At 43.1% G+C, this 72089-nt stretch overlaps 3 protein-coding genes across 3 annotated transcripts; 2 read left to right on the top strand and 1 right to left on the bottom strand.

Annotated features, from left to right (window-relative positions):
* The first annotated feature begins 25727 nt into the window (after positions 1–25727).
* SMIM10 (small integral membrane protein 10) lies at positions 25728–27516 on the top strand. The gene has a single exon (XM_060087152.1). The coding sequence runs from the start codon at positions 25933–25935 to the stop codon at positions 26167–26169; it is 237 nt and encodes a 78-aa protein (XP_059943135.1). The 5' UTR covers positions 25728–25932; the 3' UTR covers positions 26170–27516.
* A 26915-nt stretch (positions 27517–54431) lies between these two features.
* LOC132482128 (CAAX box protein 1-like) lies at positions 54432–55296 on the top strand (the record flags this gene model as incomplete). The annotated part of the gene is made up of 1 exon (XM_060087200.1): positions 54432–55296. A coding segment is annotated over one exon (510 nt), but the record flags the coding sequence as incomplete, so codon positions are not given.
* Positions 55297–63991: 8695 nt separating this feature from the next.
* On the bottom strand, positions 63992–64519 carry LOC132481507 (CAAX box protein 1-like; the record flags this gene model as incomplete). Its single annotated transcript, XM_060086397.1, has 1 exon — positions 63992–64519. A coding segment is annotated over one exon (528 nt), but the record flags the coding sequence as incomplete, so codon positions are not given.
* Positions 64520–72089: the final 7570 nt, after the last annotated feature.

Here is a 72089-nt window from a genome sequence, read left to right as displayed (position 1 = left end):
GGTTGAGTGGGCCTAGAGCCCCATCCATTCAGAGCCTCTCTCTCTCTCCCTCAGGGCTCCAGAGTTTTGATGAAAACCATTTATCTAGGATCACCACTTAGCTCTTAAACTTGATGAATTTGTTTCTTTTTCTCTTAAAGAAGGGTGTCAATTGAAAAGTAAAAATATTTCAGCGTATTCTCTTACCTTCATAGCCATTTATATTAGTCTCTTATTGCTGCTATCACAAATTACCACAAATTTAGTGGCTTCAAACAACACAGATTTATCACCTTATAATTTTGTAGGTCAGAAGTCCAAAATGGATCTCACTGGGCTAAAATCAAGGAGACCAGGGATGCATTCCTTCTGGAGGCTCCAGGGGAGAATCTGTTCACTTGCCTTTTCTGCTGCTCCAGGCCACTTGCATTCCTTGGTTCATGCCTCTTCTTCCATCTTGAAAGCTAGCAGTATAGCATCTTCAAGTCTCCTTCTGACCTTGACCCCTTACTCTCCTGCTTCTCTCTTTCACTTATAAGGACTCCTGTGATTACATTGGGCATGCCTGAATAATCCAGGATAATCTCCCCATTTTAAAGTCAGCTGATAAGCAACCGTAATTCCATCTACAACCTTAATTCTCCTTTGCCATGTGCCAAAGCATATTCATAGGTTCTGGGGATTAGGACACAGACAACTTTGAAGCCACATTATTTTACTTACCATGCCATTCCTTAATGGTGGCCACTGAGAACAGTTTTTTTCCGGAAATATTTTATGTATATGCAAGTGTTCATTCCTGTGCAGAGTGCAGCAAAGGAAGATGAATCAGATGCCAGTGCTCCAATGATAACGTGGCATATCTGATTCCAGTGACTACAACAGTTTATTTGCTTCAACTAATTTTCCTTTAAAATTAAAAAGAAAATATGCACATTGTTAAAATAATTTAGCATATAAAAGGATGTACAGTGAAAAGTAAGTCTCCTTATTAACCACAGGGCCACAAAACTACGACTATTAACTGTGTCTTGTGTGGCCTTCTCAAAAATTTTTTATGCCTATATAAGTACATATATATGAATGTATCCTTTTGAGGGCATGAATACAAACAGAAGCATACTACACTCAATGCTCTGTGAAACTTGCTTTTTTTAAAAAAACTTTTCACTTTGAGTTAATTGTAGATTCACATGAAGTAAGAAATAAAACAGAGGATCCCAAACACCCTTCACCAGTTCTTCCAACGGTCACATCTTAACTATAGAATACTGTCACAACCAGGAAATTAACATTGATACAATCCATGGACCTTATTAAGATTTCACCAGTTTTACATGCACTTGTGTGTGTGTGTGTGTGTGTGTGTGTGTGTACAGTTATACACAATGTTGTCACATGTGTAGATTCATTTGACCACCACCACAGTCAAGATATAGAACAGTTCCATCACAGAGATCCCTTGTGCTACCCTTTTTTTTTTTTTTTTTTTTTTTTTTTTTGCGGTATGCGGGCCTCTCACTGTTGTGGCCTCTCCCGTTGCGGAGCACAGGCTCCGGACGCGCAGGCCCAGCGGCCATGGCTCACGGGCCCAGCCGCTCCGCGGCATATGGGATCCTCCCAGACCGGGGCACGAACCCGTATCCCCTGCATCAGCAGGTGGACTCTCAACCACTGCGCCACCAGGGAGGCCCTGTGCTACCCTTTTATAGCCAAAGCCATTTCCCTCCCTGCTCCAACATCCCTAAGCCTTGGCAACCACAGTTCTATTCTCCAACTCTATAATTTTGTCATTTCAGAAATATTATATAAATGGAATCATACAGTATGTTACCTTTTGAGATTGGCTTTTCTCACTCAGCATCATTCTCTGGAGATTCATTCAGGTTGCTGTGTATCAATTTTTCATTCCTTCTTACTGCTGAGTAGTGTTCCACGGTATGGATGTACCATAGTTTGTTCAACCATTTAAAAGTTGAAGGACATTTTGCTTGCTTCCAATTTGGGGCTATGATGAATAAATCTGCTACTACATTTCCTTACCAAAAAAAAAAACAAAAAACAAAAACACCTGTGACTTATCATTGCCTATATCAGGGATCTTTATTCTGGGGTCCATGTACTCCGAGAGAGTCAATAAAATTTCTGAAGTTATAAATTTGCCATTTTATGATGGCCTGATTTCCATTGGTTCCAATTCTGGTCAGAGATTAATATGTTCAAGGTACTGCAAATAAATGACCTGACCTCTTGCTACATTTCCCTGTACAAGTGGCAAATATTCTCTCTGCTTCCTGCTTCTGCAACCAGGTCAGGGCTTCTCCTGCTTGTGACTAGATGGCTAAATTCATCTAATTTTAGAGGAAGGAGTAAGAAGTCCATTTTGGCCTTAAGGCCATACTATGTTCTCCAACACAGCTTTATTATTAACAGAGCTCCTACTTTGATTCTGATTCACATGTATGTTTCTCTGTTGGTTCAGATCCCATAAGGGAGGGATGTGATACATTACCATCCTTGATGTCCCCCACCATATACGCAGCTTTTCGTTGAATGCTCAGAGGATTCCATCACACCACACACACACACACACACACACACACACACACACACACTCCTTAAGGACCTATAGGATCAAGTCCACAGCCTTTCACCTGGGATTCAAATTCTTCCCAAACCTGCTTTTCTACATTTATCCCCCAGTGCTTTCCATAACAAACCCTCTGCTTCACTCAGACCAGTCCACCCATCTTTATTCCAGCCACTGAATCTCTACTCAGCCATTTCCTCTCCCCGAGACACTCTCCCTCATCCTACCCATATTTCAAAGCCACATCCTTCTCAGTGAAAACTCTCCCGGCCATTCCAGCACGGAGTTTGAATCTATTCATTGTCTAACGTAAGTTAAAGTTCACTTCCTCCTTCTTTGTCTACACATCTATTCTCCCCACAACTAGATTTGTGAGTCCCTGGAAAGCATAGATCAAACCATCACTGGGTCCCCTTGAAGCTTAGCATGAGTTAGAATCACAATGAATATTTGTGGCTAGAATTTATCTTCTCTTATTCCTCCATTCAGAGCAACGGTTTCCCAAGCTAGCGGTTTTACGGGTGTTAAATTGCTCTTATCCACCATTAATAACAGCATTAAACTGTCTTATAAAAATATATTAACAGCTTCCATTTATTAGGTGCTTAGTCTCTACAAGGCACCAGGCTTTATCAGGATTAACTCATGGCCTCTTCATACAAACTCTTTTAGAGATGAAGAAACTTGAGACTCATAAAGCTTAGGTAGTTTAGTCACGGTCCATGAGCCCATACGTGGCAGGGCCAGGTCTGTCTGAACTTCGAAAGCACTGTTTCTCAACTTTGGCTGCACAACACAGGCTTTAAAAATACTGATGCCTGGGTTCCACACCCCCAGAGATTCTGATGTAATCAGCATGGGTTGTGGCCTTGGCATTGGGACTTTTGTTTTGTTTTGTTTTAACACATTTATTTATTTAGTTAGTTAGTTTGGGCTGCATTGGGTCTTTGTTGCTGCGTGCAGGCTTTCTCTACTTACGGTGAGCGGGGGCTACTCTTCGTTGCAGTGCACGGGCTTCTCAATGCGGTGGCTTCTCTTGTTGCGGAGCATGGGCTCTAGGTGCACAGGCTTCAGTAGTTGTGGCACATGGGCTTCAGTAGTTGTGGCACATGGGCTTCAGTAGTTGTGGCTCGTGGGCTTCAGTAGTTGTGGCTCGCGGGCTCTAGAGCGCAGGCTCAGTAGCTGTGGCGCGTGGGCTTAGTTGCTCCGTGGCATGTGGGATCTTCCCAGACCAGGGCTCAAACCCATGTCCCCTGCATTGGCAGGCGAGTTCTTAACAACTGCGCCACCAGGGAAGTCCCAGAATTGGGAGTTCTAAAAGCTCCCCAGGTGATGCAAATTGCAGCCAGGGCTGGGCTATTCATTTCAACATTCCTGGTCTCCAGTCTCTGGTGTGGGGAACAGCGTCAGTGAGCGTGAGATGGTGAGAACCTCTGTTTACTAAGCTGATTCAGCCCAAGCAAGAACTCGGAGCCAGAGGTGTGTGATTAGGAAAAAAGCACGTTCTCCTCAGAATGCGCAGACACATGCAGTGGCTCCTATGGATGCCGGACAGGGTTTTAGGCTAATTCTATGGGAATCTCAAATGACAGGGTGACCCCAGTTGACATCTGATTTCACAGACACGCCCTGCCCACCCCAGATGGTCACTCATTTATTCTGTAACTGCTATTCGACAGCCTGGGGCAAGACCTCCTTTTCCAAAGTGTCAAGCCTCAAGAGCTTGAGATATTTAAATAAAAATATTTTAAAGTTGCTGATGGAAAAAAGGAGGCATCCTCCATAAGTAAGGCCTTATCAGCTTCTCTCCTGGGTCGGGAGCCAGCAAGACACAAGCCTCTTTCTCTTGCTTTCTCTCACTGTCTCCTCTGTGCTCACACCAGGGCTCCTGGGAAGGAGAATAAGTGAGTCTGGCTCAGGGTGAGGTCCCTCTCTGCAGGGTCATCAGGAAAGGCCGTGCTGAGAGCAGAGCCCAAAGACAGTCCAGCCAGTCTCCTGGGAGATCCTGGGCAGGTTTTCTAGGTGGTCAGGAACTCGGTCCCATCTGGAAGGATTCTCCACCTCCACCCCAGCTCTACCCCATCAGAGAACCAGAGCAGGAATGCTGAAGCAGGCCTGAGGCCCACAGAAATAAGAATATCACCAGTGTGGGTATTACTGGTGCCAAGTAGCAGCCACAGGTGACAGGACAGCCCAGGAGAGGTAGCAGTGAGGTGACTGGACTTATAGCTTGGTGAACAGTAGTGCTGACGGGGCTCCCGCAGAGCTCTGGCCCTTGCCAGGAACAGTGGCTATGGGGTATTGAAATCTGTGTGCCAGGACCTTTACCTTGTGATATGACACTCTTAGTTACCCAAAGAGATTTTTTCCTGTTCCCTGTTTTTTCCCCCCTTTTATTAAGGTATAATTTAAATTCAGTAAAATTCACCCTTTTGAGGTGCACAGTTCAATGGGTTTTATAACACAATCACCACCAGAATAGGATGTGGAACCTTTCCATCACCCCCCAAAGTTTCTGCAAATCCCTTCACAGTCAATCCCCTAACCCCTACCCTGAGCTCCTGGCAACCACTAATCTGATTTCTGTCTCTGTAGTTTGCCTGTTCTCTTGGAATCACAGCTAAGGGCCTAAAATTTAAAGCAAAAGACACTCAATACCCCACATTCTAAATTCAGAGGACCAGCAACGAATAGGGCCAGCCACCAGCCCACAGACCTGGCTGTGGGAAAACCAGCTTTACGCCCCAGGGCCCAGTTGATAGAAGAGGTCTAGTTAGGGACTGTGCAATGTTTCCCTTCCCCAAGCCAAGACAGGGGAAGGTCTAAGAGATCCACTCATAAAAACAAGGGTCATTGGAAGTCACGCACCATCTTACTAAGATGGAGACGGGTGTCTATCCTTCCTCTGAAAGCTGCAAAGCTCCCATGCTGGCACTGTGCCTGATGCTGCCCGGGCATACAGGAAGGGACTTTGGGAGAGATGGAGACCTGGGGCACTGCCAGGTGGAAAAGGGGCCAAAGCCTCAATTTTCTGGTTCTTGAGGAGTAAGATATATATGGCATTTGTCTGCAAGCCCAGGAATTGTCCCAAAATGATAGATAAGATTGGGGCCCATGTTCTTGCCAAAAACTACCATGTTATGGGGGAAAAGAGTTTCACACCTCAGCGGAGTGTGGTCTTATGCCTCCATCAGGACCACAGTGCAGTTGAGAGATATTTACTGGGAAATATGAAAGAAATAAAATGAAACCATTTTAGGTATATACCCCTAATGAGTGGAGACACCTTACTGTCCCCATTAATCTTAAAAACACCCTATATGATAACCATTCTTATTATTCCTATTTTATAAATGAGGGAATTGAAGATCAGAGAATGCAAGTGATGTGTCCGAGGTCACACAGCATGTAAATAAATGACAGAACCATGATTTGAACCCAGGTCTGCTTGACTCTAAAACCTATGTTCCTTACCTTACATCTGGCTTCCTTCTACGTGTGTGTCAGGGAGGGAGGAGAGACATCATCATGTAGTAGTGAGATTCCAGTGGAGGCTCCAGGGTGTCCAATATAAGTGCTAGGTCCCTGAATTCTTCCCACTTGGTGACCTTCCCTCCATCCTCCACACTTTAGCTACCAGGGCCTTGGTTCCTCAGAATGACCCTTCAGAGGTTCTGGTTCATTTCTTGCTCTAAGAGTCTATCGATATTCTTTTTGTTGGAACCCTTCAACCTACTCTGACCACACACCCAAACACAAAGCTGCCTCCTCGTCTAGGGCTCCACAGCTGTCTCCATCCCTCCGGGCCTGGCCCTGCTCCTCGTGGGAAGACTCCAGCCCCACTACTCATCCCCTCAGTTGGTGTGGTCCCACTGCGGGAAACTGGACCTTGCCCTGAGATCTGACATAGATGCTTCCCAGTAAGCTTCTGCCTCAGTATGAGGGCATAACTCAGTATAAGTTGGTCAGCTAAAACCAATCATATGCTACTCAGTTTATGTACAGGACAAAACCTCTTCTTTAATGATAGAAAACAATCATCTCAAACAGATGGTTACTGTAGCCCTAGCAGGGAAAGAAATCTCCACCCTACCTTCTTGCTAAGTACTTGCTGCATGGGTTGTGACCTACTAAGGTACCTACAGGAATTCCCTTCATGTCAAAACTAAAATTCCTTTCTTAAGAGCATTCATGTAACGAATAACAGCAAACGTTCAGCATTCATTTATGAAGATTTTAAACCAGGAGCAACACCATTCTCTAATCCAGTCCAGTTTCACAGGTGCTGCTAAAGCAATGCTAAGATTGCCTCCTCAGAATTCACTAGGCCTGAGGATTTTCTGTGTTGAAAGGTGGGTGTTAGGAAATGCAATGAAACCTTGTTAGGTTAATATGAATTTGCAAAAATGGTATAGCCGCTATTTATCATCTCTTTTTCTTTGATGAAAATATTGGCCAATCCAAATCCTCTGAAGTGCTCTGTTTTCTCCAGCTCCTTGCATTTTAAATTAACAAGGTGGTTTTATTAAATGATGCTGCTTTCTAGCTAGTTGGGTCACCTTAGAACACGGCCTCATTCCAAAACATGTAAAAATAGAAGGAACGCAAATGGGGTCAACACTCAAGTATGTACAGTCCAGGACTCTGCTATTGATGGGAACCAAGAGATGGGTGATAGAAAAGGATATGTCCCTCTTTGGTACCAGCCTCCGAAAGATGGGGATTCCCCAGACTTCTTGAGATTCCTTTAGTACTCTACCTAGCAGCCAGGAATTCATGCCAATATTTTTTAAAAGTTGAGCTTCAACTATGAGGTAGCAAAATTGACCAGAATTATGTCTGCTTCTACTCTCCTGGGGATTAACTGACTTTGACACACTGCCTCACCTGGACGTCTGGCTTCTGGATACTCACTTTTGGTGACCTTTCTGTCTTTGACATATGTCTTAGTCAGTCTGGGATGCTGTAACAAGCTCAAAGACTGGGTGACTTAAGCAACAAACATTTATTTCTCGTGGTTCTGGAGGCCCAAGATCAGAGTGCTAGCATGACCAAGTTCTTGGTGAGGGCTGTCCCCCTCCTTGTATCCTCCCATGGCCTTTTCTTGGTCCTGGTTGAGGGAGCTGGGGAATCTCCTGTCTCTTCCTCTTTTTATAAGGGTGTTACCCTGATGACCTAATCTAACCCTAATTACCTCCCAAAGGCCCCACCTCCAAATACCATTACACTGGGGGTTAAGGCTTCAACATATGAATTTAAGGGGGGAGGACACAATTCAGATGATACCACAGCCCATTATCGTAATTACTTCAATCTCGCCTAGGTCAGTTAAATGTCATCATTGGCTTCTGCCATCACAAAATCATCTCCATTGATACTGGGGCACCCAGTTCCACCACCACAGCATCTCCTATTGTCAATCCTGGTCTACAGAAGACAACCACTATTGATCTTCTCAGAGAAGGTGGTGCCCCTGCTCAGCCTCAAGTAGCTATCCCCAGCATCAGGTTAGTACTGGCTCCATGGGTCCTTGCCAGGACATTAAACCCTGAATCATGGAAAAGTGGTCTTATGTCAGTGGGTTCTCCCCTTCCACCCTTATATTTATCCCTTGACACCCCTAACTATCCAATCTTCCTAACTAAGGTAAGGGCAGTCCTGGTCTCAACCCCAGGCCCAGCCCAGGCCCAATGCTGCCCATTATCTGTTACTCTCAGTGAATAAGGAGAGGTCAACTGGGAAACCACTATGTATGGAAAATTCTAGGGCCTCTCAGGGAGCCTCAAAGAGGAAACCATGGGCCCCTAAGAACTTGGAGGGGGGGTGGGTGGTCCTTGACAACATGATGAGGTAAGACATGTCTAGGAGAAGGTTTTGCTGCCTGGCTGGATTCAGCAGCCGCTGGCCTGGACCAGAGCTCCTTACCTTCCCTGTATTCTGTTCCTTTTCATCCCCTTGGGGGTTGCACCACCGTCTCCCACTCACCCCGTGTGCTCTTCGTGCCCACCCTGTTACTGATCCCCTGCAGACAGTCACCAAATCCATTTTGCCCCGGACTCCCACTTCAGTGGGTCCTCTTTCCTCCAAACCCAAGGCCGCCGCCCCAACTCCAATCGCCTGCCCTCTTCAGCCCTCTGATGGCAGAGGCCCTGCCTCGAGGGCCCTGCTGATCCCAGAAACTATTTTCCTCTTCCTGCTGTTGCTGTTTCTCTGTCTTACGGCAGCAGAGAGCATATTGTCCTCATACGGTCAAAGGTAGCAGAGTTCTGCAAAATTGCTCCCCTAGGACACAGCCATTTGTCCTAGCAAAGGACTTGGGAATATTGAAAGTTCTGCCTTTGGATTAAAGCCTGCAGTAGTATCTGCTCTTCTATCTGAATGGACGACATTCCTCCCTCAGACTAAGGGCCATTACTGAATAAACCAGCAGGGGGCAAAGATGCTCTAATAAATTCTAATTGCGTCATGACAAAAGTGGGGAACATTTGAAAAATACAGATAAACCAATAGTAGAAAATAAAAATCAACTGATATCCTGTACATCAGATAATCCCTCAGAACATCATGGCATTTTGTTTACATTATTTTTTCCCTCTACCTAAATGTAAATAAATTTTAAATGTAGTATTTCTCTACATACTATCTTGTTTCTACTTTGTAACAAAATCTTGTAAAGATCTTTCCAAGGTGTTATTTATTCTTCTATGGCATTATTTTCTAATGTTTAAATATTGCAAAACACATGGACAGTATACTTCACTGTGGTTTAATTTCTGTGCATACAGTAGGGGAGGAACAATAATTTACCCTCTACCCGTCTAGGTTCTTGGCTGAGACCTCCCCCGCCCAACCCCGTAATAAAAGACAAATACACAGGAGAAAAACACGTTCAATAACATGGATACCTCCTGTATACAGGGGAGAGACCCAGGAAAACTGAGTAACTCCCCCAAACGGCCCAAGCTATCACGTTAAATACCATCTCCAGCTAAAGGCAAAAGGAGATGTTAGCGGGTCGGAGGTAGTTATGGGAAGTGACCAGGAAAAGCACAGTAAACAAGGGTAAGGTTGTGATGCAGATTTTTTTTAAATTAATTAATTAATTTATTTTTAGCTGTGTTGGGTCTTCGTTTCTGTGCGAGGGCTTTCTCTAGTTGTGGCAAGCGGGGGCCACTCTTCATTGCTGTGCGTGGGCCTCTCACTATCGTGGCCTCTCTTGTTGCGGAGCACAGGCTCCACACGTGCAGGCTCAGTAGTTGTGGCTCACGGGCCAGTTGCTCCGCGGCATGTGGGATCCTCCCAGACCAGGGCTCGAACCCGTGTCCCCTGAATTGGCAGGCAGATTCTCAACCACTGCGCCACCAGGGAAGCCCCGTGATGCGGATTTAAATCTGCTTTCTCCATTGATAAGAGTTCCTGGGGATAAGGTCATCCCCGCCCCCCTCACCACACCCCCTTCTTGGTACAGAGCAGGAGACACCCTTATAAATGGAGATTTCCCTTAGAAGTGTAAATGTATCTTATAAAAGAGTAACTTCTACTTGGTTTTCAGAGCTTCTCCTCTGTGCAGCTTCTCAGAAATAATCAGCCCCAAATGATCAGTAAGCCAAAGAGGCATATTTTGGGGTGGCAAGCTCTGCTCCCCTTCAACACCATTGATTAGCCCTTTAGTTTAGAGGCTCAGTGACCAGAAGAGGAATTGCTGGCTCAAAGGCAATGTAATCCTTTTAGGTTTTGGACACGTATTGCCAAGTTGCTTTCCAGAAAGACAACTCCACTGTCTCTGGAAGTGTGAGAGAATGCTGCTTTGGACTTGTCATTTGCAACACTGTTCCTATCTTTTGAAGTCTTTGCCAACTTGACAGGCAACATATTACTTCAGAGTTGCTTTATATTGTACCTCTTCAAAAATCAAATGTAAAAGAAATATTTATTGAACGTTGATTCATTTTCATATTCCGTACGTTAGGAGCCCAGGAGGGAGTAAGACAGATACCATTCCACTCTCCCTAGTTCTGGGTTGGATGACGTGTTACAGAGAGGAAAGAAACAGGGTAGTGTGTAATAGCTAGTAAGGGGCATGTTCTTTGGTTACTGATGAAATGAAACATTTCCCCCCTAAATGCTCATCAGCTACTATTTCTTCTTTTGTGAACTGGGGTGGGGTGGGGGATTGGGGGTAAAGGGTAGCTGATGATAAAAAGAAAACCACAGGCCCCAAACGGCATCACTCATGCTAAAAGCTCATGATACCAAACCTACATTTAATACCTGATCGAATCATAGTTTTAACGTCTCACAGAAATATAATCTTAATCAACCTGTCTGTAATTTTCTGGTCAAGCACCAATAAGGTAATCTGTCCCATAGGCTCGCTCTATCCCCAGAGGAAGAAGAGGCCATCTGCATGATAAAACCCTTGCCTTTCCTTGCTGCCATAATGACGATGTCCTACATCTTGTAAAGAGCAAACTCTACCCGTCCGCCATTCTCTCTGGACTGACAACTGTGAAGTGCTGAGGAAGCCTTACACTAGGACGAGGCCTGTCTGTTCCCTGTCTCACCACAAAAGCAGATACCAATGCAGCAGGCCCAGTATGGGCACATGCTCTCCCCCTCGAGCTCACACACACACACACACACACATGCACGCACGCGCGCGCACGGAGCAAGGTAAGCCATTGCTTATGATAAGGGCAGAAACAACCATCCCAAGTCCCTGAGCAGAAGCCCTGGACCTTCCCACCATCCTCACACAGAGTCACAGGGAGGAGGCTTCAAGCCTGAAAACCTATAATTATAATGACAGTGTGCAGTCTCATTCTGGAAAACGTGAAATGAGAAAGCCTTTGGCCTCCAAAATCCCTCGCCCACAACCTTTCCTGTCACTGCTCTTTCCCTGAATTCCTGAGTAGCCAGGAGACAAGGTGAGCTCTGTAGGGTTAACTCCATCTTCTAGACAGCGCCTTTGACATTCATCATGTTTAGGGCAGGCTCTGTCATCCTAGACGGGTATTGGGTCTGGAAGTATTGGTGGAGAAGGACATGCTTTTTCACACCTATATATATTTTTTAATTTGCTGCAAAACAGCTTCAGAGTGGCATCAAGGGAAACAGCTGTATGAGGTGAGGAGTGAAAACGAGGCCACAATCCCACTCAGACAGCAAGTGCAGTCATTTTTCCTCCTTTTCCTTTGGGACATGCCATCTGAATGACACAGTACCGTCTAGAAGATTTGTGTACATGTAGTTGTTGGTGGTAGTGTCAAAGATAAACAAAGCCAGACACTAAAGTGGTTAGCACAGATTTTAATCCGTAACATCCTATTGCAACAGAGAAGATAGTCCAGCATGAACTTTGATTTGTATGGAGGTGACTGGGTGCTTTAAAAGGAAAATGAAGTAGGGAAGGGAGTAAGTGAAGGCTCAATAGAATGAGGGAAGAGAAAAAATTATAAAACGTGGGAAGTTGGGGGAGGATAGTCGGTCTGTGTGAAACCCATCTGGGTTTATTAACTGGTGCCTGTCAACGTTAGGTCCTACCCTCCCACAGAGCCTGGGAGACACGGACCCTATGCTCAGTTGTTGCCTGGAAGAAACAGTAAATTCTTTTGGCAGCCTTGACTTTTCTCAGACAGACACTTTAAAGGGGACTAAGGTCATCCTTGGGAGGAGACTTTGAGCTATCAGGAACTATGTTAGTGTTTGTTCACGTCTTTATACACCAAGGTTGAAGCCCGAGAGGAGGCTGGCTAGAGTATGGTCAAGAAGAGAACCTTTGTCAGTAGACCATGAGGCTTCAGTGGGATGTGACGCCGATCACAAGCCCACAGGATAGAGCAGAGGGAATCTTGTGGACCAAGATGGGAGGGGCTGCCTCTTGTGGGATGGGAGGGCAGGCCCCGGGAGCTCACCATGTGTACTCTTTCTTTCCGCTCATCTCTGTGTACTCACGCATACAAAACAGAGTTCTGGTGAGAATGAACCTGCAAGACAGCTTTGACAGGGAGCAAGAATTCAAAAAGTGGCAGTGGGCAGCCTGTGAGATGTGTGTTGAAGAGAGCCCAGACCCGCCTCTGCACCCTGCTGTCCAGAGGACAGCTTGTGGACTGCTAATACATGCCGATATGGCACTCAGGGACTTCGCTCTTCCCTCCTGGGCAGACTCTGAGTCACTGCCCCGCAGCCAGCAGTGTGACGCCCTGGAGACCACAGGGCCAAGAGCCACTGGTCCTTTGCATCAGATCCAGATAGCAAGTCAATATTTTCCAGGTTAACTTTTGGGGTAGGGGTGGGGCGGACCTGCTTGTCCTCACTTCGTGCTCAGTAGCTCTGGTTGCAGTGTGACTCAGGAGTCTATACATTTCAGAGCTCCCCAGGAGATTTAGGCTACCAGACCTCCAGATACGGCCTCAAGGTTCCAAGAGCCTCCTTGACTAGGCTCAGAAATCCCACAATAACCCCTCCACCACATTCTGTAGGTCAAAGCAAGTCACAGGCCAGCCCAGACTCAAGAGGGTGGAGAAAGAGACTCCACCTCTTGATGGAAAGACTGGCAAAGTCCCAGTGCAAAGGGCTGCACATCTAGTGATGGGAGGAATTGTTGGGACCTTTTTTGCAATCAATTGACTAATCTACTTAGAATCAGTATTTTACCACTTCAAGTGCCAAGGAATTGTTATTGAATACTTGGCCATGTAAGGACTCACAGCTCCTCCTTTGGCCATGTTAAAAGGACATCCAATTGTTCCTCTCTGATAATGGTTGCTTGCTATGGTTAGTAACTGATTATCATGGTTACGTGGTATGTTCGAGAAGCAGGCCTTGGTCTGGAATTGAATAGCACCATCAGTCACACACAGATACGTTAATTAGCATTCTTGCTTTTACACAACAGAATCCACTCAACCAGTTCAAATTAGCAACAATTTATTATAGGTGTATTAGGTATGTTAGAAAATCTGTGGAAAAGGTTGTGGAACAGACTCTAGGCTGGTCTTCTTGGACCAACTCTGGTGGAGAGGCAAGGGACAGCTTAGCAATCAAAGCTGAACACAGTGGCATCAGATTGGCAGAAGCTAAGTTGTATGTCTACACCTTAGCAGCAAGGGAAGCTAGGAAAGGTAGGGACTTTAGAAGGGGAGGAGGGCATAAAGTTCTATGGATTTTAATAGTCTTGTTACACAATTGTTCCATTACTCCCCAAAAAACTCCCTTCTGCAATCCCTTTATAGTGATACCCTCCCCCCACCACTATACTCTGGCAACCACTGATCTCTCCATAACTCTAGTTCTGTCTTTTCAAGAAGGTCATATAAATGGAATCATATAGTATGCAACCTTTGGGACTAGTTTCTTTCACTCAGCACACCTTTGAGGTTCATCCAACTTGTTAAGTATGTCAATAGTTCATTTCTTTTTATTGCTAGCTAGTATTTCAGTGTATGGAATATACCAGTGTTTGCTTATCCATTTACTGGTTGAATGATATTTGGGTTGTTTCTTGTTTCTGGGAATTACGAACTGAGCTGCTATATGTGTTGTGTACAAGTTTTTGTGGGAACATAAGCTTTCAATTCACTTGGGTAAATACCTAGAAGTGGGATTGCTGGGTCATGTGGTAAGTATATGGTTAACTCTATAAGAAACTGTCAAACTGTTTTCCAGAGTGGCTGTACCATTTTGCATTCCCAACAGCAATTTATGAGAGTTCTGGTTGTTCTACATCCTCACCAGCATTTGGTAGTGTCAGTATTTTTAATTTTAGCCACTCTAATAGGTACTGCTGTGGACTTTTCTCTGTGTGTGTCCCCCCAAAACGTACATGTTGAAACCCTAATTCCCTGTGTATGGTATTAAGAGGTGGGGCCTTTGGGGGGTAATTAAGTCATGAGAGTGGAGCTCTCTTGATGGGATGATAAGAAAAGATAGGAGAGAACTGGCTTTCCCTCTCTGCTCTCTGCCATGTGAGGCTACAATGAGAAGATGACCGTCTTCTCCATAGTGGTGTCTAATAGTGCTCTAAATTTGCATGGAAATTGTTGAACATCTCACGGAAAGATTTTGAACATCTTTTCACATGCTTATTTTCCATCTGTATATTCCCTTTTGTCAAGCACCTGAGTCTTTTGCTCATGTTTAAATTGCGTTATTGTACTGTTGTTTTGAGAGTTCTTTATAAATATTCTGGATGAGTCCTTTGCCAGATATGTGTCATGTTTTCAGTTCTCCAGCCCATTTGCAGCATGACAAATGGTACATCCTTTTTTTTTTCCCTCTCAAATGTTACCGAGTAATGGGCCAATAGTCAAAGTATTTGATGAACATTCCACACACCCTGCCATCCATTAGTATCTGCTATTGTTAAACATTGGAACGACTTCTGACTCTACTTCTGCTTGGTCCACACACCTTAGTGGGGCAGTTTGGTCACTGAATGCAGCTATCCCCAGAAAGAGATCCCTTGACTGCCTCCTGTGCAATGACCAGGATGAAAGGTCTGGATACAAGCAAGGGGTGATTGGAGAAAAGGTGAAGTTATAGGTATTGGGATGGGACACACCGATCATGTGGCAAAGGAGGGAAATTACCAATCCCCAGCACTTTGGGAGAGAACACCTTAGACCTTGGGAGGTACAAGGATGGAGGGCAGTTAATGTTGTCTTTGTCTCCTGGATCTAGCTAGCATTGTCACTTGAGTCAGGCAACAGCTGCACTGGCAGTCTGACCTGCTGTTTAATTCTGTAATCTCCTTCCATGTGCTATGAATTCAGAAAAACTCACGTGGTTATGATAGGTCTAGAATTATTTTGTTATTCCTGATGCCAACAGTGGCAGCGCCTGAAAGTGAACATGTATAAACACATGATCCTGTACAATGTTGTTTCAATCTAGCGCCAATTCATATGTTTCTCTTGACATCCAAGTGGCCTTGGGTTATGCCATGTATGAAGATTGAGGCTGCAAATACTTGGTGACACTGCCCATGTGGCGTAAGCAAACCAATGTAAAGGTGACAACAAATCCTGAACTGTTCCCCTTTGGGTTATATATTTGTATGTGGGAGAAAATGAGCCACGGACCCTTTCCATTGGGAACAGAGACTGCTTTTTGGACCATCTATTCCCCCTTATAATTATTGGCAATGATATCAAAGATCATCAGGATGTCTAAACTCCCTTTTGTGGGCTGTTATGGATAATCGTCTGGATTGAGACTCTATTCTTACTGTCTAAAAGAAGACCTAGTGTTCCCTGCTAGGACTTATTCAGAGCTGGATGAAACTGGGACTCTGGGAAGGGTGGATGAGGTCACTGCTGCAAGGTGGTCTCATCCTGCAGCTTGGAGTTCTTTTGAAAATAGTTTATGAGACAAATTCAACAGATTTGATCCCAGACTCTCTGGGTCAGATTAGAGTGGCATACTCATGAAAAAATTCAAATTTGGCCAAGAATGTGTTGGGCTGCAGGGTGGAATGTTGGGAGAGAGGACCACCATGGGCCACTAGTGCCGTTGCACATTTTTCTGATGGGCATGCCAAGACTGGAAAACCCTGATTGCTCTTTACCTGGCCATTTCTTGGGATTGTGTTTTCATCACTGCAAACAGCCTTGAGGAATGAGGTGACATCTTCCCCTAGACAGAGAGGGTTTGTTTCCACTTGTTATAAAAGCAATGAATCCCCCAAGCCCACTGTCCCTCTCCTGTAATGTAGCCCCCTGCGTGTCCCAACATCCATGACAGAGCCTTTGCATCACCTCCGTGGGACTTAGGGCGCATGAGGGACCAGCATGAGCATCGTGCTGATCCTCTACCTATGACCTTTTCCAGGAGTAATAAGGCCATCTGCCTTAAACCCAGGAGTCTTTTGCCAGTATCCACGAAACTGTAACCGGTTAACTTTTTATCTTCTAAGTATGGTAAAATCTCATATCCCTTCAAATTCTTGACAGTACCTTGTCTTTTCATTTCCTTAACAGTGACTTTTAAAGAGCGCAAATTTAAAATTTTGATAAAGTCCAATTCATCCATTTTTTTATGGATTGTGCTTTTGTGTCATGCTGAATCACTCTTTGCCTAATCCCAGGTCACACAGATTTTTTTCCTGTGCTTTCTTCTAAAATTTTTTTATACTTTTATGTTTTACATTTAGGTTTATCATCCAGTTTGGATTAATTTTTTAATTAAGTATTATTTTTGAGTCATGATTCAATTTTTCTTTTTTTTAACCTATTAATGTTCAATTGTTTCAACATATTTGTTGAAAGGTTGTCCTTTCTCCACTGAATTGCTTTTTCATCTTTGTAAAAGTCAGTTAGCCGTATGTGTGTAGGTCTATTTCTGGGCTCTCTTCTGTTCCATTGATATGTGTATTTATCTCTTCTTCAATACCACACTGTTTGATTACTGTAACATTATAGTGTAACAATTTAAAAAGTAAAATAGATAAAATGCAAGCATAAAACTTGATTCTCTTTATACTACAGAATGTGTTTCCTGCAATGTGGAATGGAGTATAATTCATATCCTATACTTTATGGCATCATCCATCACATACTGCACACAAACATATAAACTAGTGAGTTCCTTAAATATTAAATAGCTAGATAGTTGGGTTATAAATGCTTCATATTATGCAGAAAACTTTGGTGGATTATGTAGACTTTTAAAGAGTCTTTTAGTAACATTTGGGAAAATTGGTTTGGGTGAGCTAAGAAACATTACTTTCCCCACTTAAATTAATAAAAGATAGGCTTCTGCTATCCAAAAATGCAGTATCCAACATATTTTCAGTAACAGATTAGATTTAAATAATGATGAGTGTCTATTCAACCTTTTTCCACACTTGAAGTTCTAAATAACAACGACAGCAACAATAAGATGTTCCATTTCCATGCGTCTTGTACAAAACAAATCACACTCAACTTCTCCCCAAAAGAGGATGCCCAAAGTCTTACAGGTTACCACCCCCAGCTCTAAATTTAGGATCGTTGACCCATGTTCATTCCTCTTTAAGTTCACCATAATCACGTAATACCCACATCACGCACGCACACACACACACACACACACACACCCAAAAATAAGGAAAAAAGAAAATATGAACAGCTACTTCCATTTTGTTTCTGAAACTAGTCACAAAGCCATAGTTGGTATTTGTAACTTCTTTCTTCCATTACTCATTCCATTTTCTCTTGCCTTCAGCCAGTTTCTCAGTTATCAAGTTCTCTTTGCCTGGCAGGCTGAGGTAAAGCTTCATTACTGAGAGGTTTGAGTCCTCAGTGGTCCTGCATATGTGATGTTGCTGTAATCTTTCATTAACTTTGACCACTGAATATGGCAGTGTTAAGAGGAGCCCCAGAGTTTCAGACTTAATTCTCCCAGCCTGCATTGTGTAAGAGCAACCAAACATCTCCTGATTATCAAGATCAATCACACCAATCAAACCCATACTTTGCCTGTTGGACCAGTGATGCATGTAGCTCAAATGGCTAGGTTGTGGTCTCAACAATCTATTCAATGGAATCATTGTTGTTTCTTCTGGTAGACTAATAATCAGACAGATTATTTAAATCAGCAGAGGCCAAAATCAAGGGGACATGAAGAAAATACTTGCAAATGGACGCTGAATAGGCAATTCACCATTCTAGATGATGGAGGATAAGGTATGACCAGTGTGAATTCTGTTTAGCTCTTTCTTGCCTTTTGCTGTAAAATGAGTTCCTTAGAAGCAGTGTGTGTGGGCTATCATAATTGTGAGTATGCCCATGAAAGTGGTTCCGGCTGCAGTGCTGTAGTCAGAAAAGGCAAGTCCATACTCCCGTCCGTTCCATGATGGAAGGGGTCCAATACAATCAACCTGCCACCAGATGGCTTGTTGGAGCCCCCTCCCACCCCAAGGAAATGGTGCGTATTGGGAATTTGTTATTGGCCTCTGCTATTGGCAGGTCAGGGTTGGACATTCAACAGTTCTGATAGCTACATCAGCCTTGGTGAGGGGACATCCATGTAATTGAGCCTATGCAGAGCCTCTGTCCCTGCAACCATGGCCACTTTGCACATGGGCCCCTGAGCAAGCTTCAGAGTGGGGCTGGCTGACATTCTTAGGTAAGTCATCTTGTTCACATGATTATTGAGAGCCTTCATCACAGGTGATGCCCTCTGTTGGGCATTTATATGGAACACAAATGTATTCATACTCTATGACCATGCCTAGAGGTCCAACCACATATGACTTCTCCCAAACCTTCTTGTCACCAGTACTACAGTTTTTTTTCTTTCCAACTGGACATCAAACAGTGTAGAGCCATACCTTAGGCAATTTCTCCTTCCAAGCAAACTGAACAACCAGATATCCCACTTGAAATTATGTTCTCAGGGAAGATTTTACTTTTTCACTGTCTTTCTGGGCTACTCCTGTGTGGGGCTGGGATGCCGCAGCAATATGCTTCCGGCTAATGCCCTTATGTCACGCAAAGCTGTACTTCAATAGATTCCTGACTGAGTAAAGACATCCACCCTCACCAATGTGGGTGGGCATCAGCCAATCCCTTGAGGGCCCAAAAGGAACAAAAAGGCAAAGGGAGAATTATCTCTCTTCTTGAGCTGGGACATCCATCTTTTCGTGCCCTCAAACATTCGATGAAGCTGCTGGTTCCTAGCCTTCGGACTCCAGGATTTACACCAGTGCCCCTTGTTCTCAGGCCTGTGGATTTGGACCGAATTCTGCCACTGGCTTTCCTGGTTCTCCAGCTAACTGGCAGCAGACTGTGGAACTTCTCAGCCTCCATAACTGTGTGAGAAAATTCCTATAATAAGCCTCCTCTTATATAGATCTATATATATCCTATTGGTTCTGTTTCTCTGGAGAACCCTGACTAATACAACTGGATATAAAGAGGTCCCCTATATTAGTTTGCTAGGGCTGTCATAACAAAGTACCAAAAACTGGGTGGCCTTAACAACAGAAATTTATTTCCTTACAGTTCTGGAGCCTAGAAGTCAGAGATCAGGGTATCAGCAGAGCTGGTTTCTTCTGAAGGCCTCTCCTCTGCCATCTTCTCAATGTGTCTTCACATGGTCTTCCCTCTGGGCCTATTTGTGTCCCGATCTCCTCTTCTTCTTCTTTTTTTTTTTTTGGTGGGGGGGTGTACGCGGGCCTCTCACTGCTGTGGCCTCTCCCATTGCGGAGCACAGGCTCTGGACGCACAGGCTCAGCACGTGCCGGCTCAGCACGCGCAGGCTCAGTGGCCATGGCTCACGGGCCCAGCCGCTCCGTGGCATGTGGGATCTTCCCGGACCGGGGCACGAACCCGTATCCCCTGCATTGGCAGGCGGACTCTCAACCACTGTGCCACCAGGGAAACCCCCGATCTCCTCTTCTTATAAGAACACCAGTCATGTTGGATTAGGGCCCAACTCAATGACCTCGTATAACCTCAATTACCTGTTTAAAGGCCTTGTCTCCAAATACAGTCACATTCTGTGATACTGGGGTTTAGGACTTCAGCATATGAATTTGGGAGGGGCACAATTTAGTCCATAATGGTCTCCATGAAACCGTAAGTGTGGATTGGCAAAGGGAAGGCAGTGTGGCAGGTGTAGGCACACTGGAAGTGTGAGCCACTGCTCATGTACCTTACTTGTTCCTTCAGAACATGTTCAAGGCCAATCCATATATATCATTTCCATTTCAAGAGCCCTCTGTATTCTTCACTAGCCAAACAGGTACATCAAACAGGGATGTGGTAGGGTTCACTCCCATGGAATTTTAAAGTCTTGATGGTGGCCCTAATTTCTGTGAGTCCCCCATGCCTGCAATATTGGTTTTGGTTTACTGTTTTGACTATATAATGGTTAAGAGCATGGACTCTGGAGCCCGCTTCTGGTTTAGGTTCCAGTTTACCAGTTATTAACTGGTGACCTTGGGCAAGCTACTTAAGCTTTCAATGCCTTAATTTCCTTTTCTGTAAAATGTGTACAATAATAGTACCTACTTTGAAACTAACACAATATTGTAAATCAACTATACTTCAATAAAAAAACAAATTATAAAAAAATAATAATACCTAAAAAACAAAACAGAACAAAAGATAGTACCTACTTTGTAGTGCTGCTTTGAGGAATAATGTGTTAATGTATGTAAAGTGCTTGGAAGAGTATCTGGCATGTAACAAGTGCTATATTCATGTTGGGTGTTACTGCTACAAAATTGGAAAGCAGGATAAGTTCCAGGTTTCCACCTGGCTCTTCCTAACAGAAAAATTCTTTCTCCACAGGTCAGGGAGCCAATTGGGGTGTTTTGCCAGTTGCTGGTTTTACCTGTTACAACTTTAAACCCAGGAACTGGCGACATTACCAGAGAGTGGGTTTGCACACCCTCCTGGCTCACCATGAGCTGGATTTAGGCCAAAACTCCATTTATTGCTTGACATTCATTAGCCCTCACTCTGACTGTGGGCACCAGTGGTGCTCTGAATCCCCAGGATGAGTGCTAGCTCAGAGCCGTTGTCTAATAATCCCTGGAGAGTGTGAGGATTTTTATCTTTCCTCTGCACAGTTACCTTGGGAAACTGCTGTGGGTCCTTTGCGGGGTAACTAGGAAGATTTACAGTACATAATTCCAGTGTTACCATAGCATACTTCCTCAAGGCTCCCAGTCTCCCCTTCATCCTAGGGACCCTGGATATACAACCTGAGGGGCTGTGACACTCTATCATGGTGACCCAACTTTCTGTCTGCCAGAATTCTTTTGGTTAAATGGGTCATGCTTCTCTTTCAGTCTTAGGGGCCCCATGATTCAAGTAATTACGACCAAAGATCAAATCACTCAAAACTTACAGCCTTAAAACAACCACCATTTATTTAATGGACAATTGTTGGGGGTTGGCAACTTGGGCTGAGCTCAGCTGAACTATTCTTGTGTCAGCTGGACTCTCATGTGTCTGTCATCAGCTGCTGATATCAGTCTTGGTGACACTACTTCTAGGGGTTGGTTGGCTACCATTTGGGGATACAGGGATAACTGGGTCATGTGTCTCATCATCCAGTCTGGTGGCAGCAGGTTTACAAGACTAGCAAGAGGGCAGGTTCCAATGCATAAGCACTTTTCTAGCTTTTGTCTGCACTCTTTTGCCAATGTCCCATTGACCAAAGCAAGTTAGAAGGTAGCTTCAAGAAAAATGAAACAGATCACCTCTTGACAGATCTGCAATGTCAATGCAAAGTTATGGATTCAGGGAAAAGAAACATTTGTGGCGATTTTTACTCTGCCACAGGCACCAGTCCTCCTCCCCCCATTCTGGAGCCCTAGCCCTCTGCAGGCAGATGACTCAATTTCTTTAGAGAAACGCTGTTCATTTGCATCTAGGAGATAAAAGCCTCCACTGGTGATGGAGGAGGGGAAGATGGTGGAAGTAGAGCCCAACTTATTCAGCCATTTTTCAAATAACTTTTAAACTAATCTTCTCCTTTTACCTCATCCTCCCATGTCCACTCTCCATACCTGGTCCTTCTTCCCCCAAAGTAGCTCTGCTTCTGTGCAACCTTTGCCTGAGATTTATTTTTCAGTTTGAGCCAATCTGTATTCACTCCAGGAATTTATCAGATACTTTGGGCCACTACCCTCACCCCTTCCACTAATTTTATGAATGAATTTACCTTGCATTTCTTTATAATTTTTTCTATTTGTTTTGGATAGGTAAACCCCTTTGTTCCATTCAGTGTCTTCTACTCAAAAGCCTCTCATTAAAGTTAAATCTATTATCTCTGGACCAATATAGCAGTTAAAAATGTTATATTCCTCCCATACGTACTAAGAGTGGGTGATTCAGACAGAAGAATCAAGGTATATGTGCTCTATTGTGGGAAAGAAGAGCTAAAAGATTGTAGAGTTTCCCAAAAACAATAACTGTGGCCTATTACAACTATTTTATATTCATGATGTCTGGTGTGAGGGAGAAGGAAGCATTAATTCTTTTGTTTAATGCATTACCTGAGGCTGTTTTGTGTACTCTAGGTCTCTCTTAAAGCTGGGGTTGACATTTCATCATTTTCTGGCTGCTTGTGTTGTTCTGCCTGCCTTAGGCAAAAAAATTTAATATAAAAATGAGCAAAGGGACCAGAGCCTGGGCAGCCTGAGGGGCAAGGAGACAGAGGGGAAGAGAGGGGAAAGTTGCTTAACTCTCCTCTTCCCTGCTGTTGCCACTGCCCCGGGGTCTCTAGGACCCTTTAGTCTGCATATTAGTTGAAAGCCCTCCCTCTGCCTTCCAGTCAGTCATCCAGTCCGCGCTTCCTTTTGATGCCACTATAAATGACCAATGAACATAATATTCAGCCTCAACTGTAATCAAATATAAGCAAATTAAAATAATTAGAATAATTATTTGCTTTGATTTTAGATTAGAGATAATAAAATAATACTTCATAATAATATGGGTGAGGGTGTGGAGAAATGGACAGCCTCATACACTGCCTGAGGGAGTGGAAACTGGTACAACATTTTTTACGTGGAAATCGGAAATACTGATTAAAATTAAGACTTCAAATCTTTTTTTAGCTTGTCCAAATGTTTACATATATATATATATATATATATATATATATATATATATATATATATATATATATTCAATTGAAGTATAGTTGATTTAGAATATTGTGTTAATCTCAGGTGTACAACAAAGTGATCATATATATATATATATATATATATATATATATATATATATATATACTTTTTCAGATTCTTTTCTATTGTAGGTTATTACAAGATACTGAATATAGTTCCCTGTGCTACACAGGTCTTTTTTGTTTATTTCTTTTATATATAGTAATGTGTATCTGTTAATCCCAAACTCCTAATTTATCCCTCCCCCTCCTTTCCCCTTTGGTAACCATAAATTTGTTTTCTATAAGACTGCAAATCTTTTTTTAAAAATTAATTAATTAATTTTTGGCTGTGCTGGGCCTTCATTTCTGTGCGAGGGCTTTCTCTAGTTGCGGCAAGCAGGGGCCACTCTTCATCGCGGTGCGCGGGCCTCTCACTATCGCGGCCTCTCTTGTTGCGGAGCACAGGCTCCAGACGCGCAGGCTCAGTAGTTGTGGCTCACGGGCCTAGTTGCCCCGCGACATGTGGGATCTTCCCAGACCAGGGCTCGAACCCGTGTCCTCTGCATTGACAGGCAGATTCTCAACCACTGCACCACCAGGGAAGCCCAAGACTGCAAATCTTTTGAAAGAGTAGTTCCTTATATACAAATGTGCAATGAAATCTGCACATATGAATAATGTCTAACCTCGCTAGTAAACAAAATATGCAAATTAAAATGAGATAGCATTTTCACCCTATTAGAATGTCCAAGATTTAAAAGAACATCAATGCCCATTATTAGGAAAGTTGAGGATGTTCATGGATACCTTAGTACAAGCTGTGTGAAAGACAGTTTGACAGTATGTATCAAAATCATTAAACAGGTGAAAACCTTTTGATACAAGAATTCCACCTTTAGGAATGTATCCCAGGGAAATATCAGAGACATGTACAAAGATATGCATGCAAGGATGTTAATCTCAACACTGTTTATGATCGTGAAAAATTTGAAACCATCCAAATATCCTTCAGTTAATTACTGGCCAACCATAACGAATAATACACTGTATTATTGATCATAAGAAATCAATATGGAGGGACTTGCTTGGTGGTGTAGTGGTTAAGACAATGCAGGGAGCCCAGGTTCGATCCCTGGTCAGGTAACTAGATCCCACATGCATGCTGCAACTAACAGTTCGCATGCCACAACTAAGGAGCCCGCCGGCGCAACCAAATAAATAAAGAAAGGAATCAATATGGAAAGATAAGCAAGATATATCATTATTTTTAAAAACAACTGTCAGGGCAGTGTGTTAGTACGGTTTCATTTTTGTTTTACGATTTGTGTGTGAAATACATATATATGCCTTGCTTATTGAATATGTAAATAATTGATTAAAACATATACCAAGCTGTTAATAGTCTTTCTTTCTGGGGGTTATGATCCTAGGAACTTTACTTTTCTCATAATATATACTTAAGTTTTAATGTTTTACAAGCAATGAGTAAAACAATAATAAAAATTAAGAAATTTAGAAAAGTTGCTCAGCTTCTCTGATAAATAAAAGCAAATTAGAAGAATAATGAGATGTAATTATTGTCTATGATGTTGAGGAAAAAAAATTCCAAGATTAACACTCAGTGTTGAATACAGCCCTCATCTCTAAACTTCTTTGATTAACCACATGTATTAGTAAAACTTTTTGACCACAAACACTAAATATATATGCTTATGTGATTTTTTTTAAGTGAAGATGGGATCATATTATTCATCCTCTTCTGCCACTTGCAAATCCATGTGTACAGTGATGCTCACTGCAACAATTTTTGGCATAAGAAAACCTGGAAACATTCAGAATGTCCATCAACAGGGGATTTGTTAAATGAATTATTGAACATTATTAGTCAACATGTGTATTGGTGTAATACTCCGTCTTCAAAGGGAGTGAAGTAGTTGTACATTATTGACATGGTAAGAGCACTGTATCAACACATCGAATCTGGAAGTACATACAGGAAACGTAACCTCAGTTCACGGCGGGGGAGGGGTGGGGAATGGGAAGCTAAGCAGGGAATTTGCTTTCCATTGTTCTCCTTGTGCTGCTGACAATCTCTAAACACTTGTCTGTATAACTTCCCATTAGCAGAATACTACAGATGTAAAGCAAAAGCAAAAATAAGACGCTTCAATGAGTAAAACAGAATGCACACATCTTAAAGTTAAATTAGTGGGTTTGGTGTATTTGTACTAGCTCACAATTGAGGATTGAAAAAATTCCTAAAGGGATTTGAGGGAACAGGAAACGCGTTCACGCTTCGAAGCTGCTCAAGATCGTGCTTATGAAGGAACATTTCTAACGTTTTGAGCAAGTTTCGTTTTGCTTCCGTTAAAATTTAAAAATTAAAAAAAAAAAAAGACCACCGGGGTCAGGAAGCTAGGTCTCCCGGGTGCACTGCACGCCCCTCCCCCCCGGCTCCCCCTCCCCCAGGCTCCCCCCCACCTTCCCCTCCTCGCCGTCCCGGGGCTCCTGATCCCTGGCGCCCAGCCCGACCCCGCCCCGCGCGGCCCCGAGGCAACTTAGCCCGGCGGCCCGGCGGCCCGGCGGGGCACCAGGGACCGCGGTGGCCCGAGCGCAGCCAGAGGAGGAGGAGGGCGCCCTCCGTGCAGCGCAGCTCGCATCTGCGGCCGCGCGATCCACCTCCCGTGCCGATTCCCCCTCGTGCGTCCCTCTGTTCGCGGAGCCGGCGGGAGGCCCCGGGCTCTGGGTGCTGTATGGGAGGCCAAACCAGACCGATGGCGGCGGCGGCGGCGGCGGCGGCCCTGTCGGGCCTGGCTGTGCGGCTGTCTCGCTCGTCCGCGGCCCGCGGCTCGTACGGCGCCTTCTGCAAGGGGCTCACGCGCACGCTGATCACCTTCTTCGACCTGGCCTGGCGGCTGCGCGTGAACTTCCCCTACTTCTACGTCGTGGCTTCAGTGATTCTCAACGTGCGCCTGCAGGTACATATTTAGAGCAACTAACTCTGTGGCATTGGGGGGTGCCCAGCAGGATGGCTGACCTCCACCCACCAGTTCAGCCGCCCTAGAGCAAAGCGACCAGCTCGCCTCGCACACAGAGACTTGCCGGCCTGTCTTGCCATTGCCCCATCTTTTCCTATAAATGCGCGGCTAGAAGTCATTTGCGGAAAGCCTGCAATGTAACCAAAAAAGCCTAAGATATGATGAAAAGTTGGATCTCAAGGAAATAGCTAATTCAAAGAACAGAACCTAAAAATCTGAAAATCCTCAGAAATATTTGAGAAGTTCTTGCATCCATAAGACAAAAGACAGCACCGAAGGTAGGGAAATGACAATAAGCACAGGATGCCCTAAGGGGGAAAAAAGGAAAAGTTACTAACAACTTAAAAAAAGATAAACTGTACAAGAGTGGTCCAAATAGGAGGCAAATCCTCCAAATTAGAAAAAAAAATGAATAGACTTCCAACTGAATGGAATTGATTCTAGGCAACAGAAATGTATCGCATGATCGGAAAGGCATACATTTCTTCATCCTAAAAGAAACAACAACGGCAAACAGAACCTACTGGGAAAAACAAACATTTCAAACTGTACAAGGAGAGCATGCTTCACATATGAAGCAACCTCAGACGTGGCCTGGTTTTCAGCCGTTGCCTGGAGTGTGAGAAAGGGAATCTGAACACTGGCACATGGATCAAGTCTCTGCAGTCACAGAAAATCCAATCATAGCGTTCAACTTTGCTATTTAGTGAACAGTGTTTAAATAATCATTACAATGGAAATATTAGTTATGCTTTTTCATTTTTAGAGTAAATCTCTAGTCAAAGCAGGGGAGACTTAATTATAGTTATAGAACAGAGTGGGAATGTTAACCAGCTTTGACAAGTACAGGCAACAAGTTGGCAGGCAGAAAGGAGGAAGTGGAACAGTGTTGTTATTCTCCTAAACTAGGAAGTCCAGATACTGTCTCTAGTTGACAGAATAAGACAGATTTACGGGTTAGAGTTTTAAAGTGAACAAGATAACCAACAGAAGAATTAAAAATAGTGATACAACTATATGGAGGGGGGGAGGAAAACCAAGGGGACAGCAGGAAGTCAGCAGAAAATGCCTCATGTCATCAAGTTAAGAAATAGTAAGAAAAGCATATTATTAGGAAAAATGGAGTTAACCTCTAAACAGACATGTAAAAGTTTTTGCCTCTGGGTTGGGAAAGCAAAAGTTGAGAAGGGTGGGTGTGGATTTACTGCTTTTCATTATATGTCCTTTTGTACTGGTTGATTTTTCTAAATCCTTTATATGCATGTATTACTTTGATTGAAAGTTAAAACTTATTAAAAATGAATTTACTGCAATTAGAAGGAAATCTGGGGGAAGGGGGTTTGGGGAGTGGTACGTGAGTCCAGGTAGATTCTGCCTTCCTATCTTTCTGCAATAGTGGATGCATATCCTAAAATGTTCCTGAATGAGTGCATGAAATATGATTTCCTTGCTTTCCAAGCAAACCATAAGACCATAAGGAAATGCCTCATGAAATGGCCAGTAATCTTCAGGTAGCCCAGAGCTTCCTTACTGTATGTAACTTTTCACGAGCTAACGTCTGCAGTGTCATAGTTAATGTAAAAACAAAAAGTGTGATTTAATTTTTCAAAACGGAAAAATTTTAAAATGGAAAAATTGGACAAGTACCCCATGATGTTTAGACAAGGTTCTTACATTTTAGTATTGATCATAATGGCAAGACAGGGGAAATAAGCTAAATATACAACGGGAGCTTGGCTAAATAGAAATAGTCCGTCTATGTAATGGGATACTATGTAGCTATTAAAAATAAGGAATTATATTTTATCCATGTGTAATAGATATGAAGTCACCTCACCAATGGCTCAAGTGGTTGAGCCAGAGAGAAATATATATATATTATATAATATACATTTATATACTCTACCTAGTTATAGAGAAATAATAATACTTGCAAACACCATTGCACACTTACCATAAGTCATACAAGGTCCTAAGCACTTTATATACATCATTGCATTTAGTCCTCACAACAACTCAGAGATGAGTGACTGTCATTACACCCAATGTTCAGGAGAGGAGACAAACATGGAAAAGGATAGTGGCAGAGTGATGAAATACTGCCAACAATATTATTCTTCCTACTAATGTGAGACATTCATTGCTATGATTCGTTTTTTTCTTTGCGTTTTTAAATTGAAGTATAATTGACCCACAACGTTTTATTAGTTTCAGGTGTACAACATAGTGATTCAATATTTTTATACGTTACCAAAGGATCACCCCTGTTATGGTTAGTTGTTAATTGTATTTTTATTATTTGAATTGTGAGGCCTCCTTTTTAAAACTTTAGTGTAAAAGTCACTATCCAACTGGGTGGCATGGATGCCAGAACTTTGGGAACACAGGGCTAGGCACTCCATTCCTGCACCCTCGCGTTAGCACTCCCAAATACAAGTACGTGTACCACTGCACACGAATGGAGGATCAGATGGAACTCATAGTCACTCAGGATTTGAATTCTACCCAAAGAATTTAGTTTCTTGGTTTTTGGTTTTTGGCTTTTTTTGCTGCACCTCGAGGTATGCGGGATCTTAGTTCCCCGACCAGGGAACGTACCCATGCCCCCTGCAGTGGAAGTGTGGAGTCTTAACCACTGGACCACCAGGGAAGTCCCTCTTTCTTTCTTTCTTTCTTTATTTTTTAAAATTTATTTATTTATTTATTTATTATTTTTGGCTGTGCTGGGTCTTCGTTGCTGTGCACAGGCTTTTCTCTAGTTGTGGCGAGCGGGGGCTACTCTTCGTTGCGGTGCACGGGCTTCTCATTGCGGTGGCTTCTCTTGTTGTGGAGCACGGCCTCTAGGCATGCGGGCTTCAGTAGTTGTGCCACGTGGGCTCAGTAGTTGTGGCTCGTGGGCTTAGTTGCTCCGCAGCTTGTGGGATCTTCCCGGACCAGTGCTCGAACCCGTGACCCCTGCATTGGCAGGCGGCTTCTTAACCACTGCGCCACCAGGGAAGCCCCCTCTTCCTTTTTTTAAATTGAAGTAGAGTTGATTTACAATGTTTCAGGTGTACAGCCAAGGGATTCAGTTATACATATACACATATAGGAAATTCCCTGGCTTTCTCTGTCTGTCTTTCTCTGTCTGACTTACCTCACTTAGTATGATAATTTCTAGGTCCATCCATGTTGCTGCAAATGGCATTATTTCATTTCTTTATGGCTGGGTAGTATTCCATTGTCTATATACATACACCACATCTTTATCTATTCATCTGTCAGTAGACACTTAGGTTGCTTCCATATCTTGGCTATTGTACATAGTGCTGCTATTAACATTGGGGTGCATGTAATTTTTTGAATTATGGCTTGTATATATATGCCCAAGAGTGGGATTGCTGGGTCAGATGGTAGCTCTATTTTTAGTTTTTTAAGGAACCTCCATACTGTTCTCCATAGTGGCTGTATCAATTTACATTCCCACCAACGGTGTAGGAGGGTTCCCTTTTCTCCACACCCTCTCCAGCACTTGTTATTTGTAGACTTTTTTATGATGGCCATTCTGATTGGTGAAAAAAGTTCCTTTTCTACCTTGACTCCATCATTTCCCTCCTCCTTTCCCCCAGGTCCTCTCCAGATAGGTCCAAACTTCCAACTTTACAGGCACAGATTCAGGTTCCAGGTCCTGAACTTTCCTCAGGCTGGACTACAGCCTGTGCTTTCTGTTGTGACCCTTGACCCCCTTCCTGGGACACAGTTCCATGACTGCCTTCAGACTGGTTCTGGTCACCTGAATGACTACTGGTGATGACTCCCTTCTCCAGCAACTCAGAGAGACTATCTCTAGAATCCTGGGCCCCAGTATAGGGGTGGGAGTGGTTAGAGACTGGGAAACATTCTGTCTTCCATGACTTACCACAAGTCCCCACCTTGGGTAGTTTTACTGCAAATCTAAGAGCTTCGCTTCAAATCCTTCCTGAAAAATGCTTGGGAAGCTAGAGGTCAAGTTCATAAGCTAAATTTTGTTGAACCAAAGAATCTGAGTGATTCTGGGCAAGGTAACCAAAGTCTTAATAAGTGGAGGCTCTAGAACAAGCAAAGATAGCCAGTTTGGGGGGGGGGCCTTTGCTGGGTACTGCTGTCCTTCCATCACTTGGATTTCTACAGCAAGCACTCCTGTCGTCTGAAGGAGCGATTTTCAGCAGTTCCCCAAAGGAGGGGATGTTAGGTAGACAGAAAAGTAATACAGACAGCATGTACAAACACCCTTTTTCCATTCATATAATTCCAAACATGCTCCCTCCTGGCATAATTTAATTACTCCATGTACCACCAAGAACTACCCAGAGAGAAACAACACATACAAACACTTCCAGCTATCACAGTCGGAGATGAGGTCATGGGGCCTCTGATTATAGTTCAAGTTCTCCCCGTGATGTCTCTTCTTTCTCTAGCACCACCATTATCCCAACTTAATATTGTTATTCTACAATTCCATGACCTAAATGGTGAATTCACCACGACCACCACTCTATCCTATTTACAATACTAAAGGAGAGGTGAGCAAGTTTTTTAAAAAGACAACCAGCCAGGCAATACAGGTAGAAGGTAAGTCCTCGTGTTCGCACATAGCCATGAGGTGGTCCTGCTATTTATGACTTCTCTGTCAACTCCACGATCCTTTTGCCTTACCTACTGGGGGGTGCAGTTTCGCTCCTGAGGAGTCTGAGCCTTGGTGGGCTTTGTAGGGTTGCAGTAGAGTCTGGCGTGCAAGCCCTCAGGATTGTCATATAAGAAGGTACCTTAGGGGATCTGAGTCTCATTCGTATTCCTCCCTGTCATTCTACAGCATGAACACCACAACCACCTGCTTTGAGTGGTTCCAGGAGCTAAGAGTGACTTCACATTTCGTGCAACCACTGTTTTGTCCCAGACTAGAAGTGTTTCTTCTAGGGAATGAAAACCTCTAAACCAGCAGAGATCAGAGTTGCAGGGACACAAAGTAAAACTGTTGCAGATGGGTTAGGTGTAATTACGAGAGGCACCACCTTTATTTCTGCCCCTCCGTTCCCAAACTTGCAAATCTTGGCAATGGGAGAAACAGCACCATAAATTGGTTGCTGGTTCGTAGTGGATATTACATCCTAGCAGGCTGCTCTGTGATTCTCCTATCAGGGCTTACCACAGGCTCCATACAGCAAGCATACTGATTCACCCTAAACATTTTGGGCACCACTGGATCTTCTAGGTGATAAGAGCCAAGGGGCAAACCTACTAGCATGGTAGCCCACACCAGCTAGCTAGAGAGCCTGTTTTAGCTGTGGATCCACATTAGTCTGGGTGTGGTAGGAATAACACCTACTTTTTCAAGTCTTGGATGGTGGCCAAAATCTCTGCACTTCCCATAAGGATAAGCTATCGCATTTTACTTCCTCTGTTGATAAGGAGGGTGATTTGCCTCTCCTTACCCTCATATCCCTTTCTCCAGGGGCCAGGTAGCCACTGTGGCAGTACACAGGAGACAGGTGCCTGTCTCTGCCTGGAAATTTCCGGCAGTCAGGAGGCTCGCTGTTCCAGCAGGATGAGCAGAGGCCGTGATATGGTGGATGTGAAAGCAAAGGATGGGGGCGACTTCCCACTCGCTGCCTTCTCTCTGCATCCCTCAGAAGGTGCAGAAGATGACTTCAGTGGTTTCCTTGATGCCATGTGTTGGAGCACAGAGGTTAGAGGAAGCAACAGAAGGTCAGGGTAGCCCTGGCAGCTGCCAGCCCAAAACACTCCACCTGGAGAGGAGATTAGGTACTTGGTTTGGTGGGTTCTAAACGGAGGCCCAAATGGCCCTGTCTGAGAGGGTCCTCAGCTATGTCGGGGGAGATGGGATGCTTTGAGGCTGGACATCAACCACAATAACAAAACGTACACACTCTAAGCAACGTGCAGATACTACCTGACACTAAGTGTACCTGGGAACTGGTAGAATAATCCCAGAGAAGGGGCATCAGGGTCTCCCTGAGCCTCCTGAGTAGCAACCTCAGGGAAGAACCCATTTTCCCCAACCTCCATAAGCACTCCCTCCACTCTGCACTAGGTACTACTGCAGGGGTGTCCTGGGTCCCTTGGCACTAGCACTGCCTTAAAGGAAGTTTTCAATTAGCCTCTGAAAGGTTTGGGGCTGTCCTGCTTCCCGTCGCAAGTTGCCAAGGTCAACGACTATGGGGGTTTTTGTAGCCGAAAGTGGGGTCTGGCTGCTCACCGCTCAAAAGCCAATAAAGAGTCAAGGTTGGTGGGAAGGAAAGTTTGCTTTATTTTGGATGCCGGCAATGGGAGGGGGGAGAGGAGACTCCTGTCCAAAGGGTGACTCCTCCCCACTGACAACCAGTGGGCAAGAGCTTTTATAGACAAAGGGAGGGGGCTACATACAGAAACAGCATAGTAAGCTCTGACAGTCATCTTGAAATTGGTCATGTAGTAGTCTGATCAGTGTCATTTTGATTGTTTTAAGTACAGTTAATCTTCAGTTCCAGGGTTGGTTTGTCCCCTTTTCCTTGAGGCCAATTCTCGGAATTGTGGCAGCTTACGTCATGGCTACAGCCTGGTCATCATGTAGTTAACTTCTTCCACCTGGTGGGAGTTTCAGTATCTACCAGACAGCTCACAGGATACGGCTCAGAATATTATCTGTAGCCCTTAAAGAAGAGCTAAAGGTCCTTGACTTTGCTTAATGACTAAATTATTATTATTTGATCTCCTTTGACTCTTTTCCTTTGTTCCTGCATTTTCTCACTTCTCTGATTAAACTTAGTCTTTGGCTAAAGTTTTTCCACAGATAAAAGGCAGGTGGCAGACGTGGTGGGGAAGAACCATGGGGTCCTGCTCCACGTCAACTTGCGGGGAAGGCCAAGGGGAAGGTTCACAGTGTTACAGCAGATTCACCTGACCATCCTCTATTCTAAGGACTCTGGGTGTGTGTAATTAATAATTCATGCCTGGGAACTGCACATGAGCTATTCCTCTGTTAGGCTAGTGTGCTGACTCAAATGCAAGGCACCTCTCTTGGCCAGACCCAAGAATCTTTTTGGTTTTACAGATTAACTAAGGCCTTGGTGGATTGTCTGTAGATTTAATTCCTGGGAACTACAAGGTTAATTATCCATAGCCAGAGAGCTCTCCGTGTGTATTAGTCCACTCAGGCTGCCATAACAAAATACCACAGACTGGGTGGCTTAAACCGCAGACATATATTTTCTCACAGTGCTGGAGAATGGAAGTCCAAGGTCAAGGTGCCAGTAGGGTTGGTTTCTGGTGAGATGTCTTCCTGGCTTGCAGATGGCCACCTTCTCTTTGTGCCTTCACATAGCCTTTCTCTTATGCATTTGTAGAGAGAGAGATCTAGTGTCTCTTCCTCTTCTTATAAGGACACCCATCCTATCAGAATAGGGACCCACCCTTATGACCTCATTTAATCTTAATTACCTCCTTAAGGACCCTCTCTCCACATATAGTCACATTGGGAGTTAGGGCTTCAACATATGAATTGGGGGGGGGCACAATTCAGTCCACAACAACCTTTCAGATGATCTCCAGATGTCTGTTACAGTAATAATATCCACTTGCTACTGATGTTAACTGCCACCACATAGACTCACCTATACCTGGCTCCCTCCAACATGCTACAAATCAGAGAGCCCATCTCAATGGCACCTACTTCTCAATGGCATCCTCCATCTTGAGAGAATAGCCAGCAGAAGTGCTTTTGAAAGCTTTGATGCTTCCCTCACCCACTAATTTCTTGAGGTAAGGGTTACAGGACAGACGCTTTAATTTCTTTGGAGGGGCAAAGTTAGAGAGTGAATGGGTAGATGCTCATAAGATCCCCTCCATTATGCCAGTGGGCTTCTAGCCACTCAATGCCATATGTCACAGGCTAGCATCTGGTCCAGGTTTGCATTAGACAACCTAGAAAACAGAATCACAGCCTGCTGCCTGAGCTCACCACTGTGAATAAAATTTATGAATGCCTACCACTCATTCTATTTAACTCTATTCCTTGACTGACACTGCATCTCACTTGCCATCCCTGGATAATATACATTAAGTCAATTTAGAAGGATGACAACACCTTTGGATGTTATCCTCTCCATGAGGTGGCCCCTCCCCCTCTACACACAAACACACAGGGCCCATGGAATAGAACAGACAGCAATTATTGAATCGTATCATGAAAATGACCATTTAGTCCTTCTCAGCGGATTAGGAATGACCCCATCTTTGCACTATAAGCATTTTATCTTTTCAACTTCGGGAGGAAGGAGGGTTAACAAGCAGTTGACTTCAGTAGTCCATTCCCCCCCCCACAAAGATTAGTGCAAGCTAATCAGGGTTCTATCATTCCCTTTGTCAGCGAATGAAAAAAAATTGGGAATATGATCCAATCAGGACCAGTGAAAGGTGAAAAGTGCACTAGGGTGCTTCTAAGAAGGGTTTCCTCTCTCCTAAGAAGTAAATGCACAGAGGGATGGTCCTTTGTTTTCCCTGTGGAAATTCTTAGATTTCGATGTGACCCCTGAGAACTGCTGTAGCCATTTTGCCAAGAGCCTGACAAGCCAAATCACGGAGGATGACAGATCCAAGGGAATCACAAAGAAGTGGAACTGGAACTCTGTGTCTGGAGCCTGCTATACCTCTGGATTTCTCCCTTGATGACACAATATGATTCAGTAATTGCCATCTATTTTATTCCATGGGCCCTGTGTGCTTGTGTGTAGAGGGGGAGGAGCCACCTCATGGAGAGGATAAAAGGAAGCTCTTACTAAGTGTGCAACAGGTATTTGAAAGGCACATGTGTGGTTTCCTCTGTGTGTGTCTGTGTGTGTGTATCTGTGATGCTGTATCTTGCCCAATACAAATTATTAGAGTCACTGAAGTCAGGTATTAGCCATCATCCAAATTGTCACTGATTTATTGAAGGAGTTTAATGCAAATAAATTAGATGGTGAAACTGAGGCTGAGGAAGGGGAGGTGATTTGCCTAAGGTCACTTTGGAAGTTAGTAGCAGATACAAGACTAGAACCCTAGTATAGGCCTGGGAGAGTCTGAAACTCTTCAAATATTCTAGGATGCTACTGAAGAACAATAGGGATAAGAGAAAAGGTTCTCGAAATGACATTTAGAGGCATCTCTCTAAAAGGCCCATCATCAGATATATTTTTTAAACTATTCATTCTCAAAGAATATATCAACAGAGGGGTGGCTTGGGAAAACCAGTTGTCTCACCCTGACATACACTTCTGCCCATCTCAGGATTCAGGATCTGGTACTGTGGGCAGAGTCGTTGGCTTCTTGGCCAAAGTAGGCTCTATGGGAAAGGTACTGCTGCCCCTTCACCTCTCCCTTCCCAATATAGATTTCACCTTCACTCAGTTCTCCTCTTCTTAGGTCGGAGACCTGGCCTGTGAGAAATACACAAAAACAGCCCAGGAACTGCTTGGTGCAAGGCACTGGTTCATGACACTCACTTGACTAGCTGTTTCATTTCAAGGCTCAAATTCATTCAGTAATCCTTCAACTTCTCGGCCTGTGCAGGCACAGACTAAAACCAAGGCATAGACTGCCACCTAGGGGTTATTTATAGCGGAGGAAAAACGGTTCAAATATTTGCTCTGTCCTCTTACTTGAGCAAGTCATTTTCCCTACAGGGATGTTAATTTCCTTGCCTATAAAATGAGGGTGTTGTCCTAGATCAGTGGTTTCTAAATTCAGCTCCACGAAAATTTGTATGCCTTTAGTCATTCATAATTAGAGGCACTCACCAGAATTATCTATACGATCTTTGAAAAAATATATATGCCCATGCTTCACCCCTAGATATTCTGGTTCAGTAGGTGTGGAGCAAGCAGAGTCAAGGCCTGGACATGTGCATAAAACAAAAACAATCCGGGCTTCCCTGGTGGCGCAGTGGTTGAGACTCTGCCTGCCGATGCAGGGGACACGGGTTCGTGCCCCTGTCCGGGAAGATCCCACATGCCGCAGAGCGGCTAGGCCCGTGAGCCATGGCCACTGAGCCTGCGCGTCCAGAGCCTGTGCTCCGCAACGGGAAAGGCCACAACAGTGAGAGGGCCGCGTACCACAAAAAAAAAAAACCCCAAAACAAAAGCAATCCACCGGTGCTTCCAAAGACCCTGTGTAAGGAATCTGTGATGTAGATGTAAAAAGGTGCTCCTCCAACAATGGTAAACAGGTTTTCTCACTCTAGGGCTCTGAAAGCCTTTAATAGTCTAATGTACGTTGTGGATTTCCAAGAGACGTTAATATTATGCAACATGCTCCAAGGTGTCTGACCATAGAACCAACATCTTCTAACGGTCCAGGCACACCAGCATTTCCCAGATCAGTTAGGAAAACCCTACATTAGGTGTCTTAGTCAGCTCAGGTTGTCAAAACAAAATACCATGGAGTGGATAGCTTAAGCTACAGTAATCGATTTCTCACAGGTCTGGAGGCTGGTAAGTCCAAGATCAAGGTGCCAGCAGATGACTGCCTTCTCCCTGTGTTCTCACATGGCCTTTCTTCTATGTGTGTGGACAGGAAGAGGTCTCTCTCGTTTTTCCTCTTCTTACAAGGCCACCGATCCTATTGGATTAGGACTCCACCCTCATGACCTCACTCTTTTAAATTTAATTATCTCCCAAACTCCCTATCTTCAAATACAATCACGTTGGAGTTAGGGCTTCAACAGATTAATTTGGGGTGGGGATGTGGGGTTACCCAAGTAAGGCTACAGCACTAGAAGATAGCCAAGGCCACTCTGAATCTATATCCTAAGTATTACTGTGATGACCAACCCTTTGGGGGGGGAGGTTGTCCTTTTTATTAACACTGGAACCAAAATAAAAACCAATACTCTGAACCTGCTCGGAATGCTAATTCATATCGCATTGCCACTTCTAACCCAGATGGTGCCAAGCCATGCCTTATTTATCATCATGTCAACATAAATAATCAATAAACAATCTATAACAGGAATAAAAATAGAAAAGAGTTTTATTTGAACCAAACCGAGGACTATAGCCTAGGGAACAGCTTATCACTAACTCTGAGAAGCTGCTCTGGAGAAGCATGGTTTTCATCACAGTTTTATATCTTTTCAGAACAAAGAACAACCATCAAACACAAACATGACAGGGGTACATTCCTTCAAGATTTCAAAAGGGACAGATTAGCACATACACAGTGAGTCAGCATGACCTTGGTATCTGGGAAGGGAACCTTATCTTTAAAGGAGTACTAGCATGAATGAAGCAACTGACAAAGGATTAATCTCCAAAATTTACAAGCAGCTCATGCAGCTCAATATCAAAACAACAAACAACCCAATCCAAAAATGGGCAGAAGACCTAAATAGACATTTCTCCAAAGAAGATATACAGATTGCCAACAAACACAGGAAAGAATGCTCAGCATCATTAATCATTAGAGAAATGCAAATCAAAAATACAATGAGATATCATCTCACACCAGTCAGAATGGTCATCATCAAAAAAACCTACAGAAGACGCGGAGATCACCTTCCTCCCCACGGATACACCAGAAATACAGCTACACGTGGAACAACTCCTACAGAACACCTACTGAACGCTGGCAGAAGACCCCAGACCTCCCAAAAGGCAAGAAACTCCCCACATACCTGGGTAGGGCAAAGCGGTGAGATTCCCGCACAGAGGAGCGGTGCCGAGCGGCACTCACCAGCCCGAGAGGATTGTCTGCTCCCCCGCCGGGGCGGGCGGCGCTGGAGCTGAGACTTGGGCTTCGGTCAGAGCGCAGGGAGAGGACTGGGGCTGGCGGCGAGAACTCAGCCTGAAGGGGGCTAATGTGCCACAGCTAGCCGGGAGGGAATCCAGGAAAACTCTGGAGCTGCCGAAGAGGCAGGAGACTTTTTCTTCCCTCTTGGTTTCCTGGTGCGCGAGGAGAGGGGATTAAGAGCGCCGCGTAAAGGAACTCCAGAGACGGGCGCGAGTCGCGGCTGAAAGCGCGGAGCCCAGAGACGGGCGTGGGACGCTGGGGCTGCTGCTGCCGCCGCCAAGAAGCCTGTGTGCGAGCGCAGGTCACTGTCCACACCGCCCTTCCGGGAGCCTGTGCAGCCTGCCACTGCCGGGGTCCCGGGATCCAGGGGCGGCTTCCCTGAGAGAACGCACGGCGCGCCTCGGGCTGGTGCAACGTCACGCCGACCTCTGCCGCTGCAGGCTCGCCCCGCACTCCGTGCCCCTCCCTCCCGCCCGGCTTGAGTGAGCCAGAGTCCCCGAAGAGGCTGCTCCTTTAACCCTGTCCTGTCTGAGCGAAGAACAGACGCCCTCCGGCGACCTACACACAGAGGCGGGGCCAAATCCAAAGCTGAGACCCAGGAGCTGTGAGAACAAAGAAGAGAAAGGGAAACCTCTCCCAGCAGCCTCAGAAGCAGCGGATTAAAGCTCCACAATCAACTTGATGTACCCTGCATCTGTGGAATACAGAAATAGACAACAAATCATCCCAAATTGAGGAGCCAGGAGTCAGTGCTGTGCCTCTGAGGTGGGAGAGCCAACTTCAGAACACTGGTCCACAAGAGACCTCCCAGCTCCACACAATATCAAACTCAACAGCAGCACCCAGCTTCACTCAACGACCAGCAAGCTATAGTGCTGGACACCCTATGCCAAACAACTAGCAAGACAGGAACACAACGCCACCCATTAGCAGAGAGGTGGCCTAAAATCATAAAAAGTCCGCAGACACCCCAAAACACACCACCAGACGTGGACCTGCCCACCAGAAAGACAAGATCCAGCCTCATCCACCAGAACACAGGCAGTAGTCCCCTCCACCAAGAAGCCTACACAACCCACTAAACCAGCCTTAGCCACTGGGGACAGACACCAAAAACAACGGGAACTACGAACCTGCAGCCTGCAAAAAGGAGACCCCAAACACAGTAACATAAGCAAAATGAGAAGACAGAAAAACACACAGCAGGAGAAGGAGCAAGCTAAAAACCCACCAGACCTAACAAATGAAGAGGTAATAGGCAGTCTACCTGAAAAAGAATTCAGAATAATGATGGTAAAGATGATCCAAAACCTTGGAAATAGAATAGACAAAATGCAAGAAACAGTTAATAAGGACCTAGAAGAACTAAAGATGAATCAAGCATCGATTAAAAACACAATACATGAAATAAAAAATACTCTAGAAGGGATCAATAGCAGAATAACTGAGGCAGAAGAACGGATAAGTGAGGTGGAAGATAAAATAGTGGAAATAACTGCTGCAGAGCAAAATAAAGAAAAAAGAATGAAAAGAACAGAGGACAGTCTCAGAGACCTCTGGGACAACATTAAACGCACCAACATTCGAATTATAGGGGTTCCAGAAGAAGAAGAGAAAAAGAAAGGGACTGAGAAAATATTTGAAGAGATTATAGTTGAAAACTTCCCTAATATGGGAAAGGAAATAGTTAATCAAGTCCAGGAGGCACAGAGAGTCCCATACAGAATAAATCCAAGGAGAAATACACCAAGACACATATTAATCAAACTGTCAAAAATTAAACACAAAGAAATCATATTAAAAGCAGCAAGGCAAAAACAACAAATAACACACAAGGGAATCCCCATCAGGATAACAGCTGATCTCTCAGCAGAAACTCTACAAGCCAGAAGGGAGTGGCAGGACATAATTAAAGTGATGAAGGAGAAAAACCTGTAACCAAGATTACTCTACCCAGCAAGGATCTCATTCAGATTTGATGGAGAAATTAAAACATTTACGGACAAGCAAAAGCTGAGAGAGTTCAGCACCACCAAACCAGCTTTACAACAAATGCTAAAGGAACTTCTCTAGGCACGAAACACAACAGAAGGAAAAGAACTACAATAACGAACCCAAAACAATTAAGAAAATGGGAATAGGAACATACATATCAATAATTACCTTAAATGTAAATGGACTAAATGCTCCCACCAAAAGACACAGACTGGCTGAATGGATACAAAAACAAGACCCATATATATGCTGTCTACAAGAGACCCACTTCAGACCTAGAGACACATACAGACTGAAAGTAAGGGGATGGAAAAAGATATTCCATGCAAATGGAAACCAAAAGAAAGCTGGAGTAGCAATTCTCATATCAGACAAAATAGACTTTAAAATAAAGACTACTAGAAGAGACAAAGAAGGACACTACATAATGATCAAGGGATCAATCCAAGAAGAAGATATAACAATTGTAAATATTTATGCACCAAACATAGGAGCACCTCAATACATAAGGGAAATATTAACAGCCATAAAAGGAGAAATCGACAGTAACACAATCATAGTAGGGGACTTTAACACCCCACTTTCACCAATGGACAGGTCATCCAAAATGAAAATAAATAAGGAAACACAAGCTTTAAATGATACATTAAACAAGATGGACTTAGTTGATATTTATAGGACATTTCATCCAAAAACAACAGAATACACATTTTTCTCAAGTGCTCATGGAACATTCTCCAGGATAGATCATATCTTGGGTCACAAATCAAGCCTTGGTAAATTTAAGAAAATTGAAATTGTATCAAGTATCTTTTCCGACCACAATGCTATGAGACTAGATATCAATTACAGGAAAAGAGCTGTAAAACATACAAACACATGGAGGCTAAACAATACACTACTTAATAACGAAGTGATCACTGAAGAAATCAAAGAGGAAATTAAAAAATACCTAGAAACAAATGACAATGGAGACACGACGACCCAAAACCTATGGGATGCAGCAAAAGCAGTTCTAAGAGGGAAGTTTATGGCAATACAATCCCACCTTAAGAAACAGGAAACATCTCGAATAAACAACCTAACCTTGCACCTAAAGCAATTAGAGAAAGAAGAACAAAAACATCCCAAAGTTAGCAGAAGGAAAGAAATCATAAAAATCAGATCAGAAATAAATGAAAAAGAAATGAAGGAAACGATAGCAAAGATCAATAAAACTAAAAGCTGGTTCTTTGAGAAGATAAACAAAATTGATAAACCATTAGCCAGACTCATCAAGAAAAAAAGGGAGAAGACTCAAATCAATAGAATTAGAAATGAAAAAGGAGAAGTAACAACTGACACTGCAGAAATACAAAAGATCATGAGAGATTACTATAAGCAACTCTATGCCAATAAAATGGACAACCTGGAAGAAATGGACAAATTCTTAGAAATGCACAACCTGCCAAGACTGAATCAGGAAGAAATAGAAAATATGAACAGACCAATCACAAGCACTGAAATTGAAACTGTGATCAAAAATCTTCCAACAAACAAAAGCCCAGGACCAGATGGCTTCACAGGCGAATTCTATCAAGCATTTAGAGAAGAGCTAACACCTATCCTTCTCAAACTCTTCCAAGATATAGCAGACGGAGGAACACTCCCAAACTCATTCTACGAGGCCACCATCACCTTGATACCAAAACCAGGCAAGGATGTCACAAAGAAAGAAAACTACAAGCCAATATCACTGATGAACATAGATGCAAAAATCCTCAACAAAATACTAGCAAACAGAATCCAACAGCACATTAAAAGGATCATACACCATGATCAAGTGGGGTTTATTCCAGGAATGCAAGGATTCTTCAATATACGCAAATCAATCAACGTGATACACCATATTAACAAACTGAAGGAGAAAAACCATATGATCATCTCAATAGATGCAGAGAAAGCTTTTGACAAAATTCAACACCCATTTATGATAAAAACCCTGCAGAAAGTAGGCATAGAGGGAACTTTCCTCAACATAATAAAGGCCATATATGACAAACCCACAGCCAGCATCGTCCTCAATGGTGAAAAATTGAAACCATTTCCACTAAGATCAGGAACAAGACAAGGTTGCCCACTCTCACCACTCTTATTCAACATAGTTTTGGAAGTTTTAGCCACAGCAATCAGAGAAGAAAAGGAAATAAAAGGAATCCAAATGGGAAAAGAAGAAGTAAAGCTGTCACTGTTTGCAGATGACATGATACTATACATAGAGAATCCTAAAGATGCTACCAGAAAACTACTAGAGCTAATCAATGAATTTGGTAAAGTTGCAGGATACAAAATTAATGCACAGAAATCTCTGGCATTCCTATATACTAATGATGAAATATCTGAAAGTGAAATCAAGGAAACACTCCCATTTACCATTGCAACAAAAAGAATAAAATATCTAGGAATAAACCTACCTAAGGAGACAAAAGACCTGTATGCAGAAAATTATAAGACACTGATGAAAGAAATTAAAGATGATACAAATAGATGGAGAGATGTACCATGTTCTTGGATTGGAAGAATCAACATTGTGAAAATAACTCTACTACCCAAAGCAATCTACAGATTCAGTGCAATCCCTATCAAACTACCAATGGCATTTTTCACAGAACTAGAACAAAAAATTTCACAATTTGTATGGAAACACAAAAGACCCCGAATAGCCAAAGCAATCTTGAGAACGAAAAATGGAGCTGGAGGAATCAGGCTCCCTGACTTCAGACTATACTACAAAGCTACAGTAATCAAGACAGTATGGTACTGGCACAAAAACAGAAAGATAGATCAATGGAACAGGATAGAAAGCCCAGAGATAAACCCACGGACATATGGTCACCTTATCTTTGATAAAGGAGGCAGGAATGTACAGTGGAGAAAGGACAGTCTCTTCAATAAGTGGTGCTGGGAAAACTGGACAGGGACATGTAAAAGTATGAGATTAGATCACTCCCTAACAACATACACAAAAATAAGCTCAAAATGGATTAAAGACCTAAATGTAAGGCCAGACACTATCAAACTCCTAGAGGAAAACATAGGCAGAACACTCTATGACATAAATCACAGCAAGATCCTTTTTGACCCACCTCCTAGAGAAATGGAAATAAAGACAAAAATAAACACATGGGACCTAATGAAACTTCAAAGCTTTTGCACAGCAAAGGAAAGCATAAACAAGACCAAAAGACAACCCTCAGAATGGGAGAAAATATTTGCAAATGAAGCAACTGACAAAGGATTAATCTCCCAAATTTATAAGCAGCTCATGCAGCTCAATAGCAAAAAAACAAACAACCCAATCCAAAAATGGGCAGAAGCCCTAAATAGACATTTCTCCACAGAAGATATACAGACAGTCAACAAACACATGAAAGGATGCTCAACATCTTTACTCATTAGAGAAATGCAAATCAAAACTACAATGAGATATCATCTCACACCAGTCAGAATGGCCATCATCAAAAAATCTAGAAACAATAAATGCTGGAGAGGGTGTGGAAAAAAGGGAACACTCTTGCACTGCTGGTGGGAATGTGAATTGGTACAGCCACTATGGAGAACGGTATGGAGGTTCCTTAAAAAACTACAAATAGAACTACCATATGACCCAGCAATCCCACTACTGGGCATATACCCTGAGAAAACCATAATTCAAAAAGAGACATGTACCAAAATGTTCATAGCAGCCCTATTTACAATAGCCCGGAGATGGAAACAACCTAAGTGTCCATCATTGGATGAATGGGTAAAGAAGATGTGGCACATGTATACAATGGAATATTACTCAGCCATAAAAAGAAATGAAATTGAGCTATTTGTAATGAGGTGGATGGACCTTGAGTCTGTCATACAGAGTGAAGTAAGTCAGAAAGAGAAAGACAAATACCGTATGCTAATACATATATATGGAATCTAAAAAAAAAATGGTCATGAAGAACCTAGGGTCAAGATGGGAATAAAGACACAGACCTACTAGACAATGGACTTGAGGATATGGGGAGGGGAAGGGTAAGCTGGGACAAAGTGAGAGAGTGGCATGGACATATATACACTACCAAACGTAAAATACATAGCTAGTGGGAAGCAGCCACATAGCACAGGAAGATCAGCTCTGTGCTTGGTGATCACCTAGAGGGGTGGGATAGGGAGGGTGGGAGGGAGGGAGACGCAAGAGGGAAGAGATATGGGGACATATGTATATGTATAACTGATTCACTTCGTTATAAAGCAGAAACTAACATACCATTGTAAAGCAATTATACTCCAATAAAGATGTTTTAAAAAAACAAGGAGTACTAGCATGAGCATCATAGGAGGGGGGTGACATTTATCTCTATCTTCAAAGTGGGCATAGTTTACTTCTGGATAATGAATTCTTTCTTAATGGCTAAAGCAAATGTACAATGCATGATAAACAGGTCATAAAATAGGCTGTTCTAGTTAGCATAAAGTTCAAGCCAAATCACATATGAGCCAGAATGGCTTTCCCATACCCCAATTGTGAAAATTTCTTCCATCAATCACAAAGTTTTATTGATTCCAGACAGTAGTCTAAAACTCTAATCCTGCATCTGAATTTTGCACAACATTCAAGTTATGAGCTAGATGTTTATTTTCTCTTCCACTCTCCTAGAGGTAGAAAGGAGATTCCCTTTATTTTCTATTCCTCTTAGGGTATGAAGAGAGAAGGCTGAGCTGAAATTCCAACCCCTTGCAAATCCACAGATGTTTCCTTTACACCCATTTTTTTTTTTTTTTTTTTTTGCAGTATGCAGGCCTCTCACTGTTGTGGCCCCTCCCGTTGTGGAGCACAGGCTCCGGATGTGCAGGCTCAGCGGCCATGGCTCACGGGCCTAGCTGCTCCATGGCATGTGGGATCTTCCTGGACCGGGGCAGAACCCGTGTCCCCTGCATCGGCAGGTGGACTCTCAACCGCTGCGCCACCAGGGAAGCCCCGCAGATATATTTTTAAAGCACAGTCTTCAGTGATCTCTTGACTATTTAGTAACGTATTATTTAGTCTCCATGTGTTTGTGGTTTTTACTTTTTCTTCCCCTGTAATTCATTTCTAATCTCATAGAGTTGTGGTCAGAAAAGATGCTTGATATGATTTCAATTTTCTTAAATTTACTGAGGCTTGATTTGTGACCCAAGATGTGATCTATCCTGGAGAATGTTCCATGTGCACTTGAGAAGAAAGTGTAATCTGATGTTTTTGGATGGAATGTCCTATAAATATCAATTAAATCTGTCTGGTCTATTGTGTCATTTAAAGCTTGTGTTTCCTTATTAATTTTCTGTTTAGATGATCTGTCCATTGGTGAAAGTGGGGTGTTAAAGTCCACCACTATTATTGTGTTACTGTCAATTTCCCTTTTTATGGCTGTTAGCATTTGTCTTATGTATTGAGGTGCTCCTATGTTGGGTGCATAAATATTTACAATTGTTATATATTCTTCTTGGATTGATCCCTTGATCATTATGTAGTGTTCTTCTTTGTCTCTTGTAAGTCTTTATTTTAAAGTCTATTTTGTCTGATATGAGAATTGCTACTCCAGCTTTCTTTTGATTTCCATTTGCATGCAATATCTTTTTCCATCCCCTCACTTTCAGTCTGTATGTGTCCCTAGGTCTGAAGTGGGTCTCTTGTAGACAGCATATATATGGCTCTTGTTTTTGTATCCATTCAGCAAGCCTGTGTCTTTTGGTTGGAACATTTAATCCATTCACGTTTAAGGTAATTATCGATATGTATGTTCCTATGACCATTTTCTTAATTGTTTTGTGTTTGTTTTTGTAGGTCCTTTTCTTCTCTTGTGTTTCCCACTTAGAGAAGTTCCTTTAGCATTTGTTGTAAAGCTGGTTTGGTGGTGCTGAATTCTCTTAGCTTTTGCTTGTCTGTAAAGCTTTTGATTTCTCCATCAAATCTGAATGAGATCCTTGCTGTGTAGAGTAATCTTGGCTGTAGGTTCTTCCCTTTCATCACTTTAAGTATGTCATGCCACTCTCTTCTGGCTTGTAGAGTTTCTGCTGAGAAATCAGCTGTTAACCTTATGGGAATTCCCTTGTATGTTATTTGTCATTCTTCCCTTGTTGCTTTCTATAATTTTTCTTTGTCTTTAATTTTTGCCCATTTGATTACTATGTGTCTTGGCATGTTTCTCCTTGGGTTTATCCTGTATGGGACTCTCTGCACTTCCTGGACTTGGGTGGCTATTTCCTTTCCTATGTTAGGGAAGTTTTCGACTATAATCTCTTCAAATATTTTCTTGGGTCCTTTCTCTCTCTCTTCTCCTTCTGGGACCCCTATAGTGTGAATGTTGTTGCGTTTAATGTTGTCCCAGAGGTCTCTTAGGCTGTTTTCGTTTCTTTTCATTCATTTTTCTTTATTCTGTTCCACAGAAGTGAATTCCACCATTCTGTCTTCCAGGTCACTTATTTGTTTTTCTGCCTCAGTTATTCTGCTATTGATTCCTTCTAGTGTATTTTTCATTTCAGTTATTATATTGTTCATCTCTGTTTGTTTGTTCTTTAATTCTTCTAGATCTTTGGTGAACATTTTTTGCATCTTCTCAATCTTTGCCTCCATTCTTTTTCTGAGGTCCTGGATCATCTTCACTATCATTATTCTGAATTCTTTTTCTGGAAGATTGCCTATCTCCATTTCATTTAGTTATTTTTCTGGGGTTTTATCTTATTCCTACATCTGGTACATAGCCCTCTGCCTTTTCATCTTGTCTATCTTTCTGTGAATGTGGTTTTTGTTCCACGGGCTGCAGGACTGTAGTTCTTCTTGCTTCTCAGGAGACACTCTTGAACACACAGAGTCCAATGAACCTTTCACATTGAGGGCCCATGATGTCCTCCTGTCTGCTTTCTCCTCATGCTCTGAGAGCAGCTCTACAGAGGGTCACTCTTCCTAGCTCCTTCCCCACCACTAGGCTTTAGGCACCCCAAGGATGGACCATATCTAGTCATTCCACCTTTCCTGTTCAGGGGAGTCCTTCCCCCTTTGAGCCTCTAATCTCTATAGCTCCTCTCCCTAAAAGAACAGACAATCAAAAGTGATGGGAGAACCAGTCATGAAACCCATTTAGTTCAAGGTGTGTTCTCCCATCTAAATTGGTACAGCCACTATAGAAAACAGTATGGAAGTCCCTCAAAAAATTAAAAATAAATCTACTATCTGATCCAGCAATCCCACTTGGGGTATATATCCAGAGGAATACTTTACAGCAAGAAGGTATAGAACATTAACATCCCTACCAGTCAGTAGACATTCATTGAGTACCTGTCTCATGGGGCTAAGTGACATGGCTGGCCTAGGAATGAACTCCTGGGAAAGAAACAGCAAGCCAGTTTCCATCTCAAATTCAGAGGAGGATTACCTTCTCTTTCCCTCAGAGTCCTGATTTTGAGAATGGCACCAATTATAGAGTCACCCTTTTGGAATCCTCAACCTTGTGACTTATTTTTAAGTGCCAATACTCAGTAGTTTTACCTATTAAACCATCCATTTAGGTCTTCTTGATCCCTCCCTCCAATGAAGTCACCCAACATGACCTTGACGGGCAATGGGCACAAGTGTGTGTGGAAGGGGGAGAAGGCATCACAGTTACTATTAAGTTTCACAACTGAGTTTGACTAGCAAATAAGCCAGTTTTGGTCACCGTCATGTCACTTGGTGAAGGAATGTTGGTCTGGGTACAGGTTTTTCTAAGTATCTCAGGCCTCAGGTTCTCACCGGGTAGGAAAACTTCATGACCCCCATCTTTCACAGCTTTAAGGTAACTTAGCCAATTACAGGGATAAATAAAAAGCCTTTGAAATGGCAATGTGCTGTCTAAGGGCTACATTCTTTAGTTTCTAATCACAAAGAAATGTGGATTTTCTTTTAACCTTTGGTGAGTGAAATTCAGGTTCTGTGATGCCACCTTCTGGATAAAACCTGTGCTAATAAAGCAATAGAGGAACCAGAGGTATTTATGGAGCTAGAGGTTAGAAGTGTCTTTGAACACACTTTAGGAGGGTTCGTATTTATATTTAGCACTCCTCCCCCACCCCAACTGTCAAAACTCTTCACCTGATTTTCAACAAATTAACCACTGACCAGAAAAGAAGTGACCTTATACAGACAAGGAAAGAGAGGAGAACTTTTTGGCACTGCCAGTTAACAAGCACCCTCTTGGTGCCCGAACTTGGTGCTGAGCCCCATCTGCTTCAATGTAAGGCGTCAGAGTTGGCCAGAAAAGAAAGCGGCTCAGAGCAAGGCAAGGTCTGAGTTGCCGGGCTACCTCTTGGCATCATGGCAGAATTAAAGAGGTTGGTTTGCAAAGAGAAGCCCAGTAATATCTGAGGAAATATGCTGGTCCTGTGAAAGGAAACAAACGTTTGGTTGATATTATGACAAAAGTCTAAAGAAATGAAGTGAGAGTGGGGTCTGGACAGGTGGGGAGAAGAACTAAACCAAGCCACAATGTTCTTTTCCAATATATGGATTCTGGAAATGGTGTACTAATTCCTTCAGTACCTCCTGGGTGCTAAGCACTTTACACAGATTACCACACTTGATTCTTACAATATCCCTGACAGCAAGGTGTGATTCCCATTTTGCAAATATGGAAATTGAGGCTCAGAGGTGAGAGTAAGAGTCAGACTCAGATACTAGAAATTTATTGTGAATGAAACACAATGTATTGTCTCAGCAACATCTGCAAGGCAAAAAAAAAGCCCAACAAAGTATGGAAGGGTAAATATTTAACGAAGTATTGACCTGCATATTACTTTAATTGTTAGCCTATGCCTCCAGGACCACTGCAAAATGAATGCCCACCCACCCATAGTGGGGGTAGACTGGTAGACTTTCATTCTCTGACACCCACTTTGTGTACAGGTCTCATCTTTCTCCCCTTTCCTAAATAGAGCTAGCTTTAAATTACATTCAAATTCATGTTCTCCTACCTGAAAAAAAGCAGCACTCCCTCAATCTCTCGATTTCTGAAGTTTGTTTTTCACAATGCCTTCCAGTCCATCCTGCTTCTGCCTGGTATTACAAGGGTTTTCCAAAAGGATAAAAAGACAGATCAAAACTTTGATGGGAATACGTCATGATCAGGCTTTTTGGAAATCTGACATTCTAATAAATTCAATGTGTCTGTAAGAGTGGCACCCACAGTGAACAAAGGAACATGAATAAGGACTGGAAAAAGATGCCACTGACTGATTATAGACACAGTGCCTGAACCATGGAGTTAATAAGCAGTGCCCAGGGAGTGACCCTGACATTGTTGGAAGTTCCTATCTTAGAGACTAAGGGAAGGCATTTCAACACCACCTTAAATAATGTTATAGCTGACAGGGGATGGGTGCTACCCTCCACCCAGCATCTGTGGCCCCTCATAACATAAGGGTGCACTTACTTGTCTGGCAGGTCCAGACAGTTGGTTCCAGGTCCACTCTCTTCTCATCACAGGCCCATAAGCTGACCAGTACTAGACTTTTCCACCACAGGTCCTGAAGGAAATGGTGATTGTACAAATCTACAAGGAGACTTGCTAATGGGTGGACAGCCTAACACAACTGCAGGAAACTTAGGTAACTTGGAAACTCATAAGATGAGTGGCTGGGGCAAACTTCCCCTTTCCCTTATCCAGAAGAATTTCTGCAAATGTTTGGTTGGAGCAGAGTACCCAGTCATGCAGCCTGTGTGAGGTAGGCCAAAAGAGTTTGTTAAGACAGGAACTGCATGAATCAAATCACGAGATAAGACTGCTGCTTTATAGAAACCCGATTGCCCCTTCAAAATGAACCTAGGTTCAACGTGCTTTAATCAAGCATCATAGGGGAGTTATTAAATATTATGTTGCAAGGTACTGCCAGTTATTTTCTAGAAGGGGAGTCTCAAAGCTCCATTTTTTCTTTTCATTAATAAAGCAATTGACTCATACAAAATTATGGGTGAGAATCCTTTGGAATGGGTTACGTGTTCTCACTTTGTTACCAATTACTGACATTTTATACACTATGCAAGAATATGGTTAATAAATCATGCAAATGGGATTTGTGTTCCACTTAATAGACCATGAAATGCACATTATACAACTGTGTTACTTTTATATTAGTTTCAGTAATTGGTAACATAGTAAGTTCAAAAATTGATAAAACTAGAAATGAGCTAATTTAATCCAGAACAAATTCATGAAGAATTTTTTAAAATTACATGACGTTACTAATATTTGACACTCAACACAGGTCTTTGAGGAGAAAACAACAGAAGAACTTAAGACATTTGGTAATGTATATATAATGGGGAATTTGCTCTTAATTTGCAAGTATGCCCCTAGGATACTATGGGCAATGGGCATTTGTAATAAAAGTCAGGATTAGTGAGGCTAGTTAGTGTCCAAGCTCCTGAAATCTGCATTCCTGCCAGTACCAATGACACAGGCACAGTAAAGCCCAAATACCAGCAATGAATCTTTCACATTTCTAAAAGTAATCAAGGTATGGATTTAGAGATCATCAATGTTCCACCAATATAAGAGTCATTACATCATTTCTACATGAAATAATATACATAACTGAAATCAAAATCAAGAATCAACCAGCAAAAAGGCAAAGAAACAAACTTAACCATCACCATTCTCAAAAGGAAGTAACTGTTTTACTTAACACCAAGTATCAGAGTTACTCTCAGTGACTGGAGTCCTCAGGCTTTGGAGCAAAACAACAGTTATCCTTTAATTTAATTCTCCCCTTGAATACACAATAGGTGTCATACGATGGAGGCATGAGTATAAAAAGGAAGACTGAGTGGTACAAAAAACGTGGATGGAACTCAGAAAGTTTTAGTATCATCTCAGCCTGTAGATTTTAATTCTGAAGCTCACAAGCAGAAGTTCCAAAACCAATAAAAACCATTAAAACCATTTTTCATCCTGCCGTGAAGTTATTAACTAATGTAATAAAGCGTATTTTTATTAAAAAAATGGAACAGAACAAAGAGGATTCTCATGTTGTGCACCCTTAAAACTGTATTCTGGATGAGTGGAAAAGTTATAGGATTAAAAAATTAAAGAAAATCTGTAAGAAAAGATTGTGATGTTTCCTTCATCTTGGTCCAGTGTAGAATCTAGTATAATAACCACAGAAATCGATTTGATTAATTAAAATGTCAACAATTACATTTGTCCAAAAATGATAATTCAAGGCGGTGAGAAGATGTTTTTTGTTTGTTTGTTTGTTTTTACCGGTATGCGGGCCTCTCACCATCGCGGCCTCTCCCATTGTGGAGCACAGGCTCCGGACGCGCAGGCTCAGCGGCCATGGCTCACGGGCCCAGCCGCTCTGCAGCATGTGAGATCTTCCCGGACCGGGGCACGAACCCGTGTCCCCTGCATCGGCAGGCGGACTCTCAACCACTGCACCACCAGGGAAGCCCAAAGATATGTTTTATATTATTACAAATGCATAATATGTGCACTAATACTTTATGCAAATAGATAAGCAAAACTTAGACCTCAAAAAATGTGCAGTCATATAATTAGACTCAACCAAGAAGATGAAAGACAATTGAAATATAAAGATACAAAAATATTTCCACTTTATTGGTAATCAAATATTGCAAATTAATGCACTTATAGACCCACTTTCTGATCCATTGCGTTCAATTGCTATTAAAAGAAAAATCACTGCTGGTGGAGTTGTTGAGTGATGGGCAGAACACACACTGTTTAAAGGAGCTTAGAATCTGCACAATCCTTCTGGAAAGGAATTTGGCCAAACTTCAAAAAAGGGATTCCTTTATCCGGATCTTCCCTGTACTCTGATACTCTTGGTTCTCTTGGTGTTGGCAAAACCCTCCCACAACCAGCCTAAATCTTCATACTTACCCTCTTTCTCAACCCCCAGAACTCCTGAACAAACCCCCTCATCTCAACTGCTACAAGGGCCCTTGGCTTTTTCATTTTCCAGCCTGAGAATAGAATGCATCTGAGTAAATGAGCTTATTGTGTTTAAGGAACAGGAGGGCGGAATGGCTGGAGCAGTGAGGAGAGTGGTTGGAGGTTAGAGGAGGTGGGTTGGGAGAAGTAGGCTGGATAAGGTTCTCATAGGACCTTGTTATGTCTGTCACAGTTGGGACTTTCCTCGAACTGCGATGTTGTAGCTCCCTGAAAAATCCCATTCTCTGGACAGTGTTATTTCAGCTGAATGGGAGCTAGCTGTGGGAAAGCCCTATCCCCAGGACATTTACTGAAAAAACAAAAAACAGAGAGAATTGTTTAACATCATGGCCACCTGAGGTTGCCAGCATCTTGTATTTTAGTCAGGGGAAAAAGACAATAAAAATATACAAATAAATAATAATATATATTTGTGATTATCTGTTGAAGCACGTCATCCCTCACTACCCTTATGTTTCAAAATTTTCTGTGCGATTTTTCATTGCTTATTCTTCCACGTGAATCTTAAAATGAGCTTCTCTAATCAAAACAAAATCTTCTTGGTGTTTTGGTAGGATTATGTTGGAGGAAAAATACTGCATATAATTTGATTAAACACAATATTGCCTCATGACAAGATCCCATCACTGGTCATGTGTTGGAAGTATAATTTAACTTAGGGAAATTAGACTTCCCTGGTGGCGCAGTGGTTAAGAATCTGCCTGCCAATGCAGGGGACACGGGTTCGATCCCTGGTCCAGGAAGACCCCACATGCCGTGGAGCAGCTAAGCATGTGCACCACAACTACTGAGCCTGCATGCCACAACTACTGAAGCCTGCGCGCCTAGAGCCCACGCATCGCAACAAGAGAAGCTACCGCAATGTGAAGCCTGTGAACTGCAATGAAGACCCAACGCAGCCAAACATAAAATAAATAAATTTATTTAAAAAATAGCTTAGGGAAATTTAACAACTTTATGGTATTGAGTCAACCTACCCCAGATCTGGGATATCATTCCATTTGTTTGAGTATTCTTTTGTATCCCTCTTTAGCATTTAAAACATTTCTTCATGTGGTTTTTACAATTTAAAAAATACATTTCTAGGCACTATTTCCTTTGAATTGTTTTTCTGAATAGGGACTTCTACCATTATATATTTTAACTGATTATTTTCTGTATTTATGAAAGCTGGTGATAAATTTATATTAATTTTATACTCAGTCACAAAATGGTATTCTGATATAACAGGTAATGGGTAATTTCCTCTCCTCCTTTCCAATTTGTTAAAACTCTTAGTTATTCCTTTCCTTTATTCTTACATTGAACATGTATAAAATCGCTTTTGGAAAGCATCCATTCACTTTCACACTTGCCTTTCACTTTCTCTATTGATTATTTTCTTTTGCTCTTTTAATATAGCAGATTAAGAGATTTCTTAACATTAAAACTTCCTTATATTCCCTGTTCATGGTACATCATTCTTTGAATATGCTGCTCTAAATTACGTTAGCTAATATTTGGGACTTTCGCACTAATGTGGCAGGCAACCACCGCTGCAGCGTGCGTGCCAATAATCTCTGGCTGGGAGATGCATAAATAAGCAGGAAAATGTGTTCACAACGGAACCGTATGCAAGGGGCGTCCAGAGGCCGAGGGTTCTACAAGGAACTCGGAAGAAAAATGAGTGGCCCAAAGGGAGGGTGGGCACCAGGTCTACTTCTCTTCTCCAAAGCACTCGGGCCTCCCCTCTCCAATTGCGACGGACTCCGCCCTCACCACTTAACACTACGTGTTTTGGGTTCTGCCCGTGCCCCCACCCCTCGCCCGCGTACCGCCTTAGGAAATCTAGGCCCTGCCCCTCAGATTCCTACCCCGCCTCCTTCCCCTACTCCAGCCCCGCCCAACCCGGCCCCCCAGTGTCGCGCCTGCACACTAGCAAATGCCCCGCCATGCAGGCGGAGCCCCACCGCGCCAGCCCCACCGGGCCCATGGCTCCGCCCACGGCACCGCCCTCCCCGGGCCCGGGCCCATCTCCGCACACACGCACTTCCCGCCACGCCTCCTCGTAGACCCAGCCCTGTGGAGTCCAGCGAAGCGAGCAAGGCGCGATGGACGGCCGAGTGCAGCTGATCAAGGCCCTCCTGGCCCTGCCCATTCGGCCCCAGACGCGTCGGTGGAGAAACCCGATCCCCTTCCCCGAGACGTTTGACGGCGACACCGACCGGCTCCCGGAGTTTATCGTGCAGACGGGCGCCTACATGCTAGTGGACGAGACCCTGTTCACCAACGATGCCCTGAAGGTGACGTTCCTCATCACCCGCCTGACCGGGCCCGCCCTGCAGTGGGTGATCCCCTACATCAGGAAGCAGAGCCCCCTCCTCAACGATTACCGGGGCTTCCTGGCCGAGATGAAGCGGGTCTTTGGATGGGTGGAGGACGAGGACTTCTAGGCCGGGAGCCCCTCGGGCCTGGGGGCGGGTGCTCGGGGGAGGGTCAGCCGCGCCAGTCGCCGCCGCCCAGATCGCCACAAGCGGCGTCCTCCCGCCGCGCCTCCCCCCTCCCTCACCTTCGGGTCGCCGCGATCTCCCCCACGCTCGTGTCCCCTCCCGCGTAGTGCTTGCCTTTGTTCCAGGAATAGCGCTCCAGGTTCCCGCTGCTGCCGCCGCCGGGCCTGGCTCTGGAGCGGCCGTCGCCCTCTCGGGCCAGCCCGGCCCCTCCCCTGCACACTTGGACTCGGTCGTGCGCTCCAGCTGCAAGCTGGGCTCCTGTTACACACCGGACAGACCACCCTCAGCCCGGCCGCTGCCAACCGCCCGCCCTCTGCCACACTCCTGGGCCCGCATGCAGGTGCCCAGAGACCTGCGCTGCCGCTGCCGCTGCCGCCGCCACCGCCACCGCCATCCACCGCATCCCGCCGACAGCCTGCAGCCTTCAGCGGTCTGGACTCGCCCGGGAGGTGTCTGAGCTGGGCACAGCCTCTGGACAATGCTTTCAACAGCTCGCCACCGCCCTGGAGGGGCCGGCCAGCCTTTCACCTTCGGCGGGACCCAGTCCCTCCCTCCTCCCAGAGACATCTTCTGCTCCTGCCAGGTGGCCGCCAGGTCCCAGGGGTGCCTGGCAGCCAAATAGAGTCACTCATTGTCTTCTGTGGACCTGTTCGTTTCGCCCAGAATCCAGTTCTCTTCTGAATGTGCAGTAGTTTCTTGGTTAGTGGTTTATTGGTCAACAATATAAGTCATATCTACCCAACTCCTCAATACTACTTGAACAAAACTCTTTTCTTGTTTTCAATAAATGTCAGACACTATTTAAAAAGAAATTGAGTCTCAGTGAATATGGCACTTCTCCTTCCCTATTCATGGAAAAGTGGTCCAGAAGAAATATGCCATGGGTGATGTTAGAGACACTCTCCTCTCTGTTGAGCCTTGCATATAAAACATCAAAGTCAGAACCCTGAGGTGTTTCTGGGGATAGAGACCCCACTGGTGACTGTTTAGTCCCAGATGAATAACCCTCTAAACCAGTTAGGATTGTTCCAAACCTCTTAAGAAATGGATCTTCTCTTTGGCCAAGGTGATGTGAGAAGTCAGCCAGGAGGCTTTTCTGTAAAGCTTTCTTCATTTCCAAAAGCCATTTGAAAGCACCCAAATTTTTACAAACCATTAACCCCACACATATGGTGAACAATGTCCAAGTTTTACTTATCCCATTTTTCAGGGAACTAACAGAATGATACAGGTGCTTTTGAAAAACGTTTATAGAATCTTCATTATGTAGGTAGTGGAAAGGCATGCAGAAATGATATTGTTTACACAAAGCTGGTTGATGATCTGTAGGACAATAAAAGTATAAACTCCCCTAATGAACAGAAATAAGTCATCCCTCCTTGCTTATCTTCAGTTTAATCTCATATTTATAGTATTGTAAAAAGCCTGTGCTCCCTTACCAATTGTTGGTCAACAAAGTTAACTATCCTGCATCAGATGATCCACGGGTGGGCTAATAGACAATTCTCTGGTGTGATGTCCAAAGGTTGTACAATCTAACGTTTTCTCTCATTTCTAAATTTTGGTGATTTTCTAGAACACAGGATAGAGGAATAAATCACACCAGTGTTTTTTTCACTTTTTTTCCTCTATCCATCTCTTTCTTCATTTGAACAGGTAAGCTTTTGCTATTCATGTGTTGTAGTTCATAAGACTACATTGACATGGAGGTACATTACTTGTGTTATGTGTTCTTTATTATTTTTTTGTTCCTCCAAATACTGAAACCACCATTAACTTGAAATTTGGCATGTATTAGGTCAAAGTCTTAAAGTCAGAGGAAAAATTTGAATCACTTAATGAAATGGAGGTTTTTGGTTCAGAGGTTCTTAAAATAATTGAAAGCAGGCTAATTATGAGGTTCCAGTTCAAGGTCCTGGCAGTCAGCCTTTCTGTGTGGGTATGAAAGACGATTGTGTTAAGCATATTCACTGTTTGGCTTTAAACGTAGATTCTGCTGAAGTGGTTTGAAAAGGGCTTGGAAACAGTTTACTTTTGGGGGTAGATCCAGCGTGTGCCCTACAACCTGTGTCCACCTGGCTCTCGAGGGAGATAGAATGGGCTGTGAAGACTGGGCATCCTTTGAACAGTGTTGGTAACCCCCTACCCGCCTCAACAAAAATGCCCCTGCAGTTTTCTTCCTCCTACCAGAATGGTTCCGTTAGGGATTGTTCCTTTGTCTACACCAGTTGTATCATCCCAAGTCCTTTTTCGTGATACAGATGTCTAGGAGAGGGTTAATGGTTTGCAAGAATTAATCATGAACATTTTTGAAAGATTCCATAAAGGGAGAGAAGAAATTGCATTTGTAAGTAGAGAAGGGAGGTTATTTTTCATTAGCATCTCAGTTCAGGCTGCTATTATAAAATAGCATAGGCTTGGTGGCTTAAACAGCAAAACATTTATTTCTCATGGTTCTAGAGGCTGGGAAGTCCAAACTCAAGGTGCTGGTATATCAGATGTCTTGTGAAGTCTCATTTCCTGGTTTGCAAACAGCTGCCTTTTTGCTGCATCCTTACATGGTGGAGAGAGAGAGAGAGAAAGAGAGGGAGAGAGCGAAAGAAATCCTATCTCTTCCTCTTATAAGGACACTAATTCCATTTGGGCACTCCAACCTCATGAGCTCATCTAAGCCTTATAACTTCCCCAAATGCCCTACTTTCAAACACCATCACATTGGGGCTTAGAGCTTCAACATATGGATTTGGAAGGAGGAACACAAGCATTCAGTTCATAGCAATTACTTTGCCGTCTCACCCATTACAGTTGTCATTCATGGTTTGTTTCCATAACTTCCTTCTCAGCAATTTATTCTGTCCCCCACCATTAAGCCACACCTCAGAAGTGAATATCAAAGGTGGGAGAAACATAAAGACTGATAAAAAGAAGAGGAATATAAATATAAGAGGAATGAGAGAGAAAGTGCAATTAATCTTTTTTTTTTTTTTGGTGGTGGTTAGGGACAATATTGACTTGAACTCTAAAAGTTAAGATAATATTACACAAATTTTGTGACACACATATACAAAAAAATTCATATAGGAAATATAGACACAGAGGGGACAAAGTGGCCTTTGAGTAGTTTAATGTCTTGAGATCTTAGATTCTGGAGCAATCGTGGTAGAGAGAACTCATGTAATAAGTAGTGTGCAAGTACAACTCTCACATTTTTACAACCATAATTCTTACACAACTTGTTGATGAACACCTGTCAAAATTTTATGTAATGCATTAGTCAGGAAACCAGCAGAATGACAGAGGTAGTTTGAAAAATTATTTACAGATTGTGGGGAAAAGAATGCAGCAATAAGGTTGTTAATTTATGTACAAACCTGGTCGACATCCAGAAAAATATCACTTCTTGTTACATTTCTACAAACTAATTCCTTAAATATACAGTATTTTTTTTGCAATTTTTATCGTTATTTCATTTAGAGAATGTCTTTGAATTAGAGATGAAGGCTTATATCATAACAAAATGGCTGGAGATGTTTGAGCACTCTCTATGTCCCAGAACCTTACATAAATATTCTTGTTTGGTCTTCAACTCTCTCGTGAAGTAAGCACTATTTATAGTTGAGGAAACTGAGTCCTAGCAAAGGCCATCTAATTTGCCCAAGGTCCTACAGCTAAAAAGGGGTGGAACTGGGACTCACATTGAAGATTCCAAAGCCCTGCACTCTTAATCGATATGCTGTCAGTCCTGGGACCATTTTTATTTTTAACAGCTTTATTGAGATATGTTTGTCACACCATAAAATTCACCCATTTAAAGTGTACCAGTCAACGGCTTTCAGTTTATTTACAGAGTTATGCAAAATGCTCAACATCACTAACCATCAGGGAAATGCAAATCAAAACCACAATGAAATGTCACCTCACACATGTTAGGATGGCTATTATCAAAAAGGCAACAAATAACAAGTGTTGGCAAGGATATAGAGAAAAGAAACCCCTGGTATGCTGTTGGTGTGACTGTAAAATGGTGCTGCCACTATGGAAAATGGTATGAAGGTACCCCCCAAAATTAAAGACAGAACTACCATATGATCCAGCAATTCCACTTCTGGGTATTTATCCAAAGGAATTGAAATAAAGATCTTGAAGAGAGACCTGCACCCCCATGTTCACTGCAGTATTATTCACAATAGCCAAGATATGGAAACAACCTAAACGTCCATCGATGAGTGAATGGATAAAGAAAATGTAGTATATACATACAATGGAATATTCTTCACCCTTAAAAAAGAAGGAAACAGGGCTTCCCTGGTGGTGCAGTGGTTGAGAGTCCGCCTGCCGATGCAGGGGACACGGGTTCGTGCCCCGGTCCGAGAAGATCCCACATGCCATGGAGCAACTGGGTCCGTGAGCCATGGCCGCTGAGCCTGCGCGTCCGGAGCCTGTGCTCCGCAACGGGAGAGGCCACAACAGTTAGAAGCCCGCGTACCACAAAAAAACAAGCAAACAAACAAAAAGAAGGAAACAAACTCAAGTTGGCTTGAACCCAGGTAATTCACTTGGCACCTCCTGGTACTCCCTTGCTCAATTTTATCTATGAATTGCTGCACATTTGCAGCAACCCTGGCCTGTAAGTATCTGGTTGCCAAGGACTCAAGCCCTTATGACCAGGTAAGCCACCAAAACCTGCAAGGTGAAATCTGAAAATGATGGAATTTTAGGCTGGATAGTGGAGGAGGAAGAGCGTGAGTCACAGTTGTGGCCCAGGGACCAAGTACAGCAACAGGGGCTGTAGCTCATTACACTAACCTACATCTTCTAAGTTCCCTCTCAGCAAGAGAGGCCGTGGGAAGCGTGAAGGAGATGCTCCCCTAACCAGCACAGAGAAGTAGATCTGTGCTGCACAAGGGGCACACTGAGGTACCCAAGGAAGGGTACCACTCAGATCTCCTTTCAAGACAACCTTCTATGACAATAACAGTGAGCAGCCACCTTCCAGCTGCTGCACATTTGGACCCAATGTAGTCTTCACACTGAGGTCATGCTCTCTTTAGGCTGCTACCAGCCAGTGACTGAGCAGAGCAGGGGTACTAGAGCTGGACCATTCCTGTCTGACACAGGACTCCAAAAATAGACAATCTTTGCTCTGAGTTCCCCATTTGCCTGAGATTTTTTTCAGAGTAAGGCTCTTTCTTTCTTCTCTCCTTGTACAGGTGTCAGCCTAGCATCATGGACTGAAGGCTCTCCACAGCTGTCCCTTCTTCTCCTCCTCTTCGTTATCTTCCACAGGTGTTTCCCCCAATAAGCTACCTGAATGTCTAATTCTGTCTTGGCACCTGCCTTTCGGAAGACTTCAAATCACAAAAGGCAAAAATTATAAATTGGACTTTATGTAAACTATGAAAAACATCATAATTCAAAAGACAACTTTCAGAAAATTGAAAAGCAAGGTACAGACCTAGAAAAAACATTTGGGATATATATATCTGACATAGGACTGTTATCTAGAATATGTAAAGAACCATTATAACTCAGTAATAAGAAGAAAAATGACAATTAAAAAATGTCCCAGGGGCTTCCCTGGTGGCGCAGTGGTTGAGAGTCCGCCTGCCAATGCAGGGGACATAGGTTTGTGCCCCGGTCTGGGAAGATCCCACATGCCACGGAGCGGCTGGGCCTGTGAGACATGGCTGCTGAGCCTGCGTGTCTGGAGCCTGTGCTCCGCAGCAGGAGAGGCCACAACAGTGAGAGGCCCGTGTACCGCAAAAAAAAAAGAAAAGAAAAAAAAAAGAATAAAAGTTATGTGAATGTCGTTTCCCTCTCTCCCTTCAAATATCGTATTGTACTGTACTTACTGACCTTTATTTTTGTGATGATGTGAGATGATAAAATGTCTACAGATGAGATGAAATGAGGTGAATGATGTAAGCATTGTGACGTAGTGTTAGGCTACCATTGACCTTCTGACAATACATCAGGAGGATCATCTGCTTTAGGTGATCCTGGATCATCAAGCCATGACAATGTGGTTGGTTGGATGTCAGGAGCAGATGATGTCATGGCTGGGGATCCCAGGCGATAGGGGCGGGGTGGGGTGGGCGTGATGGTGATAGATTTCATCACTCTACTCAGAGTGGCACATAATTTAAAACTTATGAATTGTTTATTTTGGGGATTTTCCATTTAATATATTTGAACCACGGTTGACTGAGGGTAACTGAAACCACAGAAAGAGAAATGGAGGATAAGGGGGGATTCCTGTATATATGTATGTATTCTTTCAAAATGCATTGAAATATATACTTAAAATGGGTGATTTTATTGCATGTAAATTGTAACTCAACCTACAGTTGATTTTTAAATCTGTAAAAAAGTGAGTTGAGTACCCGCAATTTAATGAGAGTCATTCTATTTCAATATGGTGCTATACAGAAGTTTGAGGACCTATGAGATGCCCATTAGAGAAACTACTAAAATAAACTTGGTGGCTCAGGAAGAACTTCTGAATGAAGTCAACAGATCCAGTGAGTAGGAATTGGTCTAGTGAAAGTTATGGGAAAGCAAAGAGGAAATACAAAATATTCCAGGCAAAGAAATCAAAAAGCTAGAGAGAGACTGGCCCATGTCAGATCCAGGAATGGTCCAATTACTAAGCCAGAAACTTGGTCCCATCCCAGATCTCTACCTCTCCCCAACCTCCACGTTCCAACTAATCACCAAGTTCACTAATGAATCGGAATGTCGCTTTTATCTGCCCATCCTCTTTGTCTTTAAGCCCTGGATAACTATCACCTACAAAATACTCGTTACTGGACTCGGCCCACATTCCATCTTCCCACAATCTATTTTCAACATCAGCCCCAGAGTGAACATTAAAACACAAATCTAATCACATCAGTCCCCCATTCAATATCTTTCCATTGTTCCCCAGTGAATACAGAATAATTGATATATGCCTTAGCATGATATATGAGAATGTTCATGATATAGCTTCTACCTTTGCTATCTTAACTCTTACCATGCCCTCTTCCTGACTTTTATATACTAAACACATTGTCTCATTCTTCTGAACTTCAGATAAAGGTGGCCCTCTTTCATTGAAATCAAGTCTCAACTCATTTACTACTTCCTTTATTGAGATGGTCCCTGCCTCATCTAGGGGAGATTTTGGGGGTTTTTTTGGCTGTGCTGCGTGGCTTGTGGGATCTTAGTTCCCTGACCAGAGACTGAACCTGGGCCCTCAGCAGTGAAAGCACAGAGTCTTAACTACTGGACCACTAGAGAATTCCCAAGGGCAGATTTAAATGTTCCTTTCTTATGCTCCAACTGTGTTATATACAAGCCCCAAGTTATCGTCATGCCCTAAAAAATAATTTAAATTGTTGTTGTTTTTATAGTTACAGCAAGCCCCATTTATTGAGTGCTCAGATTTAAAAAAAAATTTGTTTCAGGAAAGCTTTCTTATGTTACATTTCATTTATTTATTTTTATTTTTATTTATTTATTTATCTATTTGATTGCACTGGGTCTTAGTTGCAGCAGGTGGGCTCCTTAGTTGCCTCTCACCAGCTCCTTAGTTGAGGCATGCAAATTCTTAGTAGTGGCATGGATGTGGGATCTAGTTCCTTGACCAGGGATGGAATCCAGGTCCCCTGCATTGGGACCACGGAGTCTTATCCACTGTGCCACCAGGGAAGTCCCAGTGCTCAGATTTTATTTTTGTTACTTAATTGAATTCTCATAAGGAACCCAATATAAATGTATTATTTTACCCACTTTACATATGAGGAAATAATGGCTTAGGAAGGTTAAGCAATTTGCATAACGTCATACAGCTGGTGTGCCCAAGCACGGATTCAAGACCTTCTTAATTAAATCCAAATCTGAGATTCCATATATACCTGTTGTTTTTCCACTACAGCCAAATGGAGTCTGAATTCCTTGAAGACTTGGACCATAACTTTGCAATGATGTATTCATAGTTCATAATACAGTGCCTGGGACACAGGAAGTACGTGATAAATGATAAGTGCCTGACTGCTAAATGAGAGAACCAGTCGCCTTTCATACCCACCCAGGAAGGCTGACTGCCAGGACCTTGAATTGGAACCTGCTTACAATTATTTAAGGACCTGTGAATCAAAAAACTCCATTTCATTAAGCAATTCAGATTTTGCCTCTGACTTTAAGACTCTGACCTGTTACATACGAAAGGCAAGTTAATGATGTTTCCACTATTTCTGGTAATAAAAATATTCTGATACAAAATGAGGGTAATGTACCTCCAGCTCCATGTAGAGCCCTACAAACCAGTGCACAAGTTTACCTGTTCAAATGAAGAGAGAGAGTCAATGAAGTGAAAAACCACTGTAATGATTGATTCTTCTTTGCCCTGTTCTGGAAAAATCACCCAAATTAGAAATGAGGAAGAGTCAACTGGGTGTCATCCTGTAAGTCCATTTTTTATCTGACTCTACTAGGAAACTTAACTTTTCCCAGACATAGATGAAGTAGCAGCACCGGTGATTGAACAGGTTGGTATGAAGAGAAACGGTAAGGAGCAACAACTTTTGCTTTTCTGCCCATTGAAGAAAGTTATAATTTTATTGTCCTGCAGGCTCTCAACCTGCTTTCTACCTAGATTAACAAGAGCAGTTCTGCACTTCCTTCTCCTCCACTTAACAATCAAGGCTCCATAAATGTAAATGCTTTTTCTGAACCACCTGTCATTGTGCTGGTTCTCTGAATAATGGATGAAATAAAACTTTGACAGGCGTTCACCAACAAATGTGCAGGATTCATGATTTGTAGAAATTAGGTATTGTGCTTTCAAGCGGCTTTTTGGAAGCAAGGAACTCTTTCCCCAAAGCCTCCTAACTAATTTCTCCTTAACATCGCCTTGGCCAAAATCAGATCAAGATCCATTTCCGAAGGGGCACGGAACTGACTGGTTTGGAAGAGTCAGCATCCGGGACTGAATGATCACCAGTGGGGTTTCCATCACCAGGACCACCACAGGGCGATCTTTTCTGTTGGATAATGCGAGACTCAACATCAGCCACAGCATGGCAGGGGACACACCTTCTGAGCAAGTCATGGACCCCACTTACTGGACCAGGGAGGGAGAGGTGCCATATTCATTGAGACTCAATTTCTTTTTGAACAGCGTCTGACATTTATTGAAAACAAGGAAAAGACGTTTGTCCAGGTAGTGTAGAAGAGCTGGGCAGAGTGCAGGGGTTACTGTGTGGAACAAAAGGCACACATCAGAGAGACAGCTGCACATTCAGAAGAGAACTGGATTCTGGGCGAAACGAACAGGTCCACAGGAGACAATGAGTGACTCGATTTGGCTGCCAGGCACCCCTGGGACCTGGCGGCCACCTGGCAGGAGCAGAAGATGTCTCTGGGAGGAGGGAGGGACTGGGTCCCGCCGAAGGTGAAAGGCTGGCCGGCCCCTCCAGGGCGGTGGCGAGCTGTTGGAAGCATTGTCCAGAGGCTGTGCCCAGCTCAGACACCTCCCGGGCGAGTCCAGACCGCTGAAGGCTGCAGGCTGTCAGCGGAATGCGGTGGATGGCGGTGGCGATGGCGGTGGCGGTGGCGGCGGCAGCGGCAGCGCAGGTCTCTGGGCACCTGCATGCGGGCCCAGGAGTCTGGCAGAGGGCGGGCGGTTGGCAGCGGCCGGGCTGAGGGTGGTCTGTCCGGTGTGTAACAGGAGTCCGGCTTGCAGCTGGAGCGCACGACCGAGTCCAAGTGTGCAGGGGAGGGGCCGGGCTGGCCCGAGAGGGCAGCGGCCGCTCCAGAGCCAGGCCCGGCGGCGGCAGCAGCGGGAACCTGGAGCGCTATTCCTGGAACAAAGGCAAGCACTACGCGGGAGGGGACACGAGCGCGGGGGAGAGCACGGGGGAGATCGCGGCGACCCGAAGGTGAGGGAGGGGGGAGGCGCGGCGGGAGGACGCCGCTTGTGGCGATCTGGGCGGTGGCGACTGGCGCGGCTGACCCTCCCCCGAGCACCCGCCCCCAGGCCCGAGGGGCTCCCGGCCTAGAAGTCCTCGTCCTCCACCCATCCAAAGACCCGCTTCATCTCGGCCAGGAAGCCCCGGTAATCGTTGAGGAGGGGGCTCTGCTTCCTGATGTAGGGGATCACCCACTGCAGGGCGGGCCCGGTCAGGCGGGTGATGAGGAACGTCACCTTCAGGGCATCGTTGGTGAACAGGGTCTCGTCCACTAGCATGTAGGCGCCCGTCTGCACGATAAACTCCGGGAGCCGGTCGGTGTCGCCGTCAAACGTCTCGGGGAAGGGGATCGGGTTTCTCCACCGACGCGTCTGGGGCCGAATGGGCAGGGCCAGGAGGGCCTTGATCAGCTGCACTCGGCCGTCCATCGCGCCTCGCTCGCTTCGCTGGGTCCAGCGAGGCTAAGCGGAGGTGGGCGAGGAGGCGTGGCGGGAAGTGCGTGTGTGCGGAGGCGGGCCTGGTCCCGGGGTGGGCGGGGCCATGGGCAGTTCCCGTTGCAGTGGGGTTCTGCCCACATGGCCTGGCATTTGCTAGGGCGCAGGTGCAACAATGGGGAGTACCTCGCGCCAGAGAGGACGGGGGAGGCGCTCCGTGCAGGAGGAGGGGCCATAGCTAATGGTTCTCAAGGAGTTAGGGGGTCGAGTCAGAGGGGCGGGACCAAGGGTTTTTTGGGTGGGCCACGGGGAGGGGCAGGAGCCAGGGGCAGAGCTCAAGACAGTGAATCTTTTTATCTGTTTAATATCAAATTTTTGCTATTGCCGTATTTTATTTTTTCACTGAAGTATAGTATTATATAAGTTATAGGTATATAATATAGTGATTCACAATTTTTATTGGTTGTACTCCATTTCTCATTGTTATAAAATACTGGCTCTATTCCCTGTGTTGTACGGTATATTCTTGTAGCTGATTTCATACCTAATAGCTTGTACCCCCATATTGCCCCTCCCACTTCCCTCTGCCTACTGGTAGCAACTAGTTTGTTCTCCATATCTGCGAGTCTGCTTCTTTTTTGTTATACTCACCAGTTGGTTGTGTTTTTTCCATTCCCATATAAGTGACATCATATAGTGTTTGTCTTTCTCTGTCTGACTCATTTCACCTAGCATGATACCTGCCAAGTCCATCCGTGTTGTTTCAAATGGCAAAATTTCATTGTTTTTTATGGCTCAGTAGTATTCCATTGTATATCTACCACATCTTCTAAATCCATTCATCTGTTGATGGACACTTAGGTTGTTTGCATATCTTGGCAATTGTAAACAATGTTGCTATGAACATTAGAGTGCATGTATCTTTTAGAATTAGCGTTTTCATTTTTTTCAGTTATATACCCAGGAGTGGAATTGCTAGGTCATATGGTAGTTCTATTTTTAGTTTTTTGAGAAACCTCCATTCTGTTTTCAACAGTGGCTGCACCAATTTACATTTCCACCAAGGGTGTACAAGGGTTCCCTTTTCTCCACATCCTTGCCAACATTTATTTGTGTTCTTTTTGATGATAGCCATTCTGACAAGCATGAAATTATAGCTCATTGTGGTTTTGATTTGCATTTCTCTGATGATTAATGACAGAACAGTATAGGCTCATATGATTCTTTTTTATATCAATGGCAAGAATACACAAAACTAAATGTTTATAGAGCTCAGAATAGTGGTTATCTCAAGAGAGTGGGAATTATATTCTGCAAAGTTGCATGAAGGAATCTTACAAGATACCAAAAGTGTCTTCCAAAGTGGCTCTACTATTCTGTATTCCCATCAGCAATGTATGAGAAATTAATTTGTTCTTCAAACTCAATGACACTTAGTATTGTCAGGTTTTGTTTTGGTTTTGTTTTGGTTTTGGTTTGTTTCTACTTTAGCCATTCTAGTAGATGTGAAATTGTAACTCACTGTGGTTTTAGTTTGCAATTCCTATTTATTAATGATGTTGAACATCTTTTTTGTGTGCTTACTTGCCATATATATATATTTTTTCTTTTGTGTAGTGTCTGTTCAAATATTTTGCTCATTTTTAGTTGAGTTGTTTACTTTTTTATTGTTGAGTTGTATTCAAGTCTTATAAAGATATGCGATTTACACACATTCCCCCCTCCCAGGCTGTGCCTTTTCATTCTTTTAACAGTGTTTTTTGAAGAACACAAACTTTATTTTTTTTAATATTTTTTATTAGTTTCTGCTTTATAACAAAGTGAATCAGTCATACATATACATCCGTTCCCACATCCCTTCCCTCATGCATCTCCCTGCCTCCCACCCTCCCCATCCCACCCCTCCAGGCGGTCACAAAGCACCGAGCTGATCTCCCTGTGCTCTGCGGCTGCTTCCCACTATCTATCTACCTCACGTTTGGTAGTGTATATATGTCCATGCCTCTCTTTCGCTTTGTCACAGCTTACACTTCCCTCTCCCCATATCCTCAAGTCCATTCTCAAGTAGGTCTGTGTCTTTATTCCCGTTTTACCCCTAGGTTCTTCATGACATTTTTTTTAATTCCATATATATGTGTTAGCATACGGTATTTGTCTTTCTCTTTCTGACTTACTTCACTCTGTATGACAGACTCTAGGTCTATCCACCTCATTACAAATAGCTCAGTTTCGTTTCTTTTTATGGCTGAGTAATATTCCATTGTATATATGTGCCACATCTTCTTTATCCATTCATCCGATGATGGACACTTAGGTTGTTTCCATCTCCGGGCTATTGTGAATAGAGCTGCAGTGAACATTTTGGTACATGTCTCTTTTTGAATTATGGTTTTCTCAGGGTATATGCCTAGTAGTGGGATTGCTGGGTCATATGGTAGTTCTATTTTTAGTTTTTTAAGGAACCTCCATACTGTTCTCCATAGTGGCTGTACCAATTCACATTCCCACCAGCAGTGCAAGAGGGTTCCCTTTTCTCCACACCCTCTCCAGCATTTATGGTTTCTAGATTTCTTGATGATGGCCATTCTGACTGGTGTGAGATGATATCTCATTTTAGTTTTGATTTGCATTTCTCTAATGATTAATGATGTTGAGCATTCTTTCATGTGTTTGTTGGCAGTCTGTATATCTTCTTTGGAGAAATGCCTATTTAAGTCTTCTGCCCATTTTTGGATTGGGTTGTTTGTTTTTTTGCTATTGAGCTGCATGAGCTGTTTATAAATTTTGGAGATTACTCCTTTGTCAGTTGCTTCATTTGCAAATATTTTCTCCCATTCTGAGGGTTGTCTTTTGGTCTTGTTTATGCTTTCCTTTGCTGTGCAAAAGCTTTGAAGTTTCATTAGGTCCCATTTGTTTATCTTTGTTTTTATTTCCATTTCTCTAGGAGGTGGGTCCAAAAGGATCTTGCTGTGATTTATGTCATAGAGTGTTCTGCCTATGTTTTCCTCTAAGAGGTTGATAGTTTCTGGCCTTACATGTAGGTCTTTAATCCATTTTGAGCTTATTTTTGTGTATGGTGTTAGGGAATGATCTAATCTCATACTTTTACATGTCCCTGTCCAGTTTTCCCAGCACCACTTATTGAAGAGGCTGTCCTTTCTCCACTGTACATTCCTGCCTCCTTTATCAAAGATAAGTTGACCATATGTGCGTGGGTTTATCTCTGGGCATTCTATCCTGTTCCATTGATCTATCTTTCTGTTTTTATGCCAGTACCACACTGTCTTGATTACTGTAGCTTTGTAATATAGTCTGAAGCCAGGGAGCCTGGTTCCTCCAGCTCCGTTTTTCGTTCTCAAGATTGCTTTGGCTATTCGGGGTCTTTTGTTTTTCCATACAAATTGTGAAATTTTTTGTTCTAGTTCTGTGAAAAATGCCAGTGGTAGTTTGATAGGGATTGCATTGAATCTGTAGATTGCTTTGGGTAGTAGAGTCATTTTCACAATATTGATTCTTCCAATCCAGGAACATGGTATATCTCTCCATCTATTTGTATCATCTTTAAGTTCTTTCATCAGTGTCTTATAATTTTCTGCATACAGGTCTTTTGTCTCCTTAGGTAGGTTTATTCCTAGATATTTTATTCTTTTTGTTGCAGTGGTAAATGGGAGTGTTTTCTTGATTTCATTTTCAGATTTTTCATCATTAGTGTACAGGAATGCCAGAGATTTCTGTGCATTAATTTTGTATCCTGCTACTTTACCAAATTCATTGATTAGCTCTAGTAGTTTTCTGGTAGCATCTTTAGGATTCTCTATGTATAGTATCATGTCATCTGCAAACAGTGACAGCTTTACTTCTTCTTTTCCAATTTGGATTCCTTTTATTTCCTTTTCTTCTCTGATTGCTGTGGCTAGAACTTCCAAAACTAGGTTGAATAAGAGTGGTGAGAGTGGGCAGCCTTGTCTTGATCCTGATCTTAGTGGAAATGGTTTCAGTTTTTCACCATTGAGAACAATGTTGGCTGTGGGTTTGTCATATATGGCCTTTATTATGTTGAGGAAAGTTCCCTCTATGCCTACTTTCTGCAGGGTTTTTATCATAAATGGGTGTTGAATTTTGTCGAGAGCTTTCTTTGCATCTATTGAGATGATCATATGGTTTTTCTCCTTCAACTTGTTAATATGGTGTATCACATTGATTGATTTGTGTATATTGAAGAATCCTTGCATTCCTGGAATAAACCCCACTTGATCATGGTGCATGATCCTTTTAATGTGCTGTTGGATTCTGTTTGCTAGTATTTTGTTGAGGATTTTTGCATCTATGTTCATCAGTGATATTGGCCTGTAGTTTTCTTTCTTTGTGACATCCTTGCCTGGTTTTGGTATCAAGGTGATGGTGGCCTCATAGAATGAGTTTGAGAGTGTTCCTTCCTCTGAAATTGTTTGGATGAGTTTGAGAAGGATGGCTGTTAGCTCTTCTCTAAATGTTTGATAGAATTCGCCTGTGAAGCCATCTGGTCCTGGGCTTTTGTTTGTTGGAAGATTTTTAATCACAGTTTCAATTTCAGTGCTTGTGATTGGTCTGTTCATATTTACTATTTCTTCCTGAGTCACTCTTGGCAGGTTGTGCTTTTCTAAGAATTTGTCCATTTCTTCCAGGTTGTCCATTTTATTGGCATAGAGTTGCTTGTAGTAATCTCTCATGATCTTTTGTATTTCTGCAGTGTCAGTTACTTCTCCTTTTTCATTTCTAATTCTATTGATTTGAGTCTTCTCCCTTCTTTTCTTGATGAGTCTGGCTAATGGTTCGTCAATTTTGTTTATCTTCTCAAAGAACCAGCTTTTAGTTAGGTTGATCTCTGCTATCGTTTCCTTCATTTCTTTTTCATTTATTTCTGATCTGATCTTAATGATTTCTTTCCTTCTGCTAACTTTGGGGGTTTTTTGTTCTTCTTTCTCTAATTGCTTTAGGTGCAGGGTCAGGTTGTGTACTCGAGATGTTTCCTGTTTCTTAAGGTGGGATTGTATTGCTATAAACTTCCCCCTTAGAACTGCTTTTGCTGCGTCCCATAGGTTTTGGGTCGTCGTGTCTCCATTGTCATTTGTTTCTAGGTAGTTTTTAATTTCCTCTTTGATTTCTTCTGTGATCACTTCGTTATTGAGTAGTGTATTGTTTAGCCTCCATGTGTTTGTATTTTTTACAGATCTTTTCCTGTAATTGATGTCTATTCTCATAGCATTGTGGTCAGAAAAGATACTTGATACAATTTCAATTTTGTTAAATTTACCAAGGCTTGATTTGTGACCCAAGATATGATCTATCCTGGAGAATGTTCCATGAGCACTTGAGAAAAATGTGTATTCTGTTGTTTTTGGATGGAATGTCCTATAAATATCAACTAAGTCCATCTTGTTTAATGTATCATTTAAAGCTTGTGTTTCCTTATTTATTTTCATTTTGGATGATCTGTCCATTGGTGAAAGTGGGGTGTTAAATTCTCCTACTATGAGTGTGTTACTGTCGATTTCCCCTTTTATGGCTGTTAGTATTTGCCTTATGTATTGAGGTGCTCCTATGTGGGGTGCATAAATATTTAGAGTTGTTATATCTTCTACTTGGATCGATCCCTTTATCGTTATGTCGTGTCCTTCATCTCTTCTAATAGTCTTTATTTTAAAGTCTATTTTGTCTGATATGAGAATTGCTACTCCAGCTTTCTTTTGATTTCCATTTGCATGGAATATCTTTTTCCATCCCCTTACTTTCAATCTGTATGTGTCTCTAGGTCTGAAGTGGGTCTCTTGTAGACAGCATATATATGGGTCTTGTTTTTGTATCCATTCAGCCACTCTGTATCTTTTGGTGGGAGCATTTAGTCCATTTACATTTAAGGTAATTATTGATATGTATGTTCCTATTCCCATTTCCTTAATTGCTTTGGGTTCGTTATTGTAGGTATATTCCTTCTGCTGTGTTTCCTGCCTAGAGAAGTTCCTTTAGCATTTGTTGTAAAGCTGGTTTGGTGGTGCTGAATTCTCTCAGCTTTTGCTTGTCTGTAAACGTTTTAATTTCTCCATCAAATCTGAATGAGATCCTTGCTGGGTAGAGTAATCTTGGTTGCAGGTTTTTCTCCTTCATCACTTTAATTATGTCCTGCCACTCCCTTCTGGCTTGTAGAGTTTCTGCTGAGAGATCAGCTGTTAACCTGATGGGGATTCCCTTGTGTGTTATTTGTTTTTTTCCCTTGCTGCTTTTAATATGATTTCTTTCTGTTTAATTTTTGACAGTTTGATTAATATGTGTCTTGGCCTATTTCTCCTTGGATTTATTCTGTATGGGACTCTCTGTGCCTCCTGGACTTGATTAACTATTCCCTTCCCCATATTAGGGAAGTTTTCAACTATAATCTCTTCAAATATTTTCTCAGTCCCTTTCTTTTTCTCTTCTTCTTCTGGAACCCCTATAATTCGAATGTTGGTGCATTTAATGTTGTCCCAGAGGTCTCTGAGACTGTCCTCTGTTCTTTTCATTCTTTTGTCTTTATTTTGCTCTGCATCAGTTATTTCCACTATTTTATCTTCCACCTCACTTATCCATTCTTCTGCCTCAGTTATTCTGCTATTGATCCCATCTAGAGTATTTTTCATTTCATTTATTGTGTTTTTAATTGATGCTTGATTCATCTTTAGTTCTTCTAGGTCCTTGTTAACTGTTTCTTGCATTTTGTCTATTCTATTTCCAAGATTATGGATCTTGGAAATAGAATCTTGGATCAGCTTTACTATCATTATTCTGAATTCTTTTTCAGGTAGACTGCCTATTACCTCTTCATTTGTTAGGTCTGGTAGGTTTTTATCTTGCTCCTTCACCTGCTGTGTGTTTTTCTGCCTTCTCATTTTGCTTATGTTACTGTGTTTGGGGTCTCCTTTTTGCAGGCTGCAGATTCGTAGTTCCCGTTGTTTTTGGTGTCTGTCCCCAGTGGCTAAGGTTGGTTCAGTAGGTTGTGTAGGCTTCCTGGTGGGGGGGACTACTGCCTGTGTTCTGGTGGTTGAGGCTCGATCTTGTCTTTCTGGTGGACAGGTCCACGTCTGGTGGTGTGTTTTGGGGTGCCTGTGGCCTTATTATGTTTTTAGGTAGCCTCTCTGCTAATGGGTGGGGTTGTGTTCCTGCCTTGCTAGTTGCTTGGCATAGGGTGACCAGCACTGTAGCTTG

Source organism: Mesoplodon densirostris, chromosome X, assembly GCF_025265405.1.
Source record: "Mesoplodon densirostris isolate mMesDen1 chromosome X, mMesDen1 primary haplotype, whole genome shotgun sequence".
NCBI classification, from domain to species: Eukaryota; Metazoa; Chordata; class Mammalia; order Artiodactyla; family Ziphiidae; genus Mesoplodon; species Mesoplodon densirostris.
Note: the sequence above shows the minus strand (reverse complement) of the source record. Positions and strands in the feature narration are given on the sequence as shown.

Coding starts and splice junctions, on each gene's coding strand:
- SMIM10 (XM_060087152.1), top strand. CDS start 25,933: ATGGGAGGCCAAACCAGACCGATGGCGGCGGCGGCGGCGGCGGCGGCC.